We start from the raw sequence: 72,089 nt of genomic DNA on the forward strand, positions 1-72,089 counted from the left end.
AAAATGTTGTGATAAATTATGGAAATGATTATTTACAGTGTAGTCCGAATCCCAAATGAAAATCTTTATCAATAGCTTTCAGCGCGGCCCGTGTCGGTTGACTTACAAACGTATTAGTGAATTAAAAGCATACAGTGCATTATGTATTTTGTCAGTAGTAGCCTATTTTATTAATTATCTTTTCTTTTGCTTGATTACTATTGTTGTATTAAGGGCAGTTATTAGACTTTTGTTTCCACTTTTATTTATTAGTAAAACATCTTATAATGTTAGCAATGAAATTGCCAATTTCTTTTATTTTTTTCCCCCCCAAATATTTATTTTTTTATTTATTTTAAACATTAAAACAACTTAAGAAGAATCAGAACTGGAACCGAAATCACGGAACTCAGCTTGCTTTCTCTTCATATGAGTCTAAACACTGCTTGATAAAATGTGGTTTTCTTTTGCAGATGTCAGCACATTTCAGGCGAAGGCTCAGTGAAACAAGCATAAGTTACAGATGGCAGTTCATTATTTAGGCCAAAGTCAAACCAAATAAGGCTCTCAAACACTTTAGATTGCTCAAAATGCAAACAAGTGGAGACAGGTGTGAAGAGGCATGAAAAAAAAAACAAAAATACCTGATAAAAATCACATCGCCATATAAAAACAGATCATAACTTTTAATGTCTCCCTGCCTTGCATGAGAAAGCAGAAGAAATTGAGGTAGGTGAGACTCCTGCTGTGGGTAGGTACAGTGCCAAGACTCCAAGCTCACTTCACCATTATTTCTATGAGGCATATAAAAGTTCTTTATCACTTTGTCATGCTGGCAACAAGCTTGCTAAGCTCACTCCTGTACCTTCATCACTTATGAGAGTCTGCTTTGTTTCTCGTGTCACCTCGCTTTTCATCGTATCTGCGGTTCTGGGATCTCCAGGGGTCCGGGTTTGTGGTGTTATACAAGACAATGCTTTGTGTACACCATAACGCCTCCTCCTGTTCGACTCAAGGTGAAAATAACAGAACAAGCAGTCAGCCCCATTATTATAATATCAGTTTACATATCCAGGGCACAAAACAGTGAGGGCCATTTCATCAAGCTAATTGCCTGTGCGTAAGAGGGAGCAAACTTTTTCTCTATCTCTTAGTTATGAAGCCTTTTTTCTTAATCACAAATAGAGCCCTTGTATCCCAGAGGGACTTGCATTCTAATTTACAATTGAACCACAGAGCAAAGCTATCAATCTTTCCCAGACAGTTTTTTTTTCATCTCCCCCCATCCCAGGTTTTTTTTTTCCTTCTCCTCTATATAACTATGTTGAAAGCGTTAATGGATCGAGAAACAGGACGGCATAGCTGAGTTTTTCCACAGAGCCACACTCTGCAATGCCGTGTTTGACAGAGGCAAACCACAAGAGTCAAGGCCTTGGCACTGTTAGCTATGAGCAAAGGCCAAACACTCTGGCCTTCATAAGCTCCTGGCAGCAAAAAGCCCTCGAGTGAAGGACCTCTGGAGCTTAAGAGATCATTCTCTGAACTTACATGTCATCCAGACTAACATTTTCTCCAGATGGGGCAAGCGGTGGCAGTTAGCAACTGTGAGTCTGTGTTTAAGTTTCATTTATTCAACATTGGCTTGTGCACCACAAAAAAAGGTCACTTGTAGCCTTTCTAAGCCTGGCCCATCCCTCAATCGCTAACGCTCATATCAAAACCCGAGAGAGAGTGAAAAGAAGGATCGGACTGAGCCCACATTCCTCCATGCCAAGTGTCACCCACTCAGAGACACACCCTGTCCCTCCCTCCCCCTCCCTCTACTTGATCCCTGTAATGATGAGTCTTGTCGTTAATGAGTTAATGTGAAAACTCTCAATGTCATCGGCAAAGATAAGAAGGAAGAAAGCCGTGCATTGTACGCATAATGACAGACTCTCCGACTGCCCCCAAGATGTCACGGGTCAGCCATGTTAAGAATGTGTGCGCCCAATCATCTACTGATTCTTATCTGGCTGGCCTGCAGCTAACCAAGACATGGGCCTGATCAGGGGCACTGATGAATGAACAATGGGGCCCGTGGATTGTTCTGCCATCCACATGACAGCTTCTATACCAACACATGATGACATAACCAATCAATATATCAATTATCCAACAACTTATTTGGCCAGATGCATGAAAACACAAATTATGAAGCATATTTGGTGCTAGGCTTGTGGGAACTACATCTAGTACTTGAAAAGAAAAGGGATAGGAGGAGTATGACCTTACAGTGAACCGTATGAACTGTTGTTACCTCTGTTACCCGCCGTCATCGGGTCAGTGTTACTGTTGGCATTCAGAACTATATGCAGTCCACTGGTGTACTCGACACGTCATGGCGTTCTAAAACAATTGTTATGGTTAGTTTTGCCTTGTAATGAACTCTATAATAGCAAACAAAAATATATATGCTTTTTGAATGCAGTAACTTTTACAAATATATTAAGCACTTTTTATGAATATGCCTACTTTTTTAATTGAAAAAAAAAAAAAAAACAATTTCAGATATATGCTCTGGTCAAAATCAGACACATTCAATTAATTATAACTTGATTATTTATACAATGTGAAAATCAATCAATCAATCAATCAATAAATCAATAAATCAATCAATCAATCTCTAATTTTTCTGATCACATAGCAATTTTATAGATCATGATGTAATATTTGAGACTATGACAAAACAACTAATTCCACAAAATGTATTCAACCCATTGCTCACTGGTGCTTGTATCGTTATGTATTGTTGATTTCCCTCCAAAATGATGTCACTTCCTGGAAGGTGATGTCAATAAAGAACTCGATTTTGTTAAAGGGATATTACAAAAGACTGGATGGGGAAAAAATGGACACATGGGTAAAAAAACGCATAGATTTATTACAATTTAAAACAATTTTCCAAGAAACCATGTTTTGTTTTGTAAAAAAAAAAAAAAAAAAATCTGAACTATTTCTTAATAAATTGCCAGTTTTCTATCTTTATGAAAAAAATAATTGTAAAATTTATATAAAATATAATATTTGGTAACACTTTATTTTGATGGTCCCCTTTAGACGTTCTGTTGACTATACACTCTAAAAAATGCTGAGTTGTTTCAACCAAAAATTGGGGCAAAAATGGACAAACCAAGCCACTGGGTTAAATTTTTTAATTAAAATTTTAACCCAATAGTTGGGTTTGTCCAAATTTGACCCAATTTTGGGTTAAAACAACAGCATTTTTTAGAGTGTAAGTAACTTTACAACTACATGTCAACTAACTCCTAGTATTAGGATCCTAGTAACTACTAGTACTAGTAGACTGTCTACTTAATATCTGCTACTTTATTTTGATGCTCCCCAACAGACATTCTACAACTTTGCAACAAAATGTCAATTTATTCTACTAACCCTTATCCCACCCCTTAAAGTCTACTAATACTCAACTCATACTCTAGTTGGTTGACATGTAGGTGCAACATTTATAGTCAACAGAATATCTAAAAGGGACCATCAAAATAAAATGCAACCTAATAACCTAGACAGATGAAAAAAAGAAAAGGCAGAACAGAAAAGGCAAAATAAAGAGAAAAGTGTTGAAGACAGGGCTAAATTAGCCAAAATAATGTTACAGTTTACATCAGCCATCGTATGCCACTCAATAGAAAGGCACTTGTATGATGTCATTACTTAGGGGCGGAACAATGTGTCATGTGAGGCAATGTTTTTTCTTTATGTGCATCTAAACATAATGCTTCACACTGACTAAACCATGAATATTTCACATTTTAAAGGGACTTTGATTTAGTAAATAATGTTATGCTAGGTGACAAATTATGGCTTTGCATGGCATAAAGCACACAACCTGAAAAGGTTAAGGGGATGAATTCCAGCTGTCAGTGACATCATAAAACCTGACAAATTGTATTATAACAGTCAGTGAAATCCACACCACCGAGGCGTTCTTTTTCTGCGGTCCCCAGCGCAGTCTTGTCTCAGATTCAGGTCTCTGGCTTAGCCTGCCAACTTAGACAATAGGGGCCCTGCCAAATCCAGTGGCATTTTGTCTGGTTCTACATTATCTGAAATCAAACGCTCTATTCTGCTCCCACCACTACACATGGAACAATCAGCACTGATGTGGGAATGCCTGTAATTCGCACAATAGGACGTTGACATTTATACCCAGCAGAAGGGAAAAAAAGGAATTATAAAAGACTGGAGTCCTGGATTCCATTTGTGCATGGCACACAAGACAGAGGGGTGGAGGAGATAATGACACTTTAATACAGGGCTGTTAGGAAAGGTACCTCTTCATAATGGGAGGTGGAGAGTCATTCACAACGGACACCTGTTTGCCAAGCAACTCAGCGTGTGGACAAATAGAGGACTAGGCGTAGTGGGACTAATAGATTAAATGCGAGCTTTTGGACGTTTTCGATGTGCTCAATCAAGTTGGTTTGATCATTCATTTTCTACTCGCTATAGATAATTGTGGCTTAATGTATGCGCTTGATGTGTTTGTTGTACAGAGAAATGCAGATGGATTCTATTGCTTTGCACCTGTTTACAGAAACATATCCTGCCAGATGCGTATTCCCCATTAATTTGTTTTTTTTTGTAATTGTGACAAAGAAACAGATATAAAAATACTTAAATATATACTTCCTCTTGCCTTTACCTGTGATAAAACATGGTCAGCTTTAACAATAAAGCATACTGACACCTTGCACAATAACAAGACCCTGAATAAGATCACTTGTGGATAAATCCTATAATACAAGATTAGGCCCTTTTGACCTCACAGAAGAGATAATGACATTAGCTAATGTCCTGTTGTTACTGTAATGCTATGCGTAGCACGCACAGAGAGAAACACAACCTCATGATGCACTGCTTGGTTTAAATTGTAATAAAAGTGCATGCTTGGTTAAACTGTACATTTTAGAAATTAAATAGTATGCATTGCCTTTAAAGTGTGATGATAGTCTTGGAAGTTTACAAAGTGCCCTGTTGCTCATAATCTTCTTTTAACTGATAATGACTGAACAACATTCATCATTTAAAAACTTTTCCCATATTTTAAACAAAACTACTGTCTGCAAAGTGCACTTGTTCATGATGCAAGTTGCAGTCCTGCACTGTAAAACCAAACAGTGAAATTAATTAAATGAAAAGAGTTTGTTTCACTCAAATAATAATGAAAGTTCATTGTACTTAATAGAAAAAAGTTGAATGAACTCAAAATGTCTGTAGTAAGCTGAACTTAATATGATTGAGTTGAGTTGCAGCAGATTTCTAAGAGCCCTATTTTAACAATCGAAGCTCATGGTCTAAAGCGCACGGCGCAAGTGCACTAAGGGTGTGTCTGAATCCACTTTTTCTAGTTTAACGACGGGAAAAATGGCGTGGTCTAAAAGCCTAGTCCCTATTCTCTTAATGAGTAATGGGTGTGTTTTGGGTGTAACGTGCAATAAATCAATCAGTCTTATCTCCCATTCTCTTTAAAAGCCAGTTGCGCTCGCACCATGGCGGATTTGCTATTTACATGGCGGAATTTGCAAGTAGAAAAACTGAATGCTTCTCTAGCGAGGAAACGGATCTGCTCGTGCTCAAGGTTAAAGCGTGCGAGCAGACCATCTACGGGACAAGCTGGATTCCACCAAAGCATTTTTATCTTTATGCACACAATATTAATGTTTTACATTGTAATCCTTTTATTTTTAATATTTAGCATGTTTGTGTGCTGCTGCGTGCCCCTGTGTGTGTAATAAGTGTATGTGTGCCTATCGGCGCATATTGCTAACGCGCTCTTTAAGTACCATTGACTTTAGACCAGGTTTCAGTTGGTCAATGGAGCAGTCTATCACCGTGTCCTAATACACGCAATGCGATAAGATTGCCAGCGACAAGCAATTTGACTGTTCACACTAGATGCGACGTGACAATGAGAAGCGATAAAATCAATCAAAAATCACAGCCAATCAGAAGAGGGTGTGGGCGGGTACATAGTAAAAAATCATAAATATTACACCAAAGTACATACAGAGTGACTGAAACAGTCTATGTCATAGAATACACTTGTTTGTTCACATTAAGTTGACAGTTTGAACATTCTTGTTCCCATTTATTTATTTTCAAGATCTGAGGTGAATTAGCCAGTGTTGTTTATATTACAGCTAAAAAGCTGGGAACACAGAATGATATTCAAAGATGCTTTTAACATTAAATAAAGCATATAAACAGTACGTTTTAATATCATTGCCATTATTTGTGTTGCTGTTCAAGCTGCAACGTGACAGATAAATAGAAGCCATTTCTAAAATAGAACTGTTGCGTCACCATCGCGGCTGGTTAGAACAAAAACTCCAATTAACATTGAAAAGATACCTTTTATCACGTGTCGCAGCTTCGCACATTGTCTGGTTAGGACACGGTGTATTTCAGTTGCCTCAAAATAGCACCAACAATGCACCTGAACACACCTCGTTTTCAGACCAGCAGGCCATGGGTGCAAATGCATTTGCCATTTAAACAACATGGCGCAGGACGTGAAAATGATAACTGCGTCGGGCTGAAACTTGCAAAAAAAAAAAAAAAAACCTTAAAAAATTGTTTAAATGAGTTTACTTAAATGTTTTGAGGTAATAAGTTTCCTCAAATGTTTTGAGTATTCTGAACTTATCGAGTTTTACTGTGTGAAAATGCAGGAAAACACCATTAAATAAGGTCTTTGATGATAAAAGTCTTGAATAGCACTACTGCTATGCTACTTTATATCTCTGGCTCAGGATTCTGTATGTAGGGGAGTTTCCTGTAGTCTGCAGGACACTTCAGGTCAGTGTGTACAGATTGGTCCTTGTCAGTAAGAGATGACAGGCTCTTTGTTGGGAGTTTTCCTTGGTTGGCAGTGTGGAGTTGGGTTAATTCAGTTGACCCGCGTTTGTTTTCTTTCAGGCTAATGTTCCTAAGAGCTTCAAGCTCCCATCCTGCGATAGCTCTGCAATGCTTTGTGCCTGCAGCCTCGGTGGTGTAAGATTTTACCCCCTTGAAATTGATGGAAACCCAACACTAAAACAAGACAAGCCTATCAAGATTGTAGTGTCTGTCTTGCTTTGCTGACTTTCCAGAAAACTCTTGGTCTTGCGCCAACACATGGGAACATTGTTCTGTTGTGCATGAGGGTGTTACACTTGAACACCAAAGGCTGTGTTTTAAATATTTTAGCACATTGTGAAATTTGTCTAAAATAATGCAACGTGATCTCATGAGAATACATGTGTATTTTTACGTTAAGTGTGGTTCTACCACACGTACATTTACTTACGTTTTCATACACACAAAAACGTACAACATTGACGTATTTATTGCACTAAAACATACAAATACTTATGTATTAACAGTAAAAAAACGTAAATCATCTAACGTAAAGTGTGAATGTATATGAATTCCCATGTATTAATATTAAAATCATGGCTTTAATGATTTAAATCTGTTGTATTCAATTGTCATATCAATACATGTTTTTAGTTGAATTTATTGAAAGCAGTTTACTCATCTAATATTAAATAACATTTCTGTTCGTGCTGCAAACTCATTTCGGGGGATTACATAATGTTAAACGAGACTACACTTTGAAACCTTAAAATGAATAAAATTTCTGTAATTGTTTACCCATTTTGTAATATTTAGTTTGTTTGCTGTGCGATTTTCTCCTATGTAGTGACTGACAATACAACCATAGATGATACACCAAAGCACAACATAAATTCACAAATCACATCCATTTTATTTGTTTGCTGTACTCCATATCTTTAGAATCCATATGTTTGCAAGGAACAGATCCAAATTCAGCCCTTTACCCATCGATCTTTATCTTCATTCTCAAAAGCGACCGTCACAGTCAAAGCCCACGCTCGTTATGATTCAAATTTGAAAGTACCGCCACCCTCGAGAAACGTTACGACATGGTTTACGGCACTAATATCGAACGTTCATTGGTTCTCACCTGCTTCGTCACAGATTGCGACAGGTAGGTTTAGGTTCATGGTGGGGTTTAGGGATCTTAAATTTATCTAAAAAATGATAAAAAGGGAAAATATACATATTTTTATTCATGACATGAAAGATTTGTAAATATTTTACATTTTATTCGCTGTAAAACGTAAGTATTTTTATGTTTTGGTGCCATAATTACATCAGTATTGTACGTTTTAGCATCTTTCAAAACGTACAAAATTTTACATTTTGTGTCTTTTAAAGTTACGTATTAATAACTACGTATTAACAATGAGACCAGGCTGAATAATATGCATGAAAAATACATAGGCTATTAAATTAACACAGGTACAACTTTGTGGTGTGTGCTATTCTCAGTTATACATTAATTTAACTTTTGCAAAAGCTTTTGAGCATATATTTAACACACCATTACTTTGTCGATGTACGCCTGTGACAGCTTAAATACAGCCCCGACAGCCATTCTGGACATTGGCTGTAAGAAAATGAGAAGTTTTCATGGAGCAAAACCATAACATGAAAACACATCAACATGTGAACAGCAGGCGACAAGTCATAAAAGTCAGTGAACTGGCTCAAACTTATCACTCAAACGGTTCATATAATCTGTCCTTTTTTCTTTTTTTACCTCTTTAAATGTATGTAAAAACAACAGCGCATATACTATGACATATAGGCTAATTCACTAGTCAAAAGTTTGTACACTTAAACTGATCTCGCAAAACCTTTTGTGCCTAGGAATGGATTTATGAATGAAATGCGTTAGTAGTGTGTTGAAAGTCGCGGTTATGGTAAGGGGGACCAATCACAACACACTAGCCTAGCCGACCAATCAGACCACATTACGCTTTTCGGAAGGAGTGGCTTCATAAAGACAGTGACAGAATGAGCTGCAACAATGTAAAATATGTGAAAAATAATGTTTTTATTCAAACATGAAATCCTATTCTAGTAGATCCCAAAACTTAAAAAAATTATTGGTAACACTTTAGTTTAGGGTCCAGTCCTCAAGGTTAACTAGTTCCTATTAGCATGCATATTATTAGGATATTGGCTGTTTATTAGTAAAGCACATTTTAATGCCTTATTCTGCATCATTTATACCCAATACCTAAACTTAACAACTAGCTTACTAACTATTAATAAGCAGTAATTAGGAGTTTATTGAGGGAAAAGTCATAGTTAATAGTTAGTAAATAGTGAGAATTGGACCCTAATCTAAAGCGTGACCAATATTAAGCAGCACAACTGTTGTCAATCATCATATTAGAATGATTTCTGAAGGATCATGTGACACTGAACACTGGAGTAATGATGCCGAAAATTCAGCTTAGTCAGCACAGAAATAAATTAAATTAAATCAAACTTATCTTAAATTGTAATTATATTTCAAAATATTTCTAAAATCAAATCTCTATTTTTTAAGCTTTTTAAGTTGATATGCTAATTTAAATTTAAAATAAATATAACAAAACTAAAGAGCTAAGCACCCATAGCTATTGCTCTTCATGACCTGTGAGCCCTTCTGTATGACCTCCTCAATATACAACTCATTCGGTAATTCGATTCAAATGAAAGTGTGCACAAGCAGGAGCAGCAACAAGCATCTCGCCGCTCCAGATGTGAGGAGTGTTTTATTACCAGAGAAAAAGAAGCTGATAGCTGCAGGTGCTAGGGCTGACATAGCAGGGCTGGCTTTGCTCCGTCTTGGCAGAGAAGGGGAGGGGGTTGAAGGGGGATATCCATTGCCTGTGTTTAATCAGGGCCAGTCGGATGGGATGGGATTCATTGCTCTTTGATGGAGAGCACTGTTATGAAGACGGACAGTCACTTTGCTCTCTAAGCGAAACCATCGTTTAGCCTCAAATTCGGAGAGAAAAGGCCCATTTGTTATCCACAGGGGAGTGAGGCAGCCAGGGCTTGGCGATGTTGGGTGAGAGCGGCATGCATTTGCCAAACAATTACAACACTCAGGCATATATTTGGGTGCGGGATAGAAGCGAATAATATAAGAGCTTTGCAGCTGAGACCAAGGTGTGCGAGTGTGCACTTAAACAGTTCACTTTTTTTTTGTAGTAACTGTAATGAAAGTTCAATGCACCTTCAGCTGATTTCATCATTACATCCAACTGATAATCTAATATTGTAATATTACAACACAAACACCTAAAAAAACAAACAAAAAACACTTCAGCTGAACTTAATTCCATTGAAAGTGGGCAACACAATGGAAGCATGTTACCAACTCAAATACTTTATGTAGAATCAATGAACTAAACTGAATTAAGTAAACTCAACTATACAGTATGTATGCGTGTCAAAATAAGCAACTAAATCTAGTTATTTTGAAGTGAACTGTTGGCTAACAATAACTTGTTTACACATATGATGCTAGGTGCTGGCAGCCAGAAAACAGTGCTGTTTACATCCATTGCACTCCCATGGTAGTTCTTTGGGAGTAACAAGGACACTAAAGACTGCAGCCTCTAGCGTCAGTCCCTATTGAGGCTCTTGAGGCCATGGGGAGTGAGGTTTACCTGCACAGCTCTTTACTAGCTGGGCTCCATTACACTCATCTCCTAAACTTCACTCCCAACTGGGTCACGGCACCAATGTAATTAGTCCTACTCGAACCCTCTCCGAGTGGGATTCAAACTAGTGTCACCAGCATGGGAGTCAGGTGTGCTAACAATGGTGCTAAAGACCCTAACAGGACCAGTTCATTACATGTCAAAATGTGGGTGGAGAGTGCAATGTGATTAAAAAGCCATCCATGAAAATAAGTGTAGCAAGTGGAAACACTTTTTTGACTTTTGTTACACAAAATTACAAAGCACAAAGTCCAAAGGGAGTTATTCTCTATATCATTAAGCATTGTTTCTGAAGCGCCTGAAATGCCTCGAGTGTAGTCTTGAGCTTTCTTCCGGGAACAATATGAAGTCACAGTATTCCTCATTTAAATAATTCTCGTTCAAGGTATACACATACACAAAAAAAAAAAGGGCAGGCAAGGCCTGCGTTAGTAGTGTGGTGAAATTCGTCGTCATAGTAAGGGGCGTGACATTTCCGAAACACGCTTGAAGTGGTTGACAAATCAAAGCACACTGATCCAGCTGACCAATCAGAGCACATTACACTTTTCAGAAGGAGGGTCTTCATAGAGACAGGAACTAAACAGAGCGTTAGTGACAGACAGGTAAAAATATGTGAAAATAATGTTTTTTTGTACATTCAAGCATGAAATCCTACTCTTGTAGACCCCAAAACCAAAATCAAGACTTTGTAAAAGGGCATAATATGGCCTCTTTAAGTAAATCAAACAAGGAGCAAAATCCATTTTGTTTGTTTTTTTGAGTGCAGTCAAGGTGATAATTCGATATGACAAGCAATAATTGGGGGAGACTCCGGTCCTATGGGCAGGTGAGACAGCAACCTAATTAGAAAGTGTTTATTTTGGGGTTTACTGGCCTTTTAACTCAGAGCTATTGAAATGTCACTCCGGGTGACCCTGCGACAGGGTGAGAATGTCATTTGTAAACACACAGAGACTATGAGACCCCCAGCTAGGTTATTAGTAATGACAGCTGATTGACAGGACCGAGGGAATACTGCAGCTCTGAATTAACAGCAGCTATGTCTCGTTTAGGATGGGATTATAGGTTTCTAAAGACATCAGTTTTTCTAATGGTTTCATTTGGCATGGCTCACGTCATATTCCACCATCATCCACATTGCAATTTACCGAGATAAAGCTATCAACTTATTAATGCACTCTGAGCATCAACTCTTTGGACTACGCTTGCCCGTACTCAGCCAACTAACATCATTCTAATCCTGATGGTTACTCTTCACTAGTACGATAGATTTATTAGGAGACTGCATGACTTACTGCTAAAGAATGGGCCTTGCCACTAAGTCAGGCGGTGTGAGGAAGACAAGTGTATCTGAAGTCTTAATTCTTAACTCAATCATCTGCTAGCGATGTGAATTGCATTATGGATCATTCTGACAAGACAGCCCGCCCCAGTCTCGGACATGAATTTCGACAGGGATTCCAATATGCTAAGCAGGAGCATGTCAGAGAGGTTAATATACATGAGAAAAAGCTCCTTAAAGTTCCTATCTGTCTTGCCTGCCTGAAAGTCTAGATATTCTAATGACCACTCCTAATAAAAATGCAAAGGAATCAATTAGTTTAATTAAATCTGGCAACACACACTGACTTCCAATGTTTAAGGTCACTGAGTAATTCTCAATCAGAGTCATGAACACACAACGCACACATTGGTATACTCAATAGGCAATGTTGTAGTGAAACAGATAATGTCAAATCAATCATATCTTACTGCTGTTACACTTTGTGTATATTATATACTTATTTAACTGTCAGTTCTGTATTATTCTGTGTACCTTTTGGTAATATTGTCTGTATTTATTGTCCATATTTACTTTTGTCTTTTTAGTCCTTTCTACTAAACGTGTTACTGTTGTTTCCTGAAGGAATTGCCTTATGATTTGCTAAAAATGACAATAAAGTTGACTTTAACTTTTGACTTTTAAATTTTATGTGGTCTCTTTTCAAACACTTATTGCTTGATTTTTGTACACGCATATGTGTGCTATTATAGCCATATTCATGTGCTTTGAATATTACTATATCTAACCTGAAAAATAAATGTAAACCTATTACTTATAATCTATATGAGCCGGTAAGAATAGTGTTGTTGTTTTTTTAGTTTCAATCTCTCTATTTTGCACTGTAATATTAGTAAGACAAGAAGGTCCCACTTTAGATAAAGTCCTTAACTACTACGTACTTGCATCAAAAAATAAGTAAAATGTACTTATTGTATTCATGTTGTATTGCAAAACACTTTTGCTGCTATTGAGGTGGGAGATGGGTAAGGTTAGGGACAGGTTTGGTTGGGTGGGTAGGTTTAAGGGGCAAGGAAAGGGCCAACAGTGTAATTAAAATGTAATAACAAGTTAATTACATATGCAATTACATGCAGGTATTTTTAAAATAGAAGTACAATGTAAAAACTTGTATGTATACAATAAGTGTATTGTATCAAATGATTACATTAAATGCTAGTACATAATACTTAAAGACACCTAATATAAAGCGGGACCTAAAAATGACAACTACCCATTTTTAGATCATGTACACACAGTTGTAAAAAAAAATATGAAGAAATGTGTCATGGTGCGTCCTCCAGAGAATCCTCCAGAAATACTTTGAGGCAGAGAATCTCCTGGGACTGATAAAACTCTTAGACCGGTCGGGTGTTTTGCCCAAACTGACATTTTCTCCCGGCCTTTCAGCCTCGTTCCCGACTGCCTCGATGGGACCGCTTTCATGTTATGTTTTCAAATTCCTTTTTTGTTGCTAACTAACACAGCTTGACAGGACAGCGGTGAACTTATCGTAAGGAGTGTGGTTTCACAGCACATGTCTCTTCAGCCACATGTAGCACTTAGCACGGCTTTTTCCCTTGGCTTCTGGTTTTTCTTCCTACCCTGTGGCAGCTATCAGGTCTGTGTTGTGTTTAATGGTATCTCAAGCTTTGGACCACTGATACCAGCCCGAGCGGTCAGAGTGTTAGCACTCCTCCAATATCTATTACAATTAGTTTTTGATTAAGGGGCCCGACTTGGCCGTTTGAAGCCTTTAATGTTGTGTCAACTGGCTGATGATGGAGAGAGAAGCATGGACGCCTCCCAGAAACAAAGAGGCTGGTAAAAAGCTCCAAGTGAACCGTTTTATCTTTCTAATGGAAACCAGATGACCCTTCCCTTCTCTCCGTTTTTTTAAGCAACCATTTTTTTCCGGGGTGAGATAGACAGCTCTCCCACTCCCAGTTATTTATGCAAGGGTTTCTGGCATTTATATTTCCTTACTTCAGCCGGAGTATGTTTTTAGTATCGTTTTAAGGGAGGTTTCTATTATAATATGCAGCTTGAGGGATGATGACCAGTGAAATCCTCTCATTTCTTAATTAACACGACCGGAGTTGCTACGGTTACCCCTGACCTTTGGAATTAGCACAGCGATAGATACCAAATAGCAGAGATTTACTTAAAGCACTCTTGAGAAAACCCGGCTTTAACAGAAATTGTGGTGGCAGTACATTATAGGAGACCAATTAAAAGCAATAAATGACCTCCAGAAAGGAGTGGGGGTAAACAAACAATTAAATTCCACCCATTTATAGAAACGTTAACAACATTTTGAATTAAGCTCTTGAGGATTTCGTAGTGCAGTGGAGTAGTGCACTTTTTGCAATATTAAAAGCTCTGGTTGAAAAGGCAAAGTGTTATTAGCTGTTACTTTGATTATGTCTGGAATTTCTGCATGTCCACAACTCACACCCACATCTCTAAGTAATTGATGGAAAAAGGTCAAATTGCTTTTTTTTTTTGGAGGGGGTGTGTTTACAGGGAGGATTCAAGTGTAAATATCTCTGTTACACCAACGCAAGAGCTCAACATATTTTAACTCTTAATTTATTTATATAAAACATTTTCATGATGGTTATGATTACCCCACAAACACTTTCAGACCACAAAATAAAAAGAATTGTCGGTGTCCTGCCACTGAGTGGAAAGCCTTGAAGTAGCCTTGAATATCCGCTTTCATGAAGTCGAAGATTTTGTTCATTAAGATAACACTATACACTGGAAATGTTTGATCAGCTTATACAATTTTATGAATGCACCAAACCAAGATAACAATTATAACAATTATAAAGTGAATATTTGTTTCCTTCGAGGTCACGATTTGAAGAATTATTCCAAATAGAGAGGTTCAAAGAGTCTACTTTCTAATTACGTTTTCTGAATATCCACGACAGCACTGAGCGTGTTTTTTCCCATCAAGTCAAACTGTTTGAGATTTATGTGAATAGCATGAATCATGAGAAAGTTTATGATTACAGTTTTTGAGCGGAGGAAGATACAAGTACTTGAACCAAAAGCGATCATCTTCTGTTTTGTTTTGTGAAACACACACACACACACACACACACACACACACACACACACACACACACACACACACACACACACACACACACACACACACACACACACACACACACACACACACACACACACACACACACACACACACACACACACACACACACACACACACACAGAGGAGAAGCTCTGGCATGCAGGCGGGCTGATAAGTTGCAGCTTGTGCAGTTTCGCTCAGTTTACTTTATCCCTGGGCTGGAAATGACCTTGTGAACTTGAGCGTTTTTTTTTCTTTTCCCTTTTCTTTCGTTCTTTCTCTATCTCTACCCCCCCCCCCCCTCCTTTTTTCTCTCTCGCTCTAACCTGTGCTGTACAGTCAACAAGCCACCCACAGTACAGTACCTGCATGAATGTGCTAATGGCTGTTGACAAGTGTGTTTTTTACTGCTCTCACAGGTGTGTGTGTGTGTCTCGATGCTCTGATACATCTCAGCTCAAAGGCTGTTGTTCTATAACGATTAATATTTGTGTTTTATCACCAACGCAGACCTGCATTCGCCCAGCATGCTTTTGTGCACACATGGCCTGTAACCCAGCAAGCTGTGGCTTAATCATTACCTTGACCTGCTTATCTGTTCGTCAAGCAGGTAACCATTAATAGGTGTTTACTTTCCGATGACCTCTGCAAATGTGCGCAGGCCCTTTGCCCCATGAATGTCAACACAGGCCTGATTTTATTTCTTACTTTTTTCTTTTTTTTACTTCATGACCCAGCTGTGGTCTTGACCTAGCAAGACTACTTTTTTTTCGCAGAGAAAAGTCTGTGAAAGCGTGTGAAAACAGCACAAAATGTATTTTCGAATTCAAGCTGAGGGTCCACAGCTGAATAGGAAAAAAGTCTGCACAAATGTAAATATCATGAGAGAAAGATAATAACTGATGGCTTCACAAAGTAAAGAAAAAACACAAATGAGATCTCTTTAAAAACATGGTAGTCATTCAAAAGCAAAACCAAGGTTATCAGTTTGATTTACAGGCGAACTGATCAAATGCAAACCTTGAAAGCAATGTAAGATGCTTTGGATAAAATGCATAAATGTAAACATTTGACGCGAGGTGAAATGGGGAACGTTTCAGGCATTTCAGGTTTTTCTCCTAAAATAAAAGACCCAATAATCTCACCATATACAGACCTCAAAGTATCTGTCTGAGATTTCAATATGAACTCAAAAAATTCACATCATATTCTTCCAAGGCTAAAGTATCTGAGCTGTACTATGCATCTAAATTCTATATCTCTACAGTCCTTCTGTGTCAACTGTAAGAGTTTTTGTATTTTTATTTGTTGTATTTGATTATTTTTCATACTATTGTTAAGAGTAAGACTTTTAATGTTTGTCTCATGCTCACCAAGGCTGCATTTATTTGATCAGAAATACAGTAAATACATTGTGAAATGTTATTAAAAATTAAAATGACTTATAAGTTTTCTATTTTAATACATCACTCCAGACTTCAGTGTCACATGATCCTTCAGAAATCATTCTAATATGCAGATTTGCTGCTCAAGAAACATTTCTGATTATTATCAATCTGGAAAACAGTTGTGTGCATCTTAATAATTTTGTGTAAACCTTTTTTTTCAGGATTCTTTGAAGAATAGAAAGTTCAAAAGAACTAATGTTGTCAAAAGTACTGACTTTGATACCAAGTCAGTACTGAAATTTTAAAAATGTGACACTTTGAGCGCTGTTGAGCGGATTCGTAAACACCTCTGATTAGCTGTTTTGTTCATGCGCTCAACAGATATGTCTGTGATTGGCTACAATGACCAACGATGTGTATCTGTGCAGTGAAGAGCATCACTGATGTCTATTTACAACATGTTTTCAAAGCGTTGATCATCGTAGCCAATCACAGACATATTTGATGAGCGCGTGAACACAGTGGCCAATCGGAGATGTCAACAGCTCTCAAAGAATCACATTTTTAAAATTTAAGTACGACTTGGTACCAAAGTCGGTACTTTTGACAACACTAAAAAGAACAGCATTGGAATTGATTGAAAAAATTACCTAACATTTTTTGAAAGGTAGTATATCATTAAATATAAATACGTATAAATAAAATAAAATAAAATTGTGTATGTTTGTTTTATAACATTTTTACAATAAATCTATTTTAAAATTCATAAGAATTCTTTACGGAAAACCCCCCCAAACATCTATAACAACTAACCAATAATACGCATATGCCCATCTAAGAACGCATTCTTGAAAATGTTCCCATTTGAGTTTCATTTAGCGCACCGTACCCTCTTGTAAAAGCACCGTCCTGGACCCCAGCCCCACCTTGCAGATGTCCAGATGTGTCTCCCTCCCTCTCTGCTGCCCAAATGATAACTCGCCCTTTGTCTATCTCACTGAGCTGGGTAATATATAGCTGTGAGGTGTCCTGACATAGTTATATTTGCTGGTGTCCTAGAAAAGACAAGGAGACTCAATTACAATGGCAGCAGAGCGAGTGCCTTTACGAATGTCAACTCTTCGCCCAGACGCAGCGTGATGAATCACACCTGACCTCACACCAGGCGTCCATTTCTCAGCAGCCTGCGCACAAGTGTGGACTAGTAAATGAGAAATCAGGGTGGGGTGGCGCGCGAGATGTAGGGGGCTCGGTTTTCGAGAAGAGCGCGCGTGTGTTTGCGTGCGGGGCCAGAGGCCACGAAGATGAGACAAACAGTGGAGAGCCCGCAGACGTCCTTGCTCACGCTGCCTGTTGAGAGTGGAGCAGCGTAGACGCTGTGGAATTGTAAGCAGTTGTTTAAAGCTTTTAGACGGGGGGTTTTGGGACCGTTCCGTTGGGAGGCTCGACGGCCCTGCTGCAGCTCGTGTGATGCTCTCCTGCAGCTCTGTCAGGAGGAGAACAAACCTGTATCTCTGTTTGTCCACACGCACACACACACGCACACACACACACAGCGCTGCCTGCCTGCCAGCAGCCTCCTCTTACTCTAGGCAGAGCGTAATCCTTGTTGACAGAGAGCGAGTGTGGTTATTAGGTCACTTGTGTTTTCATGCTGTACTGTAAAGCACTTAGCGGGCTGTAGTGGCAGCGGCTCGCAGTCTCACACCGGCGCTGTGGCAGTTCAGAGCCACTCTCCTCCGGGAGAAGGGACCTCTTATCCCGCCACTGCACCGTCTGACCCTGGCAGGATGGCGGGTGAGGAGTGGTGGGTGGCGGGGTCAGCGACGGCTGTAACGCTGCCCTGGGCGAACTCCGAGGGCAGGCAGGGGAGTCCCTGGCCTCCTGGGAGAGGGAGGGAGAAAGGGAGGGTGGAATGAGCAACAGGCAGACACAAGGGCAAAGGCAGATGTGTGCAAGGATAGATGAGGAGATAAATCACAGGCTGTCAGAGCCCGAGGCATTTGCATTCCTGAAATGGAGCTCGCACTGGCGGTGGGGTACGGAGACCTCTGTACAGAGTCCAGCGCACCGTCAGATGTGGATACGATTCGCTTATTTGTTTTATTATTATGTAAGATGTGACCTGAATTGCATAGAAAAAGTTGAGGTGCTTTCATTTTCAAGGCATATTTTAAATGTTAAAGAAGTTCCTAAATAAAGTCATTTAATAAATAATACATCCAATGGAGTTTCACACACACACACACACACACACAAAAACAATTTGTTGCACAGAAATGGACCAAATTTTCCAGAGCTTTACAGAGCATTATAATGGGTAGCGAAATAGGATGGATGAAATTTACTGGATTTAAAAACAGCACACACTTTAAACCGATTGTCAAAGTTCAGAGGACACAAGCACAATATTGGAGGTGGGGGTGGATTGGGTCATGTGATCATAGTTTATAGTTGGCAGGCTGTCTGTGATGTATCGTACCTGTGTCCTGGACTTATTCAATGTCATATAGAAGGACAGGATACCCTTTTGGGATGTCAGTGGTCTCAGATTGTTTCATAGATACATTGACTTCATGAGGAAGAAACAATTTGAATTAAAAATATGGACAATTTGCTGTCATGCACAGAAAAACACACTGTGCACTACCCTGTTATATAATATTATCCCTTCATATAATAATAATAATAATAATAATAAAAACATTTAATTTATGGTTTATTACAAAAAGTATGCAATATTTATTGAGAGACAACCACGTTTAAGGTTTAAACAGGTACAAATTATTCAATACAACAGTGGATTAAAAGAGCAGATTGTGACAGAGAAAGATCTAGAAGCAGCTGTGCATATTCAAATGGGTCAAATGAAGCTTCAAAAAAGGTGTTTTTAAAAAATCTTTTCAAAACTGATGTAATGCATATTTTTGAGTCATGAATAATGTGTTTAAACAAGTTTCAATTATTAAATAACATTTCAGAGTGTTTAAATTCTTTTTTTTTTACTTTTTATATCAGGCGGTACAACCAAATAGTTGTATGCATATATACTGTAGTTGTACCACCTGACATGGAAAGTGTACCAACCTATCCATACTTCAATTTAGCAGTTTTTACCAGTATTTGAGAGAGATCTACAAACCTTTTCATTCTGTCACAAGGATCAGTTGGGGTCGGCTGGATGATTCATCATCATGTTTACTGTTATTACCTTGTCAATTCATAATAAAAGAGCCGTGTTTGCCGTTGTGCTGGACAAAAGTTTTTCAATATCTCAACAGCTTTAAAACTACTGATATTTATAAAATTTGTTCATATGAAATCTTTCAAACCTAAAATGATGCCATAGTATTTACTTTTTTATTATTAAGACACCATTTTAAATAGTTTTCTTAGTCTGTTTATTTGTTTGGACAGTTGCACCACCTGACATTTTGGGGGTTTAAGATAAAAAAATAAAAATAAAAAAAATAAAAAAAAATTAAGTGTATTAAATATGAATTCAAACTCAAACAATATTTCATTACATTTACATTTATTCATTTGGCAGACGCTTTTATCCAAAGCGACTTACAAGTGAGGAAATACAACAAGCGAGTCGTCATGACGAGGCAAATAGACAAGAAGTGCTCATAATACAAGTTATAGGCAGTGCTCAGATTATCCTAAGATACAATAGAGAGGGATTAGAGGAAGTGAAAGGATAGGAATAAGAAGTTGTTGTTTTTTTGTTTTTTTTAAGATGAGGTTAAGTGCTCACGAAAGAGATGGGTTTTCAGCTGTCTTTTGAATATTGCCAGGGATTCCGCATTCCGGATGAAGGCAGGAAGATCATTCCACCAGTAAGGGACAGTGAATGAGAATGTTCTGGAAAGTGATTTCGTGCCTCTCTGTGATGGTACCACAAGCCTTCGCTCCTTTAATGAGCGCAATGCACTGCTATATACTTCATACACTGCTAATACTAGAAAACAAGTAAAAAAAAAAAAAAAAAAAAAAGACATTTTTATTAGGCCTGCATGCTAATTTTGAAGCATCATGATTTGAAAAGCATTTAGCTAAATTAATTTTAAATACATAGAGGTAAAATAGCCAACATAATTTTGCCGTATCCAACCTTTTCTTAGTCTGTTCATTTGTTTGGACAGTTGCACCACCTGACATTTTGGGGGTTTAAGATAACAAAACAAAACAAAACAAAACAAAAAAAAATGTATTATTTAAATGTATTAAATATTTTTATAGGATAAAGTGATATATGTCATAAATTTATACAATTATTTAAAATGGAAATAAATTTATATATTTATAATTTATATATATAGATCCATATATGAGATCCATAACAGTCTATTTAGATGTGACAAACATATTTAAACATATTTTCCTTAAATTTCCAGTTAAAATATCTACTCATTGAAACAGAATTAATTTACTGCAACATTGCATAATATATTAAGACGCACATTAAAGAATGAATCTTTAATATGAGATTTTGTCTTAATGCACTGGCAAGTTATAAAGTTAAAAACAAGTAAAAAACAATCACTGAAGTAAGACAAAATACACAACCTTCAAAAACAAGTATATATATATACATATATATATATATATATATATTATATATATTATATATATATATATATATATATATATATATATATATATATATATATATATATATATATATATATATATATATATATATATATATATATATATATATATATAAACAATATCTTATAGACTGCTGATACTGGAAAACAAGTAAAAAATATAAAAATAAATGAATGCTAAATACATAATGAGGTAAAATAGCCAACATCATTTTGCCGTATCCAACCATTCAGATGCTAGACTACTTTCTTCCTTTCATGGAGCATGTAGAAGTAAAGGCTCTGCCCATTCTGCTCCTCACTGTGTGCAAATCATATAGTTGGTATCCAAAGTGTCAGTGAAACAGTTAAGCAACATCAAATGATGACATTGGCTTTGCAGACCTCTTTCCATGATGTCAAGAGCATAGTGAAGCTTAAAGGGGATTACAGTCTAATTCTATCGTTAAGGCTCCCAACTAAATTGACTTGGCTACGTTCATATGGTGGACCAAAGCAAACTTCATTTTCTGTCGTGTGATGGTTGGGCCACAGAGGGGTGCAGGGGACAGAAAGTTAGAGTCAGAGTCAGAGAGAGAGAGAGAGAGAGAAGAGAAATCAAGACTAACAGAATGGTAGTAGGTTCGCTGGAGGGTAGGCGGGCGGGGAAACTGTCATCAGGAAACCCTTGTCGGTCCGGAATGAGGAGTGTTGAGTAACTAATGAGAATGTTTTACACAAGAAATGTATCATGGCTGAGGAGACACATCTGGGTATGCAACTCACACAAAGAGTCATCGAGCTCAAAAGATTTTTTATTGCTCTAAGTGCAATCCTCCCATTTGAAACCCAGCCAGAAAGCGAGAGGGAGCGAGAAAGAGACAGAGGGAAACAGCTGGGTTTCCTAAGCAGAATGGCTAGTAAGGCTGAAGGGAGAGGGAGAGAGAGAGATGGCTTTCTTTGGAGAATACGGAGGAGGAATATAAACTCCAAGAGAAGTTGCTGGGAAGAAAGCCATGAAACCAGTGAGTTTAAAAAAAAAAAAAAAAAACACAGAGGGAAACCAAGGAGGATGAGATCAAGATCAGGGCCAAAGAGAAGAGATTATGAAGAACTAATAATGAAACATCGCAAGAGTGAGAAGGGAGGGGGAGTGTCAGCGGTTTAGGAAAACAAGCGAAAAAGAGATAGTGGCCAAAATCAGCGGAAATGTAATGCGAGAGAGGCAGGAAAAGGGATGCATGGCTCTGATTTGTGAGATGAGATGAACTGAAACGGGATGGAGGCAAATTCCAGGAAGACGTCTGAAAGCCAGAAAATGAAGTCACCTGTGCAAATACAACTCATATTTACTCATTGTGGAATAATCTTATGACAGTTCCCCGTTTTATCTGTCTTGGTCAGGGCTCTCAGGAAGAGGCCTGGGTACAGGAAAACAAACAACTGCTAAACCAAAACGATCACGTGAGCTTGACTTTCCGAATGCGAGTCGAGCAGCAATCGCAACCCCAATAATGAACCAATAAACTATGAGCAACTGAAAAATATAAAAATAAATTATGGCTGTAGACTCATTCAGAACGTTCCTTTGGATTCATGAATTGAGATTTTTTCTTCCAGCAGTTGTCAAAAGAATTGAAATACGCTGACCGCAAAAAGCATCAGCAGCAATAACAAAAGTAACCCATGCAAACTTCGACATCATGGGATACGAACACATGTTCCCAACTAGTCTGCCAATTACTCTACCTCAGATTTACTGTTGTTCTCAATTAAAGAGCAGTTTGGCAACAAACAATAACATGTGTTGTGATTCTGCGGTTGAGCCAAGTTAATGTTTCATATTAGAGCTCCCACAACTACTCACCAGGCAAGAACCCATGCTGTTTAGTACATACTTCACTTAACAGGGTGCTCATAAGTCATTATACATGCCAAAGTTCTGCTGGGTCGTAATGAGCTAAAAAAAAAAAAAAAAAAAAAATTCCTGCACAAAAGCGAGCTATGGATACAGACGACAATCGCAGGAGCTCTTTCCAAATATTCCAACTCGTAAACCTTTCAAAAAGTATTAGAGGGTGCACAGGTTTTACAAATCTAGGGACTTTCAGCGACTACTGCCTTAGGACTTGATTTGGTGTTTTTTAAATGGATTTGATTCAAACAATGACTATATATTCTCGACTGACGTTTATAGTGCATACAGAGTATGTTTTGAATGTTCAGTACGGACTCCTATGGAAGTGTTTGAAAAGGTGATGAGCACTAAAGAGGTTCATCTGTCTAAGACCCTGTTTCCACCTGGTATTAAGATCACAATAACCGGATCACAAGTGGAAGACGCTAAATACAGGTGTAAACGGGGTGTTAAACGTTTTGAGATTGTCCACTTTCGACCACTTCCAGAGGTAGCTGAAAACGCATTGCTTTCGTAGTGAAAACACTCATGTTGTCAAATGCGTTCAAACAGCCACTAAATATTATAGAAAGCGTGCTAGCCAGATGGGATTTAAAATTTGTCGGCAGAAGACCCAAGTTTGGTTTGAATACTAAAAACATATCAAGCACAATGTTCTCTCACCATTTCTGTCCATTTCTGCACTCGCGTTCAGCCGGTCTTGCGGCCTTCAGAGAAGAAGCTAAAGCTGATGCTCTCCGTATGTTTTTCCATCGTCTCCGGTAGTGCTCATACGTAAATTGTCCGAGCTTATTCTGTCCATTATATCAAAAGATCTGAAAAACCCCATAAATTTACCCACCTGTGGACCCTCCTCTCAAAGAAATCAGGACAAAAGTGGTTGAAAGTGGACAAAAGAAACGGATTAAAACACCGTGTGTAAACGGTTATGTCTCCCACGTCTACTTGTGATCCGATCGACCAAACCGCATCTTAATACTAGATGGAAACAGGGCATACATGAGGATGATGAATTTTCAGGCACCGTTTCAGGATAATAATTTAGGCACTTCAGACGGAAGTCACATATTTGTAATCGAATGTTTGAGCTCTCTTTTAAGCCACTTAATGTCTGCAATCCGATATAGTGTTTGCAAACCGTTTACTCATGACCTGTGCTCTCCCTTTCCTTAAGCCATTCAAGAGAGCCAGCAAAAGCAAAGTGCCTTTTAAGGCCCTGAGTATTGCCAGAGTCCTCCTTATATTACTGATGATATCTTTACTGAGGGCTTCGCTGACAAGAGCCCAGGGATCAGAACTGCCCATAAAGCAGATGGGAAATTACATCTCATCCTAGGCCCTGCGCTCAAATGGCCTGTCTGTTGATGCAGCGGGCTTGTGGTGTCTTTAAACAGGGACTTAGCCTCCGACCCCAAACCCCCCAACCTTATATGTTTGCGGTGAGGAAGCTACTGGAGGTAATCAAAGCAGGCCGAGCACAACTGGACAACTGCACTGACTGGAGATCAGTCTCTGGGACTCTGACGGCTAGAAGGAGATATCTAGGATTTTGGCCTGAAAAACCTTAATAACGGCATTTTTTTAAAGTGAGATCTAGACTGTTGTGTTTGTGGATGTGTGCCTCAACAGCAATCTTTACAGCTGCAGACATGAAACACTTTGTTAATTGCAAAGTAATGCTTTGTGGGCGGTTCCGATATTTCATCCAGCCAAGTCTTAGTTTGACTAAATATCAGCCGGGATTGGAATGAGTGTGTGAGAGAAAATTCATTGTGCCGTAATCCCTTAAGCCCTTCAGGGATGGCCTCTGACCAGGGCATATGAGATCCACTACCCAGCGCTAATCTGTTCCCAACACTGATGAACCCAGAAAGTGGCTCTTGCGGTTAACAAACTGTCCACGGATGGATTATCCAGTTTGCAGCAATGCAAAGTTCAGAACACAGCAGCTGTAATCCCAGTGTCTCGATGACACACGTGCTGAGGCCTTGCACTCAATAAGCACAAGCTTGACCCAAAGAATTGTGTTTATCCATTCATCCATGCTCATTCCTCCCCCTCTCTGTGACACAAGCACTGATCACTTTATCCCTCTGTTCTAATGGCAGAGAGACAGAGCTAGCACGCTTCCGCCACGCACGGCACAAATCCCTACTGACCTGTCTTAAACACTGTTCGCAAGAAAAACAGAAGAATTCAAAAATCTGAATAGTGTGGGCATGGCGTAATCAAATTATGTTTCAAGTAACATGTAATGCATTATAGCATCTTTTTCAAATAAGTAACGCAATTTTTCTATTTATTTGATTTATGTATTGACAAATACCTCTCCCTTCCCCATTCTGGGACAAAAGGTGGTGTATTTAAAGTGGGCACGCAGTGTAGGAGTGTGTGAAGCATGATGGGTATTTGTAGTTCTAGAGTGTGAAATGTTTATTAGTAACATGAAATAGATATGCAAAGAAGGTGCACTCCTATTACTTATTAATGGGGATCTGCAATGAAACTGCAATGCGCAATATGTTGGAATATGTCCCGCCTTCTAAATAAAAGAGCCGATCACTTATAGGTTAAGTCATTTAGTCACTGCAGCTGCCGTTAGAAGCTCCGGTTCCCATATCGTGCTTAGGACTGCACATGGCCATTGGCTAGTCCAGCCTGAGAAATAAGCTTTTTTTTAGCGCTAAGAAACGACATTTATGGGACATTCATGTCAGATTTTGTTGTTGATTTAAAAAAAAAAAAAAAAGTTATTTAATTTAGTTTGGCAAGCAGTTAAGATTTTTAAGATTTCAAGATTCCCCCATTCAAGTAGGTAGGATTCGGTCTTGGATGCCTGAATTAGCTGCCCGGAGGTGTTGCAAATATGGTCGCAGAGTGAACAGACTTTTCTTGAAAGGGACTTTGGTAACATTTAAAGTGTGATAAGTTTTCAGTAGGTGTAATTCACACAAAAAAATAAAACTTCTGTCATTATTTGCTCACCCTCATGTTGTTCCAAACCTGTATGCATTTTTTTTCTTCTTCTATCAGAACACACAGACACACACACACACACACAGAGACACAGACACACACACACACACACACACAGACACACACACACAGACACACACAGACAGACACACACACACACACACACACACACACACACATGTTTGTTTTTGTGAATTGTGGGGACTTTCCATAGACTTCAATGCATTTTACACTGAACAAACTGTACATTCTATCCCCCTACCCTGCCCCTACCCCTAAACCTAACCCTCACAGGAAACTGTGCAAACTTTTACTTTTTCACAAAAACTCATTCTATATGATTTATAAACCCATTTACATTGTGGGGACCGCTGGCTGGTCCCCACGATGTAGGTGAACTCAGGTTTATATTACATCATGGGGACATTTGGTCCCCACAATGTAATATAAACAAAAGCACACACACACACACACACACACACACACACACACACACACACACACACACACACACACACACACACACACACACACACACACACACACACACACACACACACACACACACACACACACACACACACACACACACACACACACACACACACACACACACAAAAGATATTTTGAAGAATGTTGAGGTCCATTCACCACTGGAGCACTTTGACCTTTATTTTGTGGACAAAATATCTTCTTTTGTGCTCCAAATAAAAAAGAATGTCATACAATTATGGAATGACATGAGGGTGAGTTAATTATGACACTTTTCATTTTTGGGTGAATTGTGCCTTTAAAAACTTTGAAAACACTGAAAAAAGCACTTAAAAAAAAAAAAAAAAGAAATTCAGAAGTATACACTTCTGATTTAGATGAAAACTATATAACTATATAATATAAATTTATTATATAGTTATATTATATAGTTATATTTAAAAGTACACTGAAAAAAGTGGTAACCAGCCATTTTGACCTCAATTTCCAATAAGGTTGAAGTAACCTACTTTGTCATGTTGATTTAGTCAGATTAAATAATATGACTTGAATAAAACCATTTAATTTTATGAAGCAAATTGTTAAAATGACCTTTCCTTTAAGGTAAGTTTACAAGACAACAATGTACCAAAAAGGAAAAGTTTTTCCTTTGTGTTTTTTTTGTGCAGAATACAACATGGTCAAAATGATCCCCGTTCCCACGGATCTGCGAAAATGACTAGAAATGCTGTATTATGCTGCCAGGCCAGTAGTTGGCGCTGTCACTTTGAAAAGAAACACTATGTGCCTATAGACTGAACACGTAATGATGTGCATGATGTCACTGTTTTGACAAATTTGTAGTTTTTATAGTTTATACAGTGATGATAACGGTATCCTTTTCAAAAACTTGCACTTTGAAACACATTTTCAAAAGCTTGCATTTTCAGCCCCCCAAAAAGCTGTTGTTGTGTAAATGAATAGCCAAAATAACAACAAATAAAAAGTTTTCAGTTTTCAGTGTCAAGTAAATGGCCCCTTTGTTTTAAGAAGAAAAAAAATACAGTGTACCCTTTCTCAATCACAGTGATTTTGCCAAGTAAGACATGTTCCTGGATCAACACATTGTGTTGATTCTGGAACAACATTTTGTTCTGGAAATTTAGTCCTAAGCTTATCCCTACCCCTAAACCTAACCCTACCCATAACTTATCCCTAAAATCAGAGGGAAATGATATAGAAGCACCTAGTTGTAAGCCTAAATTTGACAAACTGTCCCTCAAATCTGATTGCAATGTTGTTCCAGGATCAACAAAGGTGTTGATTCAGGATCACATTGTACTTGGTGAAATCACGTTCACCACCATTTCACCATTGATGCTAAAAAAGAAATAAAAAAAAAATGAACCAAAGAATTGCTGTTCTCTTATACATAGAGGCACAGGTCAGTGCCACTTCACTGTTGACAGAGCAATGTGGCATGAACCTTAGCCTATGATGACTGTGCAGAGATGCCTGGAAATGTGATAAGGCGAAGGTCATAGGAGAATGACTTGTTTGCAATGTTATTTTCCGGAAAGAAAACTGTGTGAGATAAGACAGAGATAGATTGACCTTTGGCCTACAACATTCAGCAATTTGGATTAAGATTAGACACTCAAAAATGTATTTTATTCAGTAAATGAATAAATGATCTGGGCTGTGTTTCCCAAAACCATTGTAAGCCTAGGTAAACACCAATGGTCTCTTCGATCTACATACGCAGCCCTGGAGAGGCAGTGTGGATATATTCTGTGCTTATTTATGAGACATTTGAAGAATAAGCCCCCTCTCCAAGTTATACAAAAACCAACCTTGAGAGGCAGACACTTATTTCAAACAATGAGGTATTCATCAATGTGAGGTATCTCATTGTAAATGGAAACATAATCCAGCAACTCAAATTAATCTCCATTCGTCTTTGCTGAATGTGTTATGCACTAATATTACATTCATCGACAAAGAAATGCAATTAATTATGAGAGTGGTCCCCGCCATCCAACCAAATGGATGGGCAAAAGGGGGAGGTTCAGGGACTGTTCAATAGCTTTCATTCGAGGATGGAAAGGCCTTCAAACAGCAAGGTTGTTTTTTTAAAGGCTGTGGGTGCTCAGTGTTTTCAGAACGTGTCTCATCTTTTCACTGAAAGGGAGTGAGCTGCACTCCAACGGCTTCTCACATTTTTAAATAAAATAAATAAATATCCAACATCAGCTGTCCCATCATTTCAAGAATGGTGACCTGACACCTGGAAACCTTGAAAGCCCTAAAGGGTCCGGATTCTATTCACTCGATTCTTTTAGATTCACCATCACTCTCTCTCTCTCTCTCTCTCACACTCAACAAGCAGCCGTGCCAAGTTTTAAATCCTAAATTCAGCTCGTCCTTTATCCAAAGCCATTTATTTTACAATCCACTCAGTTTTTCGTTCCTTTGTGAAAGCAGAATTCCAAAATAGTAAATAATTATATAGACAGAGAAAGCCGTACTGTAAGTCTCCTAGTAAACCGGTAATAGCTACCTTTGTTGGTGGCCCCATCTTTTTCTTTCTTATCTGCATTATACTGTACCACTTTATGATATATGAGTCACTCCAGATACACAGAGTCCATTCACTTCTTGAGCACTGGTCAGATCTAGCTTTATGTCATTCGGTTTTTAAATGTTAAAAAATAATTGTTGGTTTAACTTTAAAAAGTAAGTTTCCTGGTTGCCTTAAACTTTTGAGTTCATTGAACTTTAAAATTTGAGTTAATACAATGAAGGCGATTGGTTTAATCAACAGAAACTCAAAATATTATGTTATCTGAAACACATTAATTATCTAAGTTGAAAAAATTAAAAACTGTTGTGATGACAAATCATGAAAATATTTTTTTTCAGTGTATGAATATCTTCATTTCAGCCATTTGCTCCATATATGGCAAAATTCTAATGGGTTGTTTATGAAGATAACACTATCACTCTAAAAAATTCTGGATTGTTTCAATCCAAATTTGGGTCAAGTATGGACAAACACAACCATTTGGTTCAATTTGTAACCCAACGGTTGGGTTTGTCCATATTTGACCCAAATTTGGGTTGAAACAATCCAGCATTTAAATAGACATTCATATAAAGTCAAAATATCATTTTTTGGAAGCAATATGGTGGTACATAAATAGCATAGAACATAATTTGTTTTACTTACCTTTTATGACTACAAGTCCCATGTGGGGCAAGTTGTCACAACCTACGCACCAAAAAATTCTAGTTTCGTTAAGCGCAACTATTGTTTAAAAATTACTGTATTGCTGGCTTAAAACGAACCCAAATTATGTTGGAAATTAACATTTATTAATATGTTTAATAAATGAACATTTATTAATACGTTTAATAAATAATAATGAAACAATACACATTTATTAAATTGCTTATTAATAAATGTCCACCTTTTGATTATTATTGTTGCCTGTAGTAATTATGTGTCTGCTTTTTAATTTCCAACCTATCTTGGGTTCATTTTAAGCCAGACATATAGTAATTTTAAACAATAGTTGAGTTAAATAAAACTGCCCAGGAAACATTGGGCAAACATTTAACCCAACCGCTGGGTTTGTGCATTTTCAAAAACGGAATTTTTAGAGTGCATTATAGATGGAGTAATATTAGAGAAAGCCATATTTTTCTATCATCTCAAACATAGATTTTGAGGTAACAAGATTTGCTACTCAACTTTCACTCTTAGTATCCCAATTAATGTTTTTCAGGCCTTCCGGGGTGACTAGTGGAGGCTTTTGTTTTTGATAAACATCTTTGTTCTAACAGATACTTGACACCCACACTGCACTGCAATGTAAATAAACATGAATGCACACACAGCTGATAATTAGATAGATTCAGCTTCACAATAGCTTATCATCTACAGAAAACCCAAACATAACTACTGAATACAAATGAAATGTTTATTAATATATGTGAAAATGAGAATTGTTTTGGCCAGTATCATGTGACTCATTATTACTGATTTAAATATTAATGTGTGATTTGAATTGCATAAAGTACAAAATACGCAGTCAACTAACATTCTTACACCCTTGCATGTCAGCTCAGCCAAATTCACACACTCTCACACTCAATTTACACAGGTTGGCTAGGAACCAGACTTTGCAAAGAGAAAAATCTCCCAGCTCACAGGCCTGATAGAGACCATTGAGTAGGGGACCCCACACAAAGACCAATAGCGATGGGAATCAGCTGAAAATATGTGACATAATCACATTAGTGTCTTAAAGGACACAAAGCGCTTAGTCAACTTCCCTTGATCAAGGCACATCTGGAGAAGCGGGGGACTGGAGCGGTGGTCCTGGCTTTCCCCAGCTAAAATTAAAACAAGCTGTAGTGCCATGCTGCTGGGCCGCAATGGACCAAGAACCATGACACAATAATGGATTGCTCCGGCAGTGCTGTAGTAAATGCAATGCTTGTGAAAAAGGAAGAAGACAAAAAAAGAGGAAGAAAAAACAGTGGATGGATTTTAAAAAAGGCTTTGAGAATAACGCCCACAGCTTTCCCAGAGAGAATGAACTCTGACCCAGAGAGGGACGATGGAAATTTGTTGAACGTGTCCGCAAAAAGCAGACCATATAGTTTCAGGAAGTAAAACGTTGTACACTATATTAAAGAGTGGGACATATCATCGGAATAATATCTAAATATCATCCTAATGGAAATTTAGTATACTTGAAGGTTTACTTGGTATAAATGTATACTTATGATACTTGAAAATCTATGTCCATACAATGAAAGTCAATGAGGTCAAAACAACTTTCATTGTATGGAGGGGGGAAAAATGTATAATATAAAATAAAAATAAAAATATATTACGTATATTGGATATTAATAACTGATTATGTTATAGTCAATGTATGCTTTTTCCTGAGGGATTTTTTTTTTTTTTTTTTTTGCTTAGTAAAATAAAACCTGTAGTTGTGGTTTAGTGTTTTCTTCTTCCCTCATTTTTACAATTTTTAAAAATGTAAAATATTTTCCTCATATTTTCCACTGTACACTGCAGGGTTAAAAACAACCCAGTGGTTGGGTTAAATGTTTACCCAACCTGCTGGGCAGTTTTATTTAACCCAACTATTCTTTAAAAATGACTATATGACTGGCTTAAAATGGACCCAAAATAGGTTGGAAATTAAAAATCAGACACATAATTAGATGCAACAATAATAATAAAAAGGTGAAAATTGATTAATAAGCTATTTAATAATGTTTATTGATTAATTATTATTCATTGCTCATTTATTAAACATTAATAAATGTTAATTTCCAGCATATTTTGGGTTCATTTTAAGCAAGCAATACAGTAATTTTTAAACAATAGTTGAGTTAAATAAAATTACCCAGCAGTTTGGACAAACATTTAACCCAACCGCTGAGTTAAAACAACCCAATCAATGAGTTCGTCCATTTTCAACCCAACTTGGGTTGTTTTTAACCCAGCATTTTTTAGAGTTTAGAAAGCAAATCGTATTTGTAATGTCATTAAAATTTAGTATTTTCATTTTTGCCGTAATCAACCGGGGGGGAAAAAAAAGTTACTACAATGCCTCAGTTAGATTTTGAAAGATTGTAATAACTGTAACAACACTAAATCATTAGCGATCTATGCTTACTATTAATAAAAACTGCTCTGTAATATTTTCCAGTGGCACTTCTGAACATATTGTAGCCCCGTTTTTTTCCACTTCACCCTGTCTAAGGAAAAAAAGCAGACCTTTGTTTTAGCTTCACAGTAACTGTGAGAAAGAGGACCTGCTCATCGTATAAACACCCACCTCAACATGCTCCAGCACAGCACTAGGAGCTAATTACAAACACTGCTTGTGCTAAAAACCCTCTTGTAGACAGCAAACAAAAAGAAAAAGCTGGGGGAGCGAAAGGGTGAGAGAGAAAAGTGACAGAAAGTGAAAGGGGCCCAGGCAAGGAAGGACGAGGGAGGAGGGGGGTGGGGGGGGGGGGAATGAAGAGGCTAATGAATCTATAGGAAACACCACTCCTCTGACACGTGAAACGTTCCTATTCACCGCCCAACGGGACTTAAAGAATGTTCAGCCTTTTGTCTCTTCTCTAATTCCTCAAGAAGAGATGGGATGTGAAAGATGTGTGTGTGTGTGTGTGTGTGTGTGTATGTGTCAAGAGGGGGCTTCCTTGGCAGCACTGCTTATCCCCTGAGCTTTAGCACTTATCAATAAAGTGGAAAATAATACAGTGTAAAAATACAGACTTATTTAGAATATAATGAATCTTTTGGGAAACCATATTCTCATCTAAACATGATCCCAAGAGAATCACATTTCATTTTTACCTTCACAGTTAACATAAATTAGAAACAAGTCAATACTCGTTTTGAGTGTAAAGCACAATAAACAGACAAAAAAAAAAAAAAAAAAAAAAAAAAAAACATCAACTGAATAATTCAAAATCCTCTTAGATTATTATGTTTAATAAAGCTAATATTTTACCCTACAAGCAGTGAAAATGACAAAATAAGGCATTTTTGAATTACACAGTCATTTTGTTTTGTAAATTTTATAGAAAAAGATGGTAACACTTTATATTACAGTGTCCTTGTTACATGTTACATGTACTTACTATAGTAATAACTATAAATTGTGCATAATTACATGCAACTAACCTTAAACCAAACCTAATCCTAACCCTATAGTAAGTACATGTAGTTACTTAATATTACTTGGTACTTACATGTATAATTACAGTGTAAAAAGAACATCTTAACATAAAGTGTAACCCAAAAAATTGTAAAATTGCTACACTAAAAAAACCCCCTACTAATTAGTTAACTGTAGGCTACAATATCACATACTAAAAACAGAAAAAGAAGGTCCCTGTGTGATGCATCACATATGGTTATATTTTATTTAAACAGATTTGTTCTTATTTTTTGTTATGCACATCGGGTATATTTTAGTTGCATGAGTGTTTCGCAATTGCTGTTCTGTGAGAGTGACCATGTGCTTTGTCCTTATATGAGTACTGGCCATGGTTTATTATGGGCTCTGATTCATCATGTGAACTCGGGTCACCGCAGCTGCGCTATATGTCGAAGTGCTGCCAACAAGGCTATGGGCTCCAACATTATGGTACATTTGAAGATACAAAGCAGAGTTTGCTGGTTGTACATTTCTACTTGGCAAGTTCATCTCTGTAAAGCTGCTTTGAAACAATGTGTATTGTGCAACATGTTATCAATATGATATCACTTTAAAAACTAATCAAATCATTTAATCTGCATCTGACCATATTTTCAGTGTGTAGTGTGGTATTGTTGGGAAAGCCACATGGCCAGAGTCCAGGTCCAGATTCTGTCCGTTCCCCCCACCTGCTTCCACCCTCTCCTTTGCACCAGAGCTCTGATACAATCTGCTGCTTTTACCCCCAGGCTCATGACGGCACTTGTTACGCAGATAAAACAGGGAGCTGGGGTGGACTCCCGATTCAAAACAGTTGTTCTTCTCACCGCAGTGACTTCAGGGGAGTATACATGTGGCAAAAGTGGCAATTTATCAAATAAGTAAATGTAACAAATTGATAGAACTTTACAAGTCAACAATCTAAACAAGTATCTAAATAGCATACTGGGCTTTTGCTTTGCATATGAATGTGCATAAATCACGAGGCTGCGCACACACCACACCCAAAGCCCACATACTCACTCACTTTCACCCTGAACAGAGCTGTGGTTACAGCACTCGCTCCCATATGTAATTTGGCCTAATCAAGTCTCGCTCATAGACGCCTGGAGCAGTGAGATTGGCCTGATCTCAAAGTGCACCATCAGCCACAAATTACAGGCTTTGATTTTGGGTTAACTGCATGCCACTCCTATAAGAATAACAGTGACAGTTGTAATATGGAGGTAGTTAGACACCTGTAATAGAATGTAACCAGAAGACATATGCAGCCAGGATTACAAAGCACACGGGGATCTTATCCAGCAACCAACTACAGACGTATAACTGTAATATATCACTGTAAGTTACAGAAAATCCTACACAAATACCAAGTATGAGTTTCTAATAGGAAATGAGAAAAGTAATAGCATATACTGTTGTATGTGATGAGGTGTTTATTGATATATAACCAAGATATGAGTCAAAGTGTGTGAGTCATCCTGTAATCAATCAATCAATCTACAAAGGAAAAGTAGTACATTTCCTAGAATGACTGCAATGTGTAACCAAAGCTCCTTCTGTTTTGGAAAACAGCATGGTGTGCTTTTTTAGTGAAATTACAAAGACAACACAGCCCTGATAACAGCAGATTTTACAGTAGGAATGATATATTGACTATTGTCATAGACAAATAATTTCTCAACAGGGCACAGACACAACAGAATGCGAGTTGTATTACGCATGTAAGCTTTTTTCTTTCTTTTTTTTAAACCATGCTGCTAGCCGTCTGTTCACATGTGTTGCTTCTGATGAGACAGACAAGTCAGCCTGTAAAAATCAAGAAGTATAAGCTGCACAGATCAACACGCAGGAGAGCAATAACAGATTAACCACTGCAAAATCTACCATACACAGGTTGTATGAAAGCCTTAGGTCACTTATATTTTTAATGTATATAGGCGGTGGGAAAATATCAGTAAAAATTTAAAAGGATGTCATAAATCTCCTAATATTATTTCAAATCACACTGTACCTGATCTGGTGTTCAATCTGACAGAGATCCAAATCTTTCTTCTTTTAAGCTTTAAAACATCAGCCATTTCTACCCCAAGCTGAACATTTCTCAAGATCTGTTCCTCTGAGGATAGAAAACAGGAGCTGTTACAGTCATTATAATTCTCTTGCAAGATAACAAGGTGTCACTTCCACAATGCAGTTTAGTAACATCTGACACATGAACAGTGGGTTTCTGTTACATCTGGTGGTGTGGGGTTTTACAGTACAAGAGGACAAAAAGTTTGGCAGGTGAGTCACTGAACACTGCAGCCAACACAGAGAGATGGATGGGCAGACACAGAGGTTTTTGGACTTCGCTCGAGGTGTTTGTGTATAGAGAATGAACTATGTGCCATGAATCTAAAGCCATTCAGCCAACACTCGAGATTCCACCAAAATCAATGTTTCCAAATACATCTTATAAGAACGTTACTTATCGTTTATTTATTTATTTTATTTATTTAGGTGGGGACGGGGAAGGTGTGCAGTTAAGGGCCTGGGAATGTTACTCTGCATATGTCAATCCCAGCTCCGGTGGGCGTTCTGCCAATGGCTGGAGACTTCCTGCTGTTTAACAATATATTTTCTGCTTCACTCCATATTGCTTATAAATAAACAAGGTTCATTCCTGCCTTTAATTGAGCCTATGGCCCTGTTTACACCTGGTATTAAGATGCGCTTTGGTCGATCAGATGACAAGTCGATGAAAGAGATGCATTCCCGTTTACACCTGGTGTTTTAATCCGTCTCTTTTGTCCACTTTCGACCACTTCTGTCCTGATTTCTTCGAGGGGAGGGTCTATAGACGGGTAAATGTATGGGCTTTTTCAGATCTTTCAATCTAATGGACAAAATAAGCTTGCGCAATTTATATATAATCACGACCAGAGACAACGGAAAAACATGAAGAACAGCAGCGTTAGTTTCTGCTCTGATTCACAAAATCATGCGGAATATGGTGAGTGCATGTTAGAAATCAGGAATGGTGAAAGAACATTGTGCTTGGTATGTTTTGAAACCAAACTTGTCTTCAGCCACAAAAATTTGAATCCTGTCTGGCTAGCACGTTTCCCATAATGTTTACGCGTAGAGTGGACTTTTAAGGCTCTTCGAACGCACTGACATGAGTGTTTACACTGCAAAAGAAATCCACTTGTGGCGAGCAGGGCGGGCGAGAGCCGTGAGGGAACGGCGCGAGGCCGGTGACGCGAGTGATAATGAGCATCACCTGCGAGGCGCGCCGGCCTTGAGTCCCTCACGGAGGAGCTCTGGAGGCATAAAAGGAGGAGCGACGTCAGTGAAGGACGAGAGAGGACCAAGCCTGGACTTTATTTTATGTTTTATTATGTTTGTGTGGCCGGCAGACGTCCGCGAGGGTCTGCCGGCATTACTTTCGTTTTGTTCTTTGTTTATTTTACATTAAAGTTACGTTGAATGTTCATCGGTTCCCGCCTCCTTCTTCCCACGTCTTCTAACCGTGTTATACCGCTTAATTGCATTTTCACCTACCTCTGGTAGTGGTTGAAAGTGGACAAGCTCAAAATGTTTTAGACCCCATTTACATCTGTATCTACCGACCAAAACGCATCTTAATACGAAGTGTAAACAGGGCCTATGATACCTGAACTACTTTCTTTACCTAGACATCTCAGAGCCGGTACTGACCCAGAAAACCCTTGTCATTTCCCAACCATCGATTTTAAACTAGAGAATGCTATGGAACAGCCTAGAAAATAAGAGTGTAATTTGCGAAATAACAAACCTTAAGGACAGTACAGTAAGGACAAATATTCCTTTTTAACAAAGGAATATCACATATTTTTGAAATATGAAAAAATCCAGGCCATCCTTGATATTTAAAGTGAGGCAGACAAAGAGATAAAGAGTGAGAGAAGTGTATGAATATTTGAGGACAGCAAGCACTTCACAGACAATGATTTAGGTTGAGCCTCCGTTTATGTCCCTAATTTCATCTCACTTTGGGGGTCCCCGCTCTTTCTTTAGACCTTAAAAAATGTAAAGCCCTTTCAAACATCACCTTGAAAAGAAGGGATTGTGGCTAATTGAGCACTGTAGCAGCGTAATTGGGCCAAAGGACCTATCCACATGAAGAGGGTGACCCTTCTAACCTAGTCCTGAAAAAGAGACAAAGCTAAGGGGAGGGGTAATGTGAGTTAAGGGATTCTCACCCACCCTTGTGGGAGCTTGTTTCACACACACTGCCCAAAGTGGGGCTTAATAACTTAACACGTTGCTATGTTTTTCCTCTTGAGAAGGTTTTCTCCTTAGAACCTCCAACATTCTCCCAGACCTTTCCATAAGGACTCTCAAGAGACCAGCTTAGCCCTGTCCTGATATATTAAGAGGACATATAGGACACGCACAGATTTCCATGGTATATACTGTGCAGTTTAGAATGTCTAACAATACATCAACTTTTTACCACTTTATTGATAGAGACAATTTGAGAGTAAACAGGAAACAATCAGCATGAGCGGTACCATGTAATGTGCCAATATATATATTGCATTAATTTAATAATGCATTAATAATTGCATTATTAAAAATACTGTTGCAGCACCAGTTGCCAGGCTTTCAGAAACAAACTAGCTAGTCATGACTGTATGCTGAAACCAGTCACACCCACTGATCTATATAAATGACAACTCATTGCGTTGTAAAATGCCACCGGAAGTATTCAAGCAGCCATATTGGTATTTCCTACTGACAGAGGGCATCATTGACTGGTAGCCAAAACCTTGACCTTAAAGCACTTGTTTTGCAGCGTTTCAGTCACACAGGATTCGTTTTTATGATATATCTACGTAATTTAATTGTTACTTTGGAAGTTCTCAGAGTTTTTTTTTTTCCCACAGGACAAGTAATATACAGAAGTCGTTGAGATGGGTGCGTCTACTGCATACCGCAGACACGGATAATTGACCTAACACAAAATATATTATCAGTATGTAAGTAATTGAGCAGGAAATATTAAGCATTTACATTTTCCTGAAATTGTGAAGTTATTATTATTATTTTTTTTTTTACTGATGCCTTTTATAGACCATTGTCCACTTCAAACTCTTGGAGAACTCAGAAACAATGACAGTTAAAGGACAGCACATATTCTCTGGTTTTTGACTAGCATATCAGTTTGTACAGGAATTAAGTGTTAGCCTATATTTATATATTATATTGTATTATACATCAACTTAAATCAGGGCAGCAAACTCTAACGCAATTGACACTGTTCTCACACCACATCCATTTTCTCATAGTGAAAAACATCTCTCTTAAAAGCAAAACTCTCTCTCATATATACAAAGTTCTGTCATGAAACTCTAGATGGCACATTATAATAGGTCCTTTAACTCAACCTACTCGTAATCACATCGTTATCTATCGGGCACAGCTGATTAGTTCCTGCTGTATCAGTAGCCAATGAGCTTGCTGCTCAGCCTTCAAAATATTTGGGTAGCATTTGCCTTAGTAGTGTAGCGCGCTTTCAGAAACCCTCCACCTTCCCCAGCTCCACCTGTATAAATCTGCATGCTATATTGTACAGCAGCAGCATGTCATGTGCGCATTGGCAGTAGCAAGTCCTGTACTTGCTCTGCAGCAGCAGCAGCAGCAATAAAAGCAGCAGTAGAATAACAGATCTATTCCACCAAAACCAAACATATCAACATATCATACCCATTACCATGCCAAACACTCCAGAAGAGTTGTCATGACATTGTCATGACAACTCTGTGTACACTTTGGGTGTCAGTCATGGAAAGATCATGACATTCGGAATATTTTTATGGAACAGCCTATAAGTATCGTCTTGATAAATAATTGCTCATTCAACAGACACAGAGATCATGTACCACAAACATTTAACTAGAACCTAAAAAGGTTGTGTTCCAACAATAGGTGCTCCTTTTTTGACTCTGCATGCCAAAAGAGTTAATGCAGAAGTGTTGATCAGCGATTTCACACACATAAAATGCGGCCTAGTGCCACAATAAAATCACACCATGCTAACATACAGACATATAATCATACACACTTTCACACAATCTACACTAATCATCAGGACACTATGTTCTGCCCTTGACACCAGCGGCTCCTGCAACAGTGCCCTCAGCCCCCCCACCACGCCCAACCCCACCTCAGCAGTCTGCCCTCCTGATGACAGCTTGGCAGCAGCTGGCCAACACTTCCTGCCTGGCCCTCTCTGTGCTGAGCCCACGCTGGTCCTGCATCAGGCCTACACTAATGACAGCAGCTTCAAGTGATTACAAGCAACAGGCCTCATTGTTCTGTTTGCCCCCGCTACCTGCCAACCCACTGCAGGTCCCCACTCATTAATTCCAGCCGTCAGATGGCTGCTCATCCTCTCAGATGGGACTTTGAAATCAGCCAGTTTTAAGGACACACATGGCAGAAGAGACAAGCTTAATGACACAGAATAAAGTCTTAAAAAAAAAAAAAAAATCTTACAGTCCTAGATTCTAAGACTAAAGCCAACCAATAATTGATACTTGTTTTATACTACTATTTAGCATAAAAAATTATATATATGATTTTTTTTTATAATAAAAAACAATGAAAATCTAAATGATTCCAAAATTGTATCCCAATAATAATATAACTAATATATTGGTACAGACACATTGGGATATTATTTATAACAATTACAAATATATGCTAAATATGACTGTCGCTTCACTCCAAGTTCAGTAACATTTAAAAATCTTTGACCTTCCTGAAAGGACAGAACATATGGGCAGGGTGTATTTTAAACCTACCATCATTTATTCAAAGGGTCAAATGATGAATAAGTCATAGATCTAAAGAAAAACAAAGTGATTTGGGTCAGAGTATGTGAGGTCAACTTTCAGGAGCACGGGGTGTCATGTTAAGAGGGTTGCACACTGACTGCCAGGCAGAAAAGTACGTTCGTAAGTGTCTCACATGTGCATTCACTCACACTGTCAGTGACACTGATCTCATGTGGAGGCTGAAGACACGCTCTTGTCCACCCTGATTTGTAAGCTCAGAGGATCACTCAGCACAAACTGCTGTGATGTCTTAACTGGTCTGACTCAGCAAAAGATGTCTATCACCATAATGATAATATGGATAACAAAAAAAAAATAAACTGATGATAACCTGATTAAATGAAGAGTCAGTTTAGAGTCATTAGTCAGTTTAGTAAAAATATAATTCAAGTTAACCAATAAAAAGACAGTGTTGTCTTTGTTCAAACATCATGTGACATTGTATTGACGATGAACTGTCCACAATAGTAGGCAAGTATTTTTGAAAGGGCACTGATTTGTTCTTGCTAAATTCACTGTAATTTTGGCTCATACACAAATAGTGTACAGTTTCATTTCCTTTTCTCCACACTGAAATAAGACTAAGCCCATTGTCTCATGGGATAGACCCAGAAGAATTGATTTAATGCTTCAAAACCAATATGACACCAAGGCCAGAGCAATGCTAAGTGGATCATTTTTTCCTGTCTGCCTTAAAAACAGATTGGCATGTCTACACAATACAGTGGAGAATGAATGAATGAATGAATCAATCAAATCAATCAATGAATATGAATGAGTGAATGCATTATGCTATAAGAGACTGAGGCTAGTTGTCTCAAGGGCTTTATCTTTATCTAGGCTTGAGTCAAAAGTTCAGTTATACAAATTCTGTGTTTCTCTGATTCTGTTGAAAGACCTACAGTAGGTTAAAGACTATGTAAATTAAAATAATTCATAGTTTAATATTTTTATTTCTAAAAATCACATATTATTTTAATAAAAGGGTATACTGTATATTTGGGCACAAAAATAGTGTTTAATTCTGCTTAAAAGCATATAATAGCCTTTTAAATCTAGATCTAGTTACCTAGTAACATGACTGCACTAGCCATATATTTAGAAAGGCTTTATACAACAGTTCAGTGAACAAGTATGTAAATAAGTGTCCCAAAGACTTTTTTTGTGGTAAACCTTGAATTCAGGATCTGCTAGTTTAAGCTTTTGTTACTAATTTAAAAACAGCACATTAGAATGTAATGATGGCTTGATCTGTTTCTGAGATGAAGCCCAATTGTATGAAATTGGTTTCATAAAACAGTTCATTAAATAAGAAGTTCCTGCTATGTAACTGTTTTTATTCCACCAAAGAGAGTAGTTTTATACAAAGCCAGAGTAGAGAGTTTAGTTCCTGAATGATTAAATGGTTTTTGCACAAATGTACTGGGTAAATGATTCAATGACTCATTTATAAAAGCAGTAACTTGTTTTGTTCCTGAAAGAATCAGCGGTTTTGGATAAACTGAATGAGTAAATGATTCAATGACTCAATTGTTTTGTCCCTAAATAAATCTGTGGCTGTACCTGAAATACCCTCATTTACTATTTCCAACATTAATCCACTAATATAATCCACTTGAAGGAGTGAAAAGAATTTAGACAGTGCGTCGGAAGGACTGTGGACACTATCTTCTGCTGAAAAACAGGAATTCATTCAATGCATCCCTCACAATGCATGGGTATTCAAAGGCCAATGAGTGTGCATTGGTTGGGCACTCATTATTGCGGTATATAATGAGATTGAATGAGACTCAATGATGTCCACTATGGTTTTGAACACCACTACAAATGGCTGTCCCCTCAAATTACTTTGTAGTATATATGGGGGTGAACACAGTGAGTGTTTTCAAGTGAATTGGTTGCACGAATAACAAAAATCACGCAACATTTATTCGAACACCAATAAACATAGGACATGATGGCTTCTGTTTTTAATAAATAACAATCATTAAACATTGATATCTTAAAAATGTGATAAAAACCCAGACTTTATCTACTTTATCTAATAGAATGTTATATATAGTATGAAACAAATCCTGCTATTGAGGCATATATGTTCAATGAACTATCGTTTTCATTGGCAATATTTTTTGGAAAAGTTCAATAGCATTATTATGAGGGATGATCCTATACAGAAATATTAACTGAAATAAAAACTGAATTTATATATATATATATATATATATAACACACACACACACACACACACACACACACACACACACACTGCAAACCGCAGCACTGCCTACAGTTGGTGCAAAACTGTTAACAAGCATCAAATATGATTGTGCATTTCTTTATCTCCAAAATATGCAGAACATGATGTTTTGGTGTGATGTTTTGACTGTGAAAGCGTGTGCATGCGTTGTGTGTGACATGTTTCACCCCAGACTGTGGTGTTGGCCTTGTAGCGGCCAGTGGTTAAACCACAGTAGCAGAAAGGTTAATACATACAGCACATGTTGCCTTCCACAACAGGTGGTGCGGAGCACTCAACGGCTCTCAGCATTCCTGCCTCTCTATGCTGGTGGCCCCTGGTATTCCAGGATTTACGCTGCCTCCCCTCCCTTCCCACTGCACAGGCCTGACTGACAAGCTAATCGTTGGGCTGGGATCCCCTCAGCTATTGATTCCACTGCAACACAACACCTCCCAGTCAATGAAACTGCAATATAATGGTTGAGCTGCGAAGAAAAGGGGAGGATTAGCGCGTCGAGCAACTGGAAGAAATTTGCTGCTGCCGCCTCTGCTGCATATAGGCTTTGCTCCTCCTTGCAGCTGCTAGTAGGTAGAAACAGGGCGGCACAAATAAAGTGAGGGGGAGAGATAGAAATGCTGAAAAAAAAAAAGTGTCTCAGGGGGTAGTGGCTAAGAAAGGCAAGTTATTAAAAGCCACAAAGCGGAGCCCATGCTGGGTACGGAGAAACAGCCGCGGCGCAAAAGAAAGCACATTTGAAAGGATGGGGGTGTGCTTTCTAAATTGTTCTAATCCTTTGAGTGTTTTATTTTGCTGGGTTTTGTAGTTTAGCAACGTTAGCCTGAGAGGGGAGATCGGCGGCACCTTGTTCATGACGTCTGCATAGTGGCCACACGGCACATCATAGTCCAAAAATGAACAGAATACACCTTATTTCAAGAAAAACAAACAAGCAAAAAAAAAAAAAAAAAAAAAAAAAAAACAATGGTCCACAATTATTATTATTCAAGCGCGTAGGGCTGAAACCCTATTGTAATTGTTACATTTTCCAAGGATCAGCATTCCTCCCTAAAAGTGATCAGGCAGATCAAACCGCAAGTCGTAGAGACTTCAAACTCACCACCTACAACGTCCCCAAAGGCTCACCCCGTTCGGCCTGACGGGGTCACTGCAGTGGTGAAAAATACGGAATCGCTTATAACTCCTAAACTGTTACTGTGTGTTCACACCGCTGGCGGCGAGAGCGTCAAAGTGACGCTAGTCATTCATTTTCAATGAGAGCCGGCGGCGAGCTCCGGCGAGAGCGGCGCGTCTTGAACAGTGAGAGCGGCGAGGAGAGTTGAAATCAGGTTAACTTTATGGTAATGAGCTATGACGCGGTTCGGCGGCAACCAATTCGAATGTAGAGGTCCTCGCTTGAGAGGCTTCTGATTGGTTGACGCAACTTGTCTTTTACTTTGGCTCTGCTTTGACCCTCCCATCGGCGGCGGTTTGAACAAACAGTACAGCGTTGTTGGCAGGGCGGCCAAGGCGAATGTTGATGCTCTCGCTGCCGGCGGTGTGAACGCACGGTTAGGCGTAGACTCAAGTGTCTTATGTCGTTGGAATCCTTGACTCAAGATGGACAAGAGCTTGTCGAAATTTTTAGGTATTTTGGATTTTTTGAAAAACCTACTTTTGTGAACTAGTCCTAGGTTTTTGGCCTGATCGGAACCAAACCAGTGCAGCGAGATTCTCCGGAGTCCGATTGTCAATAACTATCAAAAAAGTTGAAATTTTGATTCACGGCCGCCTAAGGGCTGCCAAAATGTTCGAAGTGGGTGAACCCACTTTTACTAAAATGGCTATAACTCATGAACAGAATGCAATATTTTCACCAAACTTAGCACACCTATGTAAGAGCTCATTCTGTGGTCGTGTGAAAAAGGACGCGGCAACTGGCCACTTGATGGCACTATGACATGAAAATGGCTATAACTACATCACCATTAGTCCAATTGACTTGAAAATTGGCATGCAGTGTCTTTGTTTGAGGTGCCATGACTGTTTATGAGGACATTGACATATCTAAAAAAACATGGCCATCACCGGCCAATGAAGTTTGAGCAGCTATCAGACAAAGTTAACGGAGGCCGATCGGAACGAAACCCACTGGGCCTTTTTGACTCACGGCCCTAGAGGCCTGTGAGAAATTCAAAAGAAATTGGCCACTGGGGGCCACCTTTGTGTTTTTCACGAGTGTCAAGGATTGTGTATCGTGTGATTTTTCACGCATGCCCGTGACATTCATATCACATGGTAGAACTCCTCATTCCGAGCAACTTTGCCTCTAGGACTGCCGCTGCCCACCAAATCGTTCATTAAATATTGGAGATTATTTTAAAAACAACTTTGTCGAACTAGTCCTAGGTTTTTGGCTCAACCTCTATAACTGTTAAAAAGCTTTAAAAACTATATATTTTCTATGGTAAATTGTCTGTATTTGCTGTAAATGGTCTTCATCTATGATCAAGATGGTTATCTTTTTACGCATGTGCGTAAAGGCCTCAAAGCACTTGAACACCGATAATTGCTGCTCATAGCTATATTTATTATTATTATTAACCTCTGTATTAGCTAAAACTGGAGTGCTTCAGTGCACACAGTAAAATAGTGTAAGTTCTCACATTTTGGACTGATTTGACTTTTCAGGCTTTTTACTGTGCTGCCTGAGCTGTGTACAGCTGAGCAATGGCTATCGATTCAAGTCGAGCTGAAAAAAAGTAACAGCAATTAGTGGCTTTATTGTTCCAGTTCCAGTGTTTCAGTCAACGATCCAATTTCTCTTTTGTTTGCACACTTAATTAAAACAAATCTGTTACATATCTCTCCGGGATCAGTGGCGGTTTCCAGCGCCTTAGTAAGTCAATGCAGTAGTGACGATGAAAAATCCATATTTTCAAGCATCAGTGCCATAGGGAGTCATTCAAAACCAGCTGAATATTGACACAATCAACCCGTCACTAAAACACTTTTCCTAAGGGACAGGTGAATTATGTTAACATCTGAAACTGTTCATCTTAGGAATTTCTTACCTTAAAAAACAACCAATATATGGGTCTTTCAGGAAAGATTAAACACGTTGAAACTTTGAAGAAGAGACAGAGCCACCGTTAAGTTATTGAGTTTTAAAAGTGACACAAAACACATGACCCCTTGGCCTTTCCCCTCCAGGTTCCCTCTGTAATACTTAAGATATTGTTCAACTTTGAGGTTTTAAGCTTCTCTCCCTCTGGGCAGCTTTTATGTGCCATAATGTGTGTGCACTTCTGTTACTCGACTACATGACCTATTAACAAAATGTATGGTCGATCAGTTCAGCTGAAATTTGCAAAAAAACAAAAAACAAAAACTGATTGCGGATGCTCGTGTTCTGCACCGTAACTTCAAATGATGTGCTCTCCAACGCATCTTTTAGCAATTTTGTTTTTATGCCTGCTCTGTTAAACACAATGGCTGAATAGTCCGTAACACTTCATCTACCCAGAGGGCTACATAAAATCTCAAAGTCATTCAATAGAAGGATCCAATACCACTGTTTTACCTACTGCACTTCGTTTTATTTTAAGTGGTGGATCGGCCTTTATTGGGCTGACTGTGGTACATCCCATAAAAAAATGTGGAGAGATGTAAACATCTTCTCCAAACTTTCCAAACACACACACACCTACACACACACATACACACACACACACCCACCCACCCACCCACCCACCCACACACACACACACACATACACACGCACACACAGTTTATTGGTGATTACCAAAATCATTTTTTGTTTCTGTAATGGTTAATCCACACCAATCTGTGTAGACTCTTTAGTCACTGTAGTGTTCTCAATGATAAAATATCATTATTGTTGAGATTTAATGGATTCAAAGATAGATTGCACAAAAGTTTCTTCAAATGCAAGTCTTTGGGAACAACTAGAAACTATTTGGAAGTCAATAACAAAAGAGACTGTGGAAAAGTACATGAAAACAATGCCAGCACGAATGCAAGCTGTTATCAAGGCCAAAGGAGCCAAACAAAAATAAATACATTTGGTTTATATATATATATATATATATATATATATATATATATATATATATATATATATATATATATATATATATAGTCAAACCAAAACTTATTCAGACATTTTTGATATTGTTGATATATTTTTACCATTTATGTAAGTGAGGATAACAAAAAGTAAACTGTGACATGTTATACCCAAAAATTATTCATACAGTGGACTACCAGTAAAATTGATAAACAAATTATTCAGACACTTTGACCTGAACATGTTTTGCTTAAGTGTTATATATATATATATATATATATACACACTCTGATATGAATGTCATCTCAAGTTTACCAACATAAATATATAGATCTGATATAAAGATTAAGAACCATAAAACAAAACATTTGATACATAAGTTCAGAGACAGGGCATGTCCAAATCTGATTCCTGTATGACATCCATAGGGCAAGTGCTTGTAAACAGCGAAATCTGAGCCAAAGTTTACTGACTGGTCAACCTTGTTTGGCTCATTACTACATACAAGAATCTAGCGAGAATTTCGTCCACCATAGTGTCACGCTGATGTCTCCAGACATCTGTAACCAATCTCAGCAATGTCATCAGTCTGTTTCTGTCATTATTTTTCTGCTGTATATTTCATAGAGTACCATAAAGTTGGTTAACTGATTATTCTAAATTGCCAGCAGAGGTCAACAAATGAAATAGTGGCGTTTGTGCGCACGCAGACCCACACGCACACACACATGGTCTCTAATAACAAAGTCCATTCTATTGGTGACATTTGCAACTTGATACCCCTATACAGGGCAAAAATGTAATTGGCACGAGAAGGCCTCAGCATAAAAATAGAGGGCTAGTGTCACGGCAAATGTCAAAGGTTTGACCTCCCTCACCCTCCACACAGCCGGCCAATCCTGATGACTTCTGACCACCCCTAGAGCCATAACTGTGGCTTTAGGCATGCCAGGCCCTGATTGGTCATCATACCATTCTTCTGAGTGACATGTAAAGGCATCATGGAGGAGGAGTAATGACCTTTACTCTATAGTCACATCTCACTAACAATGTCATGCTGTCAAGAAGCTGTCCGTCTTCATGGAGACATGTTTATAGAAAGAGGGGAGTTAACTGAAAATTTCTTCATTTGATGTTTCATTTTAGGGACAAAAGCTTTGAAAGCTGACAGCATTACTAAAAAGGACTGAATATGGGGGATTTTAGCTTGTTTATAACTAGAGACAAATTCTGGGTTTGTTTCTCTAAAACAAAAACAAACTACTTGCAAGTAAACTTCTTTAAGTAAACTATATTTTAAACCCCTTAGACATCAAAACAGCATTACTTATCATTTCTAGTTCATAGGATAACGCATCTTTATACCACATAGAGTTAAGTAAATATTACTGTGGAGATGTCATGTTTGATGACACAGCCTTGACTCTAAACATCCACATGTATAGACCTTCTTAAATGGGGCTGGACCTCTATGCAGTCCAGACATGACCTGGAAAGACACATTTCTTCCAGGTCAGTGTGTGGCTATTCCCTCTTGACTTGCTCAGTAAGCATAGCGCTCTTTCACACTGCCTAATTGCTATACAATATAACTGCACTAATTGTTATGTACATAATAATTGTATGAACATGAAATCTAAAGACTGGAAGGCATTTACATAAGGCAGTGGATGAAAAGAGTCCAAGATGAGATCAGAGGCCTGGTTAAAAGGTTCAAGCCATCTTCCAAAACCTTCAAAGGTTCTCACACAGAACGTTCGGGTCAGTCAATAAAGCATGTACAAAGAAAAAAAGCCTCCTTTTTCCAGCCCTTCACTCAGAAAACAGGCACTTCAGCGATAAAGCTGAAGGCAGTTATTACATGGTGACTTTTAATACAGAAGCGATTTGCGGTCGCCAAAGCCCAGGCCTGCCCCAGGCGAGCCTCGTGCACTGCCGTTCTAATGGGACCAGTTTGTTGACTGTCAAGATAATGGAGAAATCAGTAGCAGACGGGCCGAGCACCGTAAATAGCAGAGGTAATTAGAGAGCCTGTCACAAATCCAGGAAGGTTTGATGTTCTTGGTGGTGTAAGAGAGGAAAAAAGGTAACAGGTACCAAAAGTGATGACACACAATAAACGTTTATAGGGCCAGGCTTCTGGATGTATTACAGGCCTGTTGACAACTACTGACATGTGTGAGCACTTCCATATTATAGAGGTTTCTTGATTACTTAAGGGGTTCATATCAGACATATCATACTGATTTTGTGCCATAAACATAATTTAGTTTTTCAGCACCATTTTCCAATTAATTAAACGGAAGACTTCTTAAGTAGCACTCCCTTTGCTATGGTGAAATGAGAAACTGTGCTGTGCTGCACTTAGATTCACACAGCCACAAATTTGATTGGCAGTAAAAAAAAAAACATAAATAAATAAAAAAAGTCTGGTCCTATATTGCTATTCTGACCAAGAACCGCCCACTTAGACAGGAAGAGACCCACATGACTGACATGTAAAGCGACCAACCACAGTTTGTTAGGGTTTTTTTTTTTCTTTTTTTGCCATTTAGAGGCAGAGTTTTGTGAAACAGAGTATACTACAAAAACACACAAAATTAATTTAAATGTGTCGCCTCCAACTCAAATGGAAAATAGATTATTTTACAGACTTAAATGAAATATACATGTAGCTGACGTGATGCTAAAAGCCTACACTGCAACTAAAAACTTTTATACGTTATTTTATTTTTTAAAGTTGCCAGCCACCGCCAGTGTTTTGATAATTTTCACAAAAATTTCATGGCCCCCAGAATATTTTTTGTATGAATATCTGAACATGCAGTATATATCAAAATAAATAACAGTGACTCTGCTTTTAAACAAAAACCTGTTTTATTCTAGCTTCATGCATTCTTTTTTATCAACACTTCAGATTCTGTACTCTTTCAGAAGATGCGTAATAGTGCCCCCTACCATATAAGAGTGAAAACATGGAACTTTTCGTCAATGGCGAGGAAAGAGTTAACACGATAACACCAATTTGGGGGCCTGAAAACTCCAACTTTTGAAAACAGGTTTAAAAGTGCAAGTTTTTAAAAATAATACCGTTATCGCCTCCATGTAAATTACGAAAATGTGAATTTCTGAAAACTGTGACGTCATGCGCATGCGTATTACGTTTGGTCAATACGCGTGTAGTGTTTCTTCACAAAGTAACATCGGCAACTACTGGCCTGGCATACATAATACATCATGTGTAAACATACTCTACTAATCTAATAAAATTCAGTGATTCCTCAAACAGTGCTTGTGGTATCAATTATGCTCCCTCTTAACAAAATTTTATTTTCAGAAAGACTGATTAAAACAAAAATTGTGTGCTCTAGCTCTTCAAAATATGCTGTCCGAACAGCTCAAATAAAATAAAAAAGAAGGAAAAAATACATTTTTTTTATTTTTTTATATTAGGAATCTTTTTGAATCACATTTCATCTAACTGACCTAAAAATACTTATTAATAACTAAACTCAAACTTGGTCCCTAAATAGCATGGTTCACCACACCTGCCAAGATTTAGAGGCAATTTTCTTCAGTCATTTAAAAGGTGAAATAACTTGCACTTTTACTGTGAGCTGTATCCCATATGTGACATTAGAACCTATAACTTTATAACTCATGGGTATTTTTTATATTGGGCAGTCTTTGGATTTATGCCCCGTAAACTACCTTTTGCTTCTCTTTCAACATGCTACTCCAGAAATGGGACACCCTGCATTATCATTTGGAAAGAAAGAAAGAAAGAAAGAAAGAAAGAAAGAAAGAAAGAAAGAAAGAAAGAAAGAAAGAAAGAAAGAAAGAAAGAAAGAAAGAAAGAAAGAAAGAAAGAAAGAAAGAAAGAAAGAAAGAAAGAAAGAAAGAAAGAAAGAAAGAAAGAAAGAAAGAAAGAAAGAAAGAAAGAAAGAAAGAAAGAAAGAAAGAAAGAAAGAAAGAAAGAAAGAAAGAAAGAAAGAAAGAAAGAAAGAAAGAAAGAAAGAAAGAAAGAAAGAAAGAAAGAAAGAAAGAAAGAAAGAAAGAAAGAAAGAAAGAAAGAAAGAAAGAAAGAAAGAAAGAAAGAAAGAAAGAAAATGAAGCAGCATACTAATGAATGGAAGACTTTGTCTAAATGCAGGACAAAGAGATGCAATGTAACCCTAGTTAGACTGGCAGAACATTAAATATTTTCCATTGATTTTCATATTTTCATCTTGCTGCCTAGTATTTCTGTAAATAGGTGAAGGTTTAGCTCTTACGGGGATTTGCTATTTTCTGTTTCTTTGCCGTGAACCTGAGGTCTGCATAAACAGTGGTTCTCTCATAATATTTTTCAGCCCTCAGCGTTTTCTGGGGCAGGCTCCATCTCTGGGGATTTTACAGAAATATCCCAAATATCAGAGCATCTGACTCTTTTGCAAGACTTACCTTTGCTGGTTCAAAGTGTTACAAAAAGTCAACCGAAACTGTTTGACAATTGATAGCAAGGTGGAATACAATCCAAGAAGCATGCACTTTTAAAAACGGTTACAGTTTATGTCCATGATTGTTTTATTTGAAATGAAAGTAATATTTAACATCTAGTTATTTGACAAAGCTGTGCAGTGTTCTTTTTAACTGGACTGTAAACTTAAATTGGAGTCTGCTGTGCTGTATAGCCATGACATAAAAATAGTACTATTATACATTTCTGAAGAAAAAAAAAAGAAAAGAAAAGAAAGAAAGCCTACGTTCATTTGTAATAATGGCAAAAGATATAAAACTCCATTTGACCAAGCTATTTTTTCCACTGTAAAAATTCTTTTTTATGTGCATTGGCTTGTGCTTATCCTGAAATGTGGCCAATTCATGACGTTTAGCCTTGTTATGACAGGTAAAATATGTGCTGTGTGTTTCTACTGAGACGTTTTTAAGAGACAGTAAATAAGCTTTCCAAGGTAAGAGTGATCAGACAAATGCTCCAAAGCATCCAAAAGATTCTTTCAAATAATTCACTTACAACATACAAATAAATAAATAAATGTGTTCATGAATTCTTGGCGTCTCTTTCAATTATATAATTTTTCAGACATTTACATGTATAAATACTTTGGCATTTTAATTTTCAAATAAATAAATTAGTAAATGAAAATAAAAGAAAATAAATGAAAAAAAATAAATAAAACAAAACAAAATAAAATATATAATATAATGTAATATAAAACAAAAAATAAGAGGTTTATCAGTTCAAAAGTTAAACTATTACAAAAAAATATTTTATGTTGTCAGTAAGTAAATAAATAAATGAAAATATAAAATTATTCATTTAAAAAATTATATAATTTCAAAAATAATTTTATGTTGTCAGTAAGTAAATAAATAAATAAAATATAATGAATAAAATAAAATAAAAATCTTCGCCACACAAATTTGTTCCGTGATGTGATAAAGTAAAAGTTGTGGGATGTTTTCTTTGAGTTGTTTCCTCTCAGTGTCTGTGGCAGTAGGAAGTCCGGGACATATTCTTGCCTCGGCCCCATGGGAAGGAAATGGGCAGAGCTTTGTGCTGTTTGTGACCCCTTCATGAGGAAAGTCATGACTCGACCTTGACGCTCTGCTGACAGCTCCGGGCCTCCACAACTCAAGAGCAGTCATCACAGGCAGGATGACTGTACACAGACACTCCCAAACACAAATATGTGTGCGCACTAGCTGTAAAGAGCATGTGGTCTCCAGCAGATCATCCAGCATATGGAGCCCAGAGATCTTCCCAACCAGCGGAAATGTCCTTTTTCAGAGCATAAACCTTTATCTCTTCATTAAATCAGTTTTTAGGATTAATCCAAAAAGGATAATATATATAATCCTACAATGTAAAAGAAATTAACGAAAAGGAAAAGTGGGCTAGTTGTCACACTTACTCTAGTGAATATTTCTCAGGGTAGACTTATTTATTTAAATCAATTTCTGTAGAGACACACCTTAAAGTTATAAAGGGATTTCAAAAATGTATTAAAATTGGAGAAAAGAATTCAAAACCTCCATATAAAAATCCACTTTCTAGAGTTCCACACAAACAACATTCATGTCTGAGGGTGAGTCATGTAGACTTGACCTAGGCGACTCATCACAGTCACACACGCAAAGCAAGCAGGTGAAACTTTGCAAATATTTGACATTGCTTAAATACACTTCTCTGCACTCCAGTTGCTAAAAGCATTCTCCTTTGCTGTAGAGCCATGCAAGACTGCGTCTGAAAAGACAGAACACCTTTTCATTGGCAAAAGCATCATTACAGTAGCCAGTGAACTGGATGGCATGCGCTCTCAGTCATGCAACTTTGGTTATACCGCAATTCATTAGTTATGTGCTGGTCAATTTTCTTTACAACAAAAACATCACCTGCACAGTCCGGATTCCCCTCTCTAAAACATACCACTTTATTTTATAATGTTTTTATTTAGAATTAGAATTAAAATGTATTCACCCCCATTTCATCCAAGATGTTTATGTCTTTCTTTCTTTAAGAAAGAAAAGTTTAAGTCGAAAAGAAATTAAGGTTTTTGAGGAAAACATTCCAGGATTTTTCTTCATATAGTGGACTTCACTGGGGTTCAACGGGACGAAAGTCCAAACTGCAGTTTCAATGCAGCTTCAAAGGACTCTACATGATCCCAGATGAGGAATAAGAGTCTTATCTAGTGAAACGATTAGTCATTTTCTAAAAAAAAAAAAAAAAAAAAAAAAAACTGAAAAAATTATATACTTTTTAACCACAAATGCTTGTCTTGCACTGCTCTGTGATGTGTCACACGTGACGTAGGCGGAAGTACAGAGGTAGGGTGAAAAACTCCATCTCATTTTCTCCTTCAACTTTAAAATCGTCAGACATTGTTGTTTTATCTTTTTTTTGTAAATGGCTTCTGACTTAGTCTTTGCACATTCGCTTTGTAGACACTGGATTGGTACTTTCACCTGGTCACCGTGATTTTGCCAAATAAGACATTTTGTTGATCCTGGAACAACATTCCTATCCGAAAATTTAGTCCTAACCTTTTCCAAACCCCTAAACCTAACCCTACCCATAACTTATCCCTAAAATCAGAGGGAAATGATAGTTGAATAACATTGTTGTGGAAGAACCTAACCCAGGTTGTAAGCCTAAACTTGACATACATGGTAAACTTGTTCCTCATATCTGATTGGTTGATTTGAATGTTGTTCCAGGATCAACAAAGATGTTGATCCAGGAACATGTACTTGGTGAAATCAAGGCCTACGTCACATGTGACCTTTCCAACCTTAATTTCTTGTCAACCGAAGAAAGAAAGACAAACATCTTGGATGACATGGTGTGAGTAAATTATCAGGAAATTTTGAACTAATCCTTTTAAAAAAAAAGTTTCTTTTCATAATGCATCTGCATTGTGCAGTTTCTGTGAAAGTATTTACAGGTCCCTTAAAACAATGCACTTGATTCAAACCTTTTCTGCTCGATGCATGATGAAAAGCAAAGCATAAGACTAGTATACTTAAAAAACCGTGAGTCAAGAAAACTGAAACATTGCCCAGCAGATAAATCACGGACAATGAATTCTTTCTCCTAGAATCCCATCCTGTAAGCATATGTGCTCCTCAGTCTTTCGGTGAATCCTTCCACGAAAACACACGCGTTCACCAAAAACACACACTGACTCTCTCACGCCCACACCCCGCAACACATACACACATACTCTCTCCGCATGCGTTGGATCATAAAGGTAAATGGTGACTCCCCGGATTTACGAGCCCAGAAAATAGGATGAAACCATTTGGATTTTATTATTCCATTTACTCTTCCCCCGGACCACAAAGTGGTTCTGAGAGCCTGTTTTATGTATTCAGCTGCTTTTCCCCCCTCCACAAGCATGTGGAGCCGCTTAAATAAACCATCAAGCGGAGCCCAGCTGCAACAACAACCGATCGATCGGAGGCAGGTTTCACGTCTGAGCGCTGCGCCGCCAGCACGCTGGCTTCAGCAGGTGGGGTGGGAGTAGTAATTTGCTGCCGAAGGGCTTTTGTGTCTGCCTGACTTCAGAAAAACTGTAACTTCTGCCTCCCCTGATAGATAGCCGTGCAGGCTGATAGAACGTGTGTGTTTGGAAAAGATTCGCTGCTGTATAAACAATCGACTCCCTACCTTCTACAACATCTGGGAACTCTCAAGCGTCAGGGCCCCGAAACAAATAACTGGGGACTAGTTAGTCTCTGATTAGGTTTTAAACAACACATCATGCTCTAAGGAGAGCGCCGTATTGCCTCATTGGAGACCGAAGCAGAGAACTCAAATAAAACAAAACAGCTAGAACTTACAAACAAGCCTAGTGCGCTCTGTTAAAACTATGTTTGTGAGTCTATAACAAGTTAGGAAGTACTGTAGCTCCGAGCTTTAATCTGCATAGCTGCTACTAAACATTTAAAAACAAAAATGCCAACCATAAAATTCATAGCTTCCATTATCTGCACCTATTCACACGGGTCAGTTTGCAAAGGTCAACATATTTGGCACCACTGAAAATAGCATTTTGTTTGTCTTTGCTGTAAAAAAAAGATATTATATAGAGGAGAGGAAATAATTGAGAAATGATGCAAGCAGGACTCAAACCTGGGACGTCCACAACATAAGCACCACGGCTTAACTTGTCATAATACGTGTGTGAAGATAGTACATAAAGAGCAAAACAAATGACAGGGAGAAGGGGGCAAACAATAGCGAGAAATTATGCAAGCTGGGCTCAAACCTGGGTCGTCCACATGAACACCATGGCTCAACAAATTTTAACTAAGATATTACATAGAGGAAAGGAAAAAACAGGGAGAAAGATAGAAATGAGATCAGAATGACATGAACCAGTCTCAAACCTGCATTGTCCACATGAGCAGCATGGCTCAACATAGTAGAACATGTGTGCTAAGTGCTAGGTCATGGATCTGAAAATAACACCTTTTATTTAATCATAGAGGAGAGGAAATAACAGGGAAGAAGGAGGGGGAAGAAGATAGAGAAATGATGCAAGCAGAACTCAAAACTGTGTCATCCACCTGAGCAACATGGCTCAACATATCAAAATGTGTGTTAAGATAGTACATAAATAGTAAAGGTAAGGACTGGGAGAAAGGGGAAACGAGACTGAACAATGAAACCAGCCAGACTTGAACTTGCATCATCCACATGAGCACCATGGCTCAACACATCACAACAAATGTGCTAAGCGCTAAGTCAAGGCTCTGAAAATAGCACCTGTTATTTAATCATAGAGTAGAGGAAATGACAGGGAGAAGAAGGAGAATGAGATCGAAAATTGATGCAAGCCAGACTCGAACCTGCATGATCCACATGAGCACCATGGCTCAACATTTCAGAACATATTTGCTAATCGCTAGGTCACAGTTCTGAAAATAACACCTTTCATTTAATGTTAGAGGAGAGGAAATAACAGGGAGAAGAAAGGGAATGAGATCGAAAAATGATGCAAGCCAGACTCGAAACTGCATCATCCACATGAGCACCATGGCTCAACACATCAGAACACATGTGCTAAGTGCAAAGTCAAGGCTCTGAAAATAGCACCTGTTATTTAATCATAGAGTAGAGGAAATGACAGGGAGAAGAAGGAGAATGAGATCGAAAATTGATGCAAGCCAGACTCGAACCTGTATTGTCCACATGAGCACCATGGTCCAACATTTGAGAACACATTTGCTAATCGCTAGGTCATGGCTCTGAAAATAGAACCTTTCATTTAATCATAGAGGAGAGTAAATAACAGGGAGAAGGGACAGTGGGGGACGAGATCGAGAAATTGTGAATTATGCAAGCAGGACTTGAACCAGCATTGTCCACATGAGCATCATGGTTGATCAAGTCAGAAGATCTGAAAACAGTACCTTTTATTTAATCTTATAGAGGAAAGGAAATGACAGGGAGAAGGGAGGCAAACAAATTCAGGAAATCGGGTGAGCCAGACTCGAACCAATATCATCCACATGAGCACCATAGCTCAACATATCAAATTATGTGTGCCAAGATACATAAAGAACAATGGAAATTACACGTGGGGGGACAGATTGAGAAATGATGCAAGCCCGACTCAAACCCGCATTGTCCACAGAAGCGACATGTCTCAACTTATCATTGCTTAGCGCTAAGTCACGGCTCTGAAAATAGCACCTTTCATTTAATCCTGCTTCTCAAACAAACAGCCAGATTCCTCTCCTCCTGTCAGCACCTTTGACTTGTTGGCCTGCTTATTTAGAACGAGGACTCCCCACATTATCTGTAATCCCCAAGTCTGCCTTAAACTAACGCTTAGATGAATTGAGACTGCGATCTTAACCTTTTTCATGCTTTCAAGTAGAAGACAGAGAACTATCAAAGCATTCCACATTGCATCAGGGATTTCCCATCCTCTCGGCATCCACACCTTTGTAATTTTATCCCACGATGTGTTGTTGTAAACATATGCCGGCCGCCATGAAGTGTTTTCTTGCATGGCGGGTGTGTGCAACCTTAAAAAAACAACAGATGTCTAGTCACGAATTCAATCGGATAAATTCGCAAATAATAATAATAATAATAAAAAAACTCATCTAATGACTTTTCTAATATCAAACAAATAGATTCATAAACTAATCCTTGATTTTCTGTTCACAGGTGCACTTTATTTTGATTGGAGCACCTGCCATACAATTAAGCAAAAAGCTGTCTGCGCTTGTGAAGGCATTGTGATGTGGATTAATCCATTCTTGATACAGTACGCTGTGGCAACCAGAAGCTGCTCCTCTCCTGCAGCGAAGCATTAGTTGCAGTGTCTGCCTGCTCCATGATTAATCTTTGTATCCCTGCTGCCTCTTCAGTGCTCGCTTGCTTGTCTTAGTGAGAGCAGATAAGGTGTGGTGAGTTAACAGAATCTCCGCCTGCTCTCGAAGAGACTGGAGTGCCGTTACTTAGCCTGACGCTTATCCAGAGTCTCTCTCTCACACTCTTTTACTGCTTTACTCTTAGACTGATGCTTTATACTTAATGCTGTTAGTGAGAGCTGGCAAGATTTCTTAAACTATACTTGTGTTATAATCTGTGCTCAGTAAGTTCAGCTCAGTCAAAATCATTTGTGGCCTAATGTTGATCACTAAAAAAATTATTATTATTAAAAAAAAAAAAAAAAAAAAAAAAAAATCTAGGTTACAGTGAGGCACTTACCATGAAAGTGAATGGGGACAATCTATAAAATGTTAAAACACTCACTATTTTAATGGTGTAGACAAAAAAAAGAAAAGAAAAAAAAAAGCCATAAACCCTAAAACAACTGTAAAAATTATGATTTTAACAGATGTACAGCTCAAATAAGAACAATAATTTTAATTATAATAATTATTATTATCATCATCATTTCTATTAATAAAACATTAATTATATAAAAAATAGTTTGAACAGATTTACTGTACAAGCTTATAAAACTATAATTTTCACAAAAAGCTTTGGAGACCACACAAAAAATAAGAACAATAATTTTAATTATAATAATTATTATTATCATCATCATTTCTATTAATAAAACATTATTAATTATATAAAAAATAGTTTGAAAAGATTTACTGTACAAGCTTATAAAACTATAATTTTCACAAAAAGCTTTGGAGACCACACAAAACTGTCCTCCTTGTATGTCCTATACAAGGAGGACAGTTCTCTGACAATCCAGTTCTTTTGATTGCCGAAGCCCCACAGCCGGAAGTCGTGGACTTCAACAACACAATCCATGCCACTTGTGAAGTAACTCCCGTGCACAACTTGCCACCGAGCCAGCCAGAGATCTTTGGGCAAGTCCTCTTCAAGCAGCTCTTCCCCAATGGAACTTTAGAAGTGAAAATTATGAATAATAATAATAATAATAATAATTAAATATTCTTTAAAAAAATAATTTGAACAGAAGATTTAGTGTACAAGCTTGAATAAAATTATAATTTTTACAAACAGCTTCACAGAGCACACACAGACAATTAGTATAAAATTAAATTGTTATTAAACAATTATTATTATTATTTATAATTTTAAATAATAATATTATTATTAATAATAATACAACATTATTTGATATTATTATTATTAATAATATTTTATTAATATAAAACTTTCAAATAATAATAAAAATAATATTATTAATAATATTATTATTTATAATAATATTATTATTTTAAAATAATAATATGTTAAATAATAATATTATTATTAATAAAAAGTTATTATTTAAAAATTAGATTCAAACATAAGATTTAGTGTAAAGGCTGTTAAAAACAAATACATTTTTATACAAATATTATTATTCAAAATATCATTAAAGATAAATATGTAGTTTGAATTACTGTACAAGCTTTAATAACATTTTTTAACCATTTTTTTTTTTCCTTTTTTTTTTTGTGGTAATCAACACTGTGCCACAAATGCTGTCAACTGAGCTTAACTTGTATTGAACTCAGAATTTTCCTTTAAAGAAGGGCTTTCCAAATGTGTTCGAACACACGCGAGCGCGCGCACACACACTCATCCACAAATGAACTTTTGCACCGCTGTTCAGAGTCTGGAAAGCCCCACCTCCAGCATAAATACACACACCTCTGTGCACACAAACACACACCCAAGTAAATCCAGTTCCGAGACAATTTAAGCCAATTACAGTGCGAGGGCAAATGGTTAACCTCCATAATATACATTTCCCAGCCTCCAGCCCCCTGCACTTGCCTGTCATCCCCACAGCAGAGTTATGCACTGCAGACGGGTGTCCCAGGCGACCTGGTTAGAGTTGGCTCAATTCATTAAGCCGGGGCCCGTGCACAGGCCCGAGTTCACACGGTGAAGGCACTTGCAGCAAACAGCTGCCACACATTCCTGATGGGAGGGCCAGGCAGATGTCCAAGGACAATCAAAGGGAGAGGCAGGGGAAAGTTTACGATCTAGCGTTTGCCAGGGCCTCAATGAGCTGCCTCTCCATCCCCTCCTTAAAGACAGGGTGCAGCTGGTGAGACTCAAGGCGCTGTCCTGGCCCGGCTCCCTCTCCCTCTCTCTTTCTCTAGCACAGCCTATCCTAGCCCGAGAAGACTGTCAATATCAGCTGCCTCTTCAGCTCCGCAGAACGAGTGCAGAAGTGGATGGGTAGCCTCTTTGGCAATGCCAAAAGCAACACTGGCCAAGAGGCTGAGTACAAAGATGAAAGTAGAGCTTCACACCCAGACACAATAAGATGCCCACACTGAGCTCAGGAGAATGGCACTTTTGTTAAACTCTCTCCAGATCTTTGGGATATCCATCCTGTATTACTACAAGTGGCATCATGTAGCCGTTTTATTTACAGCATTAACTGTGGCATTTCTATTTAAACTGACATAGAGATGATGATTTTTTTTTTGACTCATTTTTGTTGGAAATAATACAATTATAATATAATTGTATTAAAATATGAATAAATTGTACATTTAAAATAAATTCATAATAAATTGTAATATAATATAATAAAATTAAATAATGTTAACTTAATACAAATACAACATTAAAAACAATAAATAAATAAATATTTATTTATTTGCCATAACCTGCGGCACCATGAACTGTACACATGCTCCGAATAAATACAAGAGCCCACAGGTTCATGCCCTGATTCCATTTTCAAATTTTGCAAAAATTGCTCAAGTGAGACATTAAATATTACATTAGAAAATAAACTTGTTATAAACTTAAACTAACTTTTAGTCATGTTTAAAATATAATATTAATAATAATTATTTTTGAAATGATTTAGAAATTAAATATAAACATAGCCATTTTTTAAATATTATATATATATATATATATATATATATATATATATATATATATATATATATATATATATATATATATATATAATATTTTAAAAATGGCTATGTTTATATTTAATTTCTAAATCATTTCAAAAATAATTATTATTTATGTATATATATATATATATATATATATATATATATATATATATATATATATATAAAATACATAATATATAAATTAAATAATAATAATAATTAAAAAATAATAATTAAATTAAAATTAAATATTACATTATAAATCCAATATAAACTTATATCCATTTTAAAAATAGAATAATAATAATAATAGTAATAATATATATAAATATATATAATATATAAATTAAATAATACTGTCTCACTTGAACTCAAAAACTTCAAATGAGACATTAAATATTAAATTAGAGATTAAATATATATATATATATATATATATATATATATATATATATATATATATATATATATATTTTTTTTTTTTTATAATATAAATAAACTATAATATATTCTAAATTATACATTTTTAAAGGGGGGGTGTAATGCTATTTCATGCATTCTGACTTATTTACACTGTTAAAGAGTTGCATGCTAAACTTCTCATGCTAAACATGGCCAAAGTTTCAAAACACGAATTGGACGTATTACAGAGTATTTGCGTGACAAAGTGTGTTTTTGGTTGTGAGGGAAAGATTACCTTTTTCAGCTTCCCAAAGAACCCAGCATTAGGGGAACAGAGGATGAAGTTTGTTTTCCGAGGCAGTAATGGAGTTGTGCGTGTATGTTTGTTTGTTCCCGGGAATTCGGTGATGAATGCTTTGTAAACACGTCCCGGTTCGGCGCTGGATTGGCAGATCGCGGGCGGTGAGTAAAGCTGCATCAGATGTCTGTGTTTTGTTGGCAATCGGCGCGCAAGTGCATATAATATAAACAACATGAACGTTTTTGATCCCTTTGTATTTATAATGATGTCGCAGCTAGCATGCGATCTCTACGCAAAAGCTGCGTGCGCTCATGACTCTTTAGCTCCACCCACAGCTCTGACAGCACACACGCCCCCAGGATTTTCCGGAGAGACTCGGTTTAGCGTACCTATCTTTTATAAATATGATAAAACTAAAGACTTTTTGGAGATATGAAGGATGCATTGTTACTCTATATATACTCAAGATTAAAGAACCAGTTTTTACAAGATGTAATATAAGTCTAAGGTGTCCCCTGAATGTGTCTGTTAAGTTTCAGCTCAAAATACCCCATAGATTTTTTTATTTTTTATTAATTGTTTAAACTGCCCATTTTGGGGCATCAACAACGCACCGATTCAGGCTGTGGCCCCTTTAAATTGCGTTATACAGACTGCAAGTGTTTAAAAATGAAAATAGCGACGGCTCTTGTCTCCGTGAATACAGTAAGAAACAATGGTAACTTTAACCACATGTAACAGTACATAAGCAACATGCTAATGAAACATTTAGAAAGACAATTTACAAATATCACTAAAAATATCATGATATCATGGATCATGTCAGTTATTATTGCTCCATCTGCCATTTTTCGCTGTTGTTCTTGCTTGCTTACCTAGTCTGATGATTCAGCTGTGCACAGATCCAGACGTTAATACTAGCCTCCCTTGTGTAATGCCTTGAACATGGGCTGGTATGCAAATATTGGGGGCGTACATATTAATGATCCCGACTGTTACGTAACAGTCTGTGTTATATTGAGATTCGCCTGTTTTGTGGAGGTCTTTTAAACATAAGAGATTTACACAAGAAGGAGGAAACAATGGAGTTTGAGACTCACCGTATGTCATGTATTGAACTCTTGTTATACAAATGTGCCAAGGTAAATTCAATTTTTGATTGTAGGGCACCTTTAACATGAGACTGTGATTAACAGAAACTGTGTGTGATACCCCCCTTTAATAATAATAATATTTTATATATATATATATATATATATATATATATATATATATATATATATATATATATATATATATATATATATATATCATATCTCACCTTCGGTAAGTGAGTCAGACCTGCCAACTGGTGCCTCCTCAAAAAAAAAAAAAAAAAAAAAGAGTTGCCCGTAAGAAATCCATTAATCCATGTTAAAACTTCAGTGAGTGGGCCACAATTATGGTATTATTTAAGTGAGGTAGTGTTTCTTTCACAACAAAGCATACTGCCCTTCATTGACGGATGGGTCTTTACTTGAATTAGTCTGGATGTCAGCACTCTGAATAAAACTCTTACTTGTAAATCATTCACCAATCAACATGGGATAATACTGCAATGTAGTTTTGGCTTCACCTTGGCTTACCCTCTGCTTTATCCCCCAAACTTACACGCCACTGACTGGATGCTATGTGTGTTTGCACTCCTGCTCTTAAATTCCTCATTACACAAAGATTAACAATGCATAGAAAGCTCCTATAGCGAGGAGCCAAGTCTCAACCCCCATAGAGGCCCGTAGCAGTTTCTCTTACTAAAACAGCATGTGCCTCACTCCCCACTCTCTGTTTGCCAGGCCATATCCTTTTATTTGTGGCATAAATGGAGAGCAAAAATGTAAATATAATGTAAACGCAAACAATTTTATGCAAAGACACTTACTTTCTGTTGTTTTTAGTCAGAGTATGACTTTGATTATAGGATTTAAATTAAAGGCCTTTAATCAAAGCCACACATGATCTCCAAAAACTGTACTTTAATTGAGCGATAACCGTTTGTCGTGATCATTGGTTCTAGACCGCTTTGCAAAATATTTCTGTGAAGAATCCCGCAAGAACAAAATAGAGACATTGTGAAAGGAGGCTTGTCTCCAGCTCTATTGGACAGAGAGGAGTCAAAGGGAGAGACCCCACTGGATTTCAAAAGAGGAGTGACAGCTCGTGAAATCCTGACTGAGATGTGTGAAAGACCACTCCATACGCATGGGCTTCCACAGACACTGAGATACACAGCCACCCCCAGCCCGCTCTTAACATGCAGCCCAATGATTAAAGGAAAGTGCACACACACATTTCTCTACCTCCTCCCCCTTCCTTTCTCTGTATCCTTTCACTTTTATCCCTTCTTACTCCACATCTCTTACTCCTTCTCTCTCTCTCTCTCTCTTTATTGTACACAGGCACAGCATGGCTCCGGTTGTAATCACCGTTGGACACAATTTCAGGGACAATTTAAAGACTATTTATTATCTTCAGTCAATAAGAGCACGGATAGACTGACTCTCTGGATGTTCATTTGAAACCTAATGGATAGAGCTTTAAATGCTTCCCAATTGGTTTACAGTAGGAGAGACTCACTACTTAGTTTCTCGTTTGTTTTGGTTCTGTCAAAAGAGGGGAGGGATTTTCTTTTCACGCAAATATTTTTGGACTTTATATATTCTCAGTGGAGAAAAAGGTGCACGGTAAAAAAAACTAAAATGTTAGCAGCAGAGTTTGCCGGGGCTGACGTGGTATTTCGGTTACCTTTACAGATCCATCCTTCGGGAAATGGGAGTTACAACTTATTGCAACCAAAACAATGGATGAAATACAGCCGGTATAAAAGAAATAGCTATAACATACGCATTAATGATGTGCCCGAAGCCAAATACTTCTGCATATATTATTTCACAACAAGCACAAGCATATATTTTATTGAACATACAGTATCCAAACTTACAATGTTAGTCTGTAAAACCAGAATGACTACACTATTGTTTGATTTTTTCTTTTTGCTGTCTTATGTACAGAGCCCCGGACATGACATGCAGGAAAAAATAGCCGGCTAAATCGTGCCCTCGATTTATTAAAACATGCACATGATTTACTATTTCGTTCCCTCGATTTATAAATCATGCGCATGATTTATAAATCGACGGAACGAAATAGTAAATTGTGCGCAAGTTTTAGTAAATCGAGGGAACAAAATTAGTAAGTCGCGCACACAATTATTATTTTTTTTTAATGCATGTCATGTGCGGGACTCAGTACTTATCCTCAGCAAGGCTGCATTTACATTTAAAATAATTGTTTAAATATATTTTAAAATGTAATTTATTCCTGTAAAGTTGAATTTTCAGCAGCCATTACTTTAGTAATGGTCTTTAGTGTCATCTATGGTGCTCAAGTATCATCTATGTTAAAAATGATTGCGCTGCTTAATGTTTTGTGGAAACTTTTTTCAGGGTTCTTTGATAAATATAACATTCATATCTGAAATGTTTGTTTAAAATAAGAACATTATAAATGTCTTTTTTGATTAATTTAATGCATCCTTGTTTAATAAAAGTATTAATTTCTTTAAAATTAGAGAAACCCCAAATTGCGAATTACAAACAGTAGTGTATGAACTTTATGAATCAAAATTAGAATTAGTCTTATTTTTTTAGCCTTATTTTACATGTAAGTTCAGTAACAATATATTTTAAGGTGATGTAGTTACATGTTATATGTACTTACAGTAATAACATTAAATTATGCATAACTAACCCTACACTCTAAACAATAACTGTAAAAAAAATGCAAATTTAAACAGTAACATACCATTTTCCATTGAAACAGTAATATATCGTAAAATCCCAGAATGCATTGTTTTTACAGTATATTATTCTGTATATTAAAATGCATTGTGTAGATTACAATGCATTTTGGGTAATATTATTTGTCGTTTTCGAGAAAGTAGCCTATAAGCCTCTTTTCATTTTCCAGAATGCATTTTTTTTATAATATATCACTGTTTCGATGGAAAACGGTATTTTACTGTGTAAATTTTAGTTTTTTCGTCATTTTTTTGTGTATATTAAGTACATGTAGTTAATTAATATTACTCAGTACATACTTGAGTAAGTACACTGTAACTAATTCACCTTAAAATAAAGTGTAACCGTAAGTTTTAATAAAAATGCAAGCATATTTTTAATATGGAATCTATAAATGGAATACACTGACATCTAAACAAGGGCATTCAGACAGACAGACAGACAGACAGACAGACAGACAGACAGACAGACAGACAGACAGAGATAGATAGATAGATAGATAGATAGATAGATAGATAGATAGATAGATAGATAGATAGATAGATAGATAGATAGATAGATAGATAGATAGATAGATAGATAGATAGATAGATAGGCGTGGTACAGGGCACAACATGCACCAGGCAAAAGTGTCCTATACATCTCCAGGTGACAGTGACTCTTAATTACACATGAGAAGGTGGTGAGACGTCTGTTTAGCAGCATGAGGGTGTATTTAGACGGGGTCGTATCACAGTCCGCTCCTCCCTGTACTTACCCTCTGCCCGGCCCACTCCCTGTCTGCTGTTTACACACACATTCACAAGTACATGATAGGTGAACTTATTTGCAACCTGCAGATTTGTTTACCCTAGCATTAGCAAGTAATGGGCTGGAAACGATAACAAGCTCATTTAGATGTAATACCCCCTGCTAGTCATTGGTGTCATTGGTGGGCTCGTACAGTTGTAGCTGAAGGAGGAATCTCATGTCTTGTGTGTGTGTTGGGGCGGTCGGGGACAACATGATAAGTTTGATTTAAAAGATTTGTGACTTTTAATTAAATTGCAAATCCTCAAATTTCTAAAAGGATAAGAAAAAGCATTTCCCTCGGCGAACACAGGAGAGTAGGAAGCTAAGACATCGAATACCACATCATTTTTCATCCTGCATTATCAGAACACATGTGTGGGGGAAACATGTCATCAACTAGTCGTTTGGAGTTAAAACTTAAATGCCAGCAGCTATTAGCCGAGCCAGACAATTTGATGAATGAAATACCATTAGAACTTCAGATTTCCAGACATCTGAGGCATTCTTTTATTCAACGTACAGCTCCCTAACCCTTACAGTGGAGAAATTAATGGTGTTTACATAGCAGCCCGTTTTTTTTACAATTCACGTCGGTCGTGTTGACCTCTTTTTGTGCGAGATCAAAGGTCACTGACAAGACAACACTGCCTGAGATTTGATTTATTGTGCTGGAAAAGTAATGGGGGGATTTCAAAGTTTACCAGACTCCGAGCTGTCTTGAAGCAGACTCTTGTTTGGACTGCTGGTTGCAATTTTGACCAATGAGTCTCTTGATCTGACACAGAGGCTAAAGAGGAAGACTAATGGATGTCACAGAACCTGCATTCTGTTTTGTGGCTCACATATGTAAATTCAACAAACTGCGAGCACTTCTTACATGTATAAACAGCTCATTTAAAGTCAATTTCAGTCAATAGGCCAACATGAAACACTGGTACTGTTTTATTAGATATTGTGGCGTAAGTGACAGCACTGGAAAAGAATTATGAAAGCGACTGCACCTGTGTTTTGTACTGTTTGCAAAAACATCACCAAGGAGAGGTCATTACCTGACCCTTTCAAGGTACGCATACGTGTTACAAGTGGTCTGTAACAAGCAACACTCTACTTCCAGAACATAATAGGCTATTATTATAGGGAACCCAGTGCAATGGTCACGAAAATCAGATAAAATCACATGTGAAGACAGACTAAAACAAATGGTCACCCTGCTGATTTTCTAAGTCAAATCAAGAACTACTGCTCGCCATGTGTATATTTTACACATTGTGGATTTAAATAGGCAAATGCTCAAAAGTCTATGATTGAATCATTATTGCAGTGATTATTATTTCTAGCATGTTATATGTTTGACAATGGTTCTTTTAACCCTAAGAGATGGAGTGTGTAGCTTTTCATTTCTTAAACAACCATGGAGAAAGACGCATCATGGCCATTATCTTTGATGACAAAGCCAAGATTCCTCAGGCTCAAATTGTGAAAGAATTGTTGGGAGAAAGCATGAAGAATCATTTTCACACCTCTGAGTCCAGACCTTAAATTCATTGGAAGTCTTTGGGATGTGCTGGAGTAGACTTTACAGAGTGCTAGACTCTTGCATCGACAATACAAGACCTTGACCAAAAAATGATGCACCTCTTGATGGAAATAACATCACAACATTCATTTCCATCAAGAGGTGCATCAATTTCTGGTCAAGATCTTGTTACATTTTACACTTGGCTTCAGAATATTAACAGTTCTGTGTTCCTATTAGCACTTTCTGGTTTTGTTTTGGTGCTATTTTTGTTGTCTTTCTTTCTTCAGCTAAAAAGAGTAAGATTTTTGAGGAGATCATTCCAGGATTTTTCTCCATATAGTGGACTTCAGTGGGGTTCGATGGGATGAAGGTCCAAATTGCAGTTTCACTGCAGCTTCAAAGGGCTCTACACAATCCCAGACGAGGAATAAGGGTCTTATCTAGTGAAACGATCGGCCATTTTCTAAAAAAACAAAACAAAAACAAACTATATTCTTTTCAACCACAAATGCTTCTCTTATACTAGCTCTGTGATGCGCCATGCATTACATAATCACATTGGAAAGGTCACGTGTGACGTAGACGGAAATACCGAGCAAGTGTTTCTAAAGGGAACGTGAACGTGTCAAAAGCCCTTTACGGCAAAAAAAAAAAAAAAAAAAAAAAAAGATGATGGACAATTTTGAAGTTGGAGGAGAAAATGAAATTTTCACCCTATTACAGTACTTCCGCCTACGTGACATGTGACCTTTACAACATGACTACGTGATGTGTGGCACATCGCAGAGCAGTGCAATTGTAGATCCATTTTAAGCTGTACTGAAACTGCAATTTAGACCTTTAACCTGTTGAACCCTGTTGAAGTCCACTATATGGAGAAAAATTCTGGAATGTTTTGGATGACATGGGGGTGAGTAAATTATCAGGAAATTTTAATTCTGAAGTGAACTAATCCTTTAAGTCAGGTGTCATAACACTGTTAGATAACACAAAAAAAGCATCAATTAAGGAGGGAAAAAAAAAAAATGTGTTTCTGATCTCAGTGATCTTAATGATGGATGGAATCCTCTCTGAAATTGTGCACAAAAACCTTTTATTAGTTTGTGTCTTTTGCTACTTCTGATTTTCCCTCCCCATCTCCTTTCTCTCAGAAGTTACAGTCCTCGGTCACAGACGTGTGGGGTTGAGGTGAACTTTAAGACCTGGGGGAGTTTGACCATCTGCTGGAATGCAGAGGTAGGCCTGTAAATTAGGGCCCCTAATGAAAACTCTCTGGTGTCCAACTCCAGCAATCATCTGGTTAAAATCAACCAGTAATTCCACAAATTTTCCCAACCCCTCTCTCAGCCCTCAACGCCTAATTTAGAGGAAAACTATATGTTCTGCTCTAAACACCTGCATTTTGAACTCTACAGAAACTGTGATCTGTTCTTGTCTGCAATCAAATATTTAGGAATATTTAAAACTCCCTATATAATGCAAGCAACAATGTATTCTAATGACTGCATGATCACTGCAATCTATTGAGTTTATCTAAATTACTGAATAAATATATACGCAATTATGTGTGTGTATTTTACAAGTTTGCAAGAAATTGGAATTGCTGTCTATGCAAAATCTGTATAATTAATCGATACACACTACATTATACATAATTGTAGAATGCCCATATAGTGCAACAATACCTGAATTATGAAGGTTATGTGAATTATTTGTATAAAAAAGTCATTGCTTACAAAAAGGCAATCACCAAAAAAAAAAAAAAAAAAAAATCAATATCAAAGAATGCTAAATAATTGAGCACAAATTGATATGTAAAAGTCTTGAACACTTATATATTTTAAACAGACAGAGGATGGGAGGCCCAGATGTGTGTGTGTGTGTGTGTGTACTTGTTTTTGTGAAATATCAGGACATAAATGTGTATAATGACATGGGTATGACATGGGTATTACAAAAAAAGGTGAAATATGAGGACATTCAGCATGTCCCCACTTTTCAAAAGGCTTATAAATCACACAGAATGAGTTTTTGTGAGAAAGTAAAAGTGTGCACAGTTTCCTGTGATGGTTAGGTTTAGGGTTAGGGGTAGTGTAGGGGGATAGAAAATACGGTTTGTACAGTATAAAAACCATTATGTCTATGGAATGTCCCCACATTTCACAAAAACAAACATGTGTGTGTGTGTGTGTGTGTGTGTGTGTGTGTTTCTTTTGGCTTAAAACAATGAGAGCTGGAAAAGTCTTAACCTGTTAAACATCTCCCCTCTCAAACAGTTACAACTTTCCTTCGAGTTATTCAACCTTTCACCCACTGGGCCCCTGACTCTGACCTCTCACCACATGCCATTTGCTTAAAAACTACTCTGCCGCCAATGACCTCTGGAATCTGCAACACATTACAGCAAAAGACCAGGGATAAGGACACAGTAGATTGGTGGTTTGCCCGGTTATTAGTTTGCTGATATAGTTTTACTGGGGTCAAATGCAATGGCTGAGAAAACAGGTTGTGGGGGAGAAAACACACTGCGTTAAGAAACTCTCTTCCGGATGTCTGATTATGTGATAAATAGATTTTCTTATTTTGGAATATGCCAGTTTTTTTCTTTCAGTTGTACTGGAATATAACCAATGAACAATGAGCAAACTCAGAGAACTATTAGTGTGTAAACATACTGGATGAAACAATCGCTACAATCAAATTATCCAAGACTAAACGACTTATAAAAATGTCCAGTAGCGGCTCATCAGGGAGCCAAGGGAGGTACAGCCAAGCCAAAATTTGGAGGTTAAAAAATTCCCAGTTTATTTCATTTCTTACAATCTATATTTCTTGATCGTAATTTCACCACTGTAACACCGAAATATTTCTTATTTAATGATTCAGAAAACTGTGCTGAGGGGCGAGTCTGAGGGGATAGAAAATGTGAGAGGGAGGTAAAATCCATAGCCTAAGACTTTTGCTTTTGTTGGTAAAAAAAGAAAAAAAAAAAAAAAAGAAAAGCCAATCACCATCAAGTATTTCACTTTTAACGACTAGAGTGTTGAGAAGAAAATACATCGGCTAGCATCCCTTGGTAAATCATCGTGAAGATATAAATTATGTGACATTAGTTTGAACTGCTACCACTGATAAAAAGTAGAGATTTTGAATATTTGATCGGCAACAAATTTACCAAGCTACCATTCGAACAGCAGCTACAAATTAAAAATGATGACTCCACGCCGACTAAAGCAAGCAGCTTCACTAAAGGGCCAAACGTGCTCTTTTAACACAGACATTTGAAAGGGCAGAAGGATGGATTTTTGCTTCAAGTGATGGCTATAGGAAAATAATATTTATATTGTATTGCTGTATGTGTCATTTTATATAAATGTTCTGTCTAAAAGTGACCCAAAAAGCCATTTAAAAGCAGTTAAGCTAAAAATAAATAAATAAATAAATAAATAAAAATCCTCGGGAGGGCATCTTCAAACCACTACAAAACCAGCTGCAACTAAAAATTTCATGTAAATGACTAAATGCATTAGTCCAAATTAAATCAGTTATTTTCGTATTCAGTATTTTCAACTTATTTCATTTACATTTCACCAACATTTATAATTTCTTATAATTCAGTTTTTTTTATTTTTTATCTAATGATTTTTATCTGCTTTTTATATTCAAAGGTGCACTATGTAACTTTTTACAATACACCATCAATCCTTCCTCCAAAACGTTTTTTTTTTTTTTTTTAGTTTTTGTCCTGATTCACCATGGTAAACATGTTATAAGTGTTTATATTTTAGACAGAGCGGGGTGTTTTTGGCGCAAAATTGCATACTTATGTCACTCGTCTGTACGTCTCATCAAATTCGTAAATAGAGAAAAGTTTCTCCGGCTACTTTGACGCATGTGGAAGTGGCATAGGTTAGTTGAATCAATGAGCGAGAAAGGTTGACATGGAGCATGCTAAATCTCGAACCTCTGGGCAATCACCTGTTCCTCTCTCTATTTACAAAACAAAACAAACAAACGAAAAAAAAAAAAAAACAGAGGAGCTTCCGCTTGCAAAAAGAGAACATGACAGATCTCGTAACACAACAAGAATCAAGATTGGCTTGGATTTTCAGAGATGGCAAGAACTGAGGGATTTGAAATGTCATTTTTTTTACTCAACAGGTGAGTACATTTTATTGAACAGATACATTGCGATATGTAGCTTTCTAAAAGAGTTCACTATGAAGCATTATCTATCATATTCATTATGGCTATTTTAGCACTGTGCTGGAATTTATTTTCAAGGAAGTACCCTATTCATAGGTAAAGATAGTAATGTCTTCATCTAGTCAGCTTAAGATTCTTTCCATCTAAACTGGTCATATCTCTTAAGCCTACTAGTGAATGTTTTATGAACAGTAAAATAACTATATTCAGCTGCACAGACATGCAGTGCCGAAGTACAACCAAAATAATGTTCTTCCGCAAAATGCATGCAGTTTTGTTTTTAACCGCCAGAGGGCCAAAAGTTACATAGCGTATCTTTAATTTTATTTCAGCTTTATTTCAATTACAAAAAATTATTTTTAATAGTTGTTGTTAATAATAACAACACTGACTGAAATTAACTTCAATTGCAGTGCTTAATAAGTCACTGAGTCAGAACTCAAAAACAAATCATTCAGACCAGATAGGATCTTCAGTGAATAATGATATATGCCTGTTTTATATACCAAGCTATCATATGGCTCTAAAAGACCTGTAATTTAGAGCACAAACCAGATAGATCTCAACCTAAAAACACAAAATATTTATTAGGAGATAATAAGTACGCACCAGCACTGAATTTCCCTAAAGTACAAGGCATTTTGTAGATACACTGATCCAGATAAATGTGGTTGGTTTCTCTACACTAAAAGGCAGGAATGTCCTGTAACTCCACCCTTCAGTGAATGATCCAATGATGAGTACAATCAAACAGCCTGTTATGTCATTAGTTAGTTGCTACATGCTGTCTTCCTTTTTTCCCTGGTTTCTTTAGAACTTTCTTACAGATCTAATTTTCCCTCCAGCT

This window comes from Chanodichthys erythropterus, chromosome 7 (assembly GCF_024489055.1).
Source record: "Chanodichthys erythropterus isolate Z2021 chromosome 7, ASM2448905v1, whole genome shotgun sequence".
Lineage (NCBI taxonomy): Eukaryota > Metazoa > Chordata > Actinopteri > Cypriniformes > Xenocyprididae > Chanodichthys > Chanodichthys erythropterus.